The sequence below is a fragment of the Cricetulus griseus genome, chromosome 3 (genome assembly GCF_003668045.3).
Source record: "Cricetulus griseus strain 17A/GY chromosome 3, alternate assembly CriGri-PICRH-1.0, whole genome shotgun sequence".
NCBI lineage: Eukaryota > Metazoa > Chordata > Mammalia > Rodentia > Cricetidae > Cricetulus > Cricetulus griseus.
The window spans coordinates 281,974,459-282,045,676 of NC_048596.1; the positions used below are offsets into that span (position 1 = coordinate 281,974,459).

The following is a 71,218-nucleotide window of genomic DNA, read 5'->3' on the forward strand; positions in this document are numbered from 1 at the left end:
TCTCATCCCTGTTCATTACCCATTTCTGTCACAATAGCTTGTGGCTCTAAGTATTTCACCAGTTTATCACCTGCATTTCCTTATTTGACTGAGGACATACATAAATCTTAATACATTTTATACATGCACACACATTTGGCCCACAGAATGTAGGAATATTTTCACCATCTTTTAAACAATAAAATACTGTTGGGTGTAGTAATTTTGTTTTTTTGAGACAAGGTTTCTCTGCGTAGCTTTGGAGCCTGTCCTGGAACTCATTCTGAAGACCAGGCTGGCCTCAAACTCAGAGATCCGCCTTCCTATGCCTCCTGAGTGCTGGGATTAAGGACGTGCACCACCATGGCCTGGATAGTGGTGTATATCTTAAATCCCAGCAATTGGGAGACAGAAGTAGGTGGATCTCTGAGTTTGTGGCCCACCTGGTTTACAAAGAGCTCCAGGACAGCCAGGGCTATGTAGAGAGACCCTGTCTTAAGAACAAACACAGGGCAGTGGTGTTGTATGCTTTAATCCCAGCACTCAGGAGGCAGAGGCAGGAGGATCTCTGTGAATTCGAGGCTAGCCTGGTCTACAGAGTGAGTTCTAGGACAGTCAGGGCTACACAGAGAAAACAAAACAAAACAAAACAAAACAAAACAAAAAAAACAACAAAAAAAAGCAAACTAAACACCAACCAATCAAAAAAAGAAACAGAACAAATTTCATGTTACCAAATACTTGAGATATGTTAATCGTATGTATTGTTGTAATCATATGTTAATCACAGGTTGCCAATCCTGGATAGCATGAGGTTTCCCAGGAGAGTCAGGTGGAATACCGGCTGAGGTGGCATGACAGAGCTAAGTATCCCAGCAACCCACCTGTGTCTGGTCTGTTCTTGAACTACGAAGCAGTATTATAGTCTTCACCTGCAATGTAGGGAAGTGCTTCTATAACCAGCACCCCAGAGCTTCCTCACAACTAAGCCCCTTCCAGTCAGTAAAGCAATCTAACATATAAAACTCACACATCTGAATCTGCATGTCTGCTCACTCTCTAGAATAGTCTGTGGTTCAAGGCTCCTTTGGCAAATCTCTGCTTCCAAAAATATTTACATTATGATTTATAACAGTAGCAAAAATACTGTTATGAAGTAGTAACAAAAATAATTTTATGGTTGGGGGTCACCACATGAGGGTCACAACATTAGGAAGGTTAAGAACCACTGTGTTAGCTGGGCGTTGGTGGCACACGCCTTTAATCCCAGTACTCGGGAGGCAGAGGCAGGCGGATCTCTGTGAGTTTGAGACCAGCTTGGTCTACAAGAGCTAGTTCCAGGACAGCCTCCAAAGCCACAAAGAAACCCTGTCTCCAAAACAAAACAAAACAAACAAACAAACAAAAAAGAACCACTGTGTAGAACAATTTGCTCTTATATCTGGCAAAACTTGACAAATCCAGAAGAATGAGCCTTGAGATTGGGGAGGTTGGGTATAACAATACATGCTTAATATTTTAGCCCTTGGAAGGCTGAAGCAGGGGAATGTTGGTTTAAGGCCAGCCTAGGCTACACAATAAGACTGCTTCTAACAGTAATATGCTATGTACTTTAAAAACAGCTAAAAAAGTTAAAGTGATAAAATATGAGGTGAGCTTGTTAGCCCTATCTGATTACTTCATATTATGCATGTATCAAAACATTATATTGTATTTCATAAACATATGCAATTATATGCCACTTAAAACCAGTGGGGCTGGCAGGATGGCTCAGTGTTAAAAGGCACTTGTGGCCAGCCTGACAGCCTGATTTTGATCCCTAGGACCAACACTGTACAAGGAAAGAACTCATTCCAAGTTATTCTCTACCTACATACACACACCACACATACACCACACACACCACACATACACACACCACACACACACACCAATCACCCCATGAGCTAGATTCACTAATATATTCCTGATGGGAAGCTGCAGTAAATAAAATCTATGTATCCTTAAAAATCAGAAGCCCCCAGCAGTACCTGTCATCATTTTTCATGATATACCACGACACCCCAAGCCAAGTCTTGTCAACACATTACAAAAGGAAGTCCCGCCTATATACACACTGAACTAAAATTTATTTTTAAAAGCTAAACAAAGCTTTATACATCCTTTACAAAACAAATATTCCAGACTCAGAAGTAGGCAGTGAGTGTTCAATATTATAAAGCTGTGTATAAGAGTAGTTTAACTAGTGGTAACATTTAACCCATGTAAAAAAGTCACAGAGTTCAAATTACGACTTGGATCTTCAATGATTCAAGTACTATGGTCTCAGTAAGGGTTTGGTCAATTTTAAGATAAATTCCTTCAGATGTAGTACCCATAAGTCTTTAATTACCACTTTCCATCAATTCACACAGTAGGATAGCTGGCCGCAGTAGCAACTCCACAGTGGTTGTTCTTGTCTTTGGCTATATGGAAGAAGCCTCCCATACCCCATGAAGAACCCCAGCTGAAAGAGATTCAAGGGAATACAAGAATGATTAACAATTAACACTTGAAAACAAGACTGAACTTAGCTCCCAGTGAGGCACTCATTCCTGTTGGTCTTTAACTGTGTGGAAGTGACAGGTCCATGCTTGGGCCTCCTCTCATTTCTTTCTTTCTTGAGATAGGATCTCTCACTGAGCCTGGAGCTCACAGCACCCCACTGCTCTACACTGGGCATACAGTGTGTGTTGCAGTTACATGGCTTTTATGTGGGTGCTGGGGATCCAAGCATAGGTCCTCATGACTGAGTGGCAAGTACTTTATCCTCAGCCCCATTTTGTAGCCAAGGTTAACCTCACTAATTCTCTAAAAGGGGATGCCCTTGAATTCTTAGACCTTCTACCTCCATCAGTGTTGTGATACAGACATGCACACCATACTAGGTTTTACATGGTGGTGCTGGAGACTGAACCCAGAGTTCTGCATATTCTAGGCAAGCACTTTACCAATGGGGCTACACCCTTAGTACCCTCTTTAACTTTTAAGAGGAAAATGAGGCAAACTAGGATTTTAAAAGAATGCTATGTCTCCACATCTTAGGTTTTGTTATATCTCAGTGGAAGATAATTAGTTGTGAGACTTAATTCTGACAGGATTTAAGGCTGCTGCTGAGAGCTGAGAGCAAAATGCAGATAACACAGGGAGGCACAAGGGCTAAGGTTTCTGCTGGCCATCTCTTGCTGAAAACTCAAGAAAGTAGAGAAGTAGGCTGAAATCACATGGATCTCACAGCCTTAGTGAAATTTTGGGGAATGAATTTGGAAATTCAATGTTATAAATATGTATGAATCTCCCCAACAAGCTTAGTTCAGAATCCTAAACACAAATCCTCTTTATGTGATAAAGACTTCCAAGGGCTTTAAAATTTGAATATCTGTCGACTTGCATCTAAATATTGGTCCCCTCCCAAATAATTTTCTTTTCAATTTAAAATACAACATTTAGAGTCTTACCTGTTCTTGACAATCCAATATTTTTTCTTATTTGAATCTGTTCCTTCAAATCCATAGCCAACCACCAGAACCCCATGGTCAAGTTCTTTGCTGCTACAGTTCGGTTCATAGTAGATGCCTGGCAGAGTTAAATGAACACCGGGTAAGAGGTTCCAGTCACTATAGGACACTGACCCACTCTGTCCCCCACAATATTACACACCCCAAATTCTGTAGAAGATGCTAGTCAAAAAATAGTAGTGGCTATGCTGGGTGAGGTGGTGCATGCCATAATCCCTGCATAGCAGAGACAGGTCTCTAAGGACAGCCTGGTCTACATGGAGAGTTCTAGGCCAGCCAGGGTGACAACAGTGAAATCCCATCTCAGCATTTGAGACAGAGTTTTATGTAGTCCAAGCTGCTCTCCAACTTGCCATGTAGCCAAGGATGGGCTTGACTGCCTGATCCTTCTGCCTCTGCCTCCTGAGTGCTGGGATTGAACCAGGGTTTTGAGAATGCTAGGCAACACTATCAGCTGAGTGACATCCTCACTCCCCTCAATTAAAAAAAAATTCAATTGTTTTAAAGCCTATGGTGATTGTATCCATTTTCTAGCTAACATACCAATAACCAGAACCCCTGCTACTCTTAAATCTAAAGAGAAAGCTGGGGGCTCCTTAAAGTCCTAATTATAGCAGTAAAAAAAAAACTTTTAGAAAAAGATCCAACTATTGAAGAAGAGTTAGATAAATTAGGTTCTCTCTGTAGAAGTAATTCACAATATTTAGAGAAATATTTCAGACGATGAGATGGCTCAGCAAGTGAAGATGCTTGTTAAAAAGGCTCAGAGCCTCAGTTTGATTCTGGGACCATACACAGTGGAAAGGACTGACTCCGGCAAGTTGTCCCATAACCTCCACACGCACAGCACAGATACATTCATCCCCTAAATAAATGCATTGAAAGTTTAAAAAGAGGAGGGTGCTGGAGAGATGGCTCAGCAGTTAATAGGATTCACTGCTCTTGTAGGGAACTTGTGTTTGGTTCCAGCACCCATATTAGGTGGCTTAAAATCGCCTCTTAGTCCAGCGCCAGGGGATCTGATGCTTCAGGACTCTGAGGGCACCTGCACTTACATGCACAGTTCCCCCCAACATAATTAAATAAGATAACCTTGAAAATGCCTAATAGGTCAAATAGGAACGTCTATACATTAAATGCAGACTCAAAATCCTGACAGTCCTGGAAAGCAAAACTCATCACCAAAAAGCAAGGTGGCACTAACTCTAACAGTTACCTGAACTATAGAACTGGAAAGATGGGTGGCTGGCATCTATAGCGATAGCAATAGGGCCCACGGTTGCCACGGCCTTCATAAGGGCCTTCTCTAGCTGAGGGATATCCACGTATCCTGTGTCATTAGCCGCAGCAAACTCAGGTTTGTACTTACAGGTTCCATCCTTTGAAAGGTAAAGGAGAGACTTGATCACAACTGTTTACCTTTTAGAACGGGAGTTCTAGAAACAAAACAGTCAGTGATGTGCAGCTCACAATGTCAGATCAACACTCACAAACCACCCCTCAGAACGAAATGCTGTTTGTTAGTTACCCAAAAGTTTAACTCTGAAAACTGTATCTGATAATGTTATCTTCTGAAAACAGAGATGAAACAAACCAATTACCTTTGCCTCATAGGGATAGGACTCCTCCGAGTCTAGACCTTTGTTGTTCAAAACATACTGGAAGGCAAAATCCATCAGGCCACCATTGCAGCCCTGATTGCCTTCAGCCTGAGAACAGTCCACAAGGTTCTGTTCGCTAAGGGAGACCAGCACACCAGTCTTAAGGCACATCTGTCCTTCTAGGGCCCCACAAGCGCTAAAAGCCCAACAAGAACCACACTGTCCCTGAAAAGAGAAAAAGAGTGGTTTACAAGACAAAGACGGCCAACAGCTTTTTACATACTTTAAGAGATAGTAAACAGGAAGCTGGGTGTGGCAACGTATGCCCGAAATCCACTTGGGAGATTAAAGCAATAGTATTCTCAGTTTGAGGCCAGGCTGGGCTATGTAGTGAGACCCTGTTTCATACTCCAAAGGTGTACTATGCCAAGAGGCAGACAGATCAAAATACTGTGTGGGGTCAAGGGTAATGCACTGAGAGCAGAGGGTCTCATGGGGCCTGGCTCCTCTCAGGAGCCACTGGCAGTTGATGGCTCTGTGGGAAGGGAGTCATTATCTTCAGTGATGTTGTCAATGTTGGGCTGTCCATGCTCTAGTGGGTGGATAGCTATGTCACACCTATGTGCACAGCAGGCTGGGTGACCCTGGTTAAACTCCATGGGCTATAAAACTAAAAAGACATGAGGGTGGGATGGGGACTCACTGGGAGTGACAGGTGGTGTTGGTATGTTTGAGAGGAGGATATCAGGGGCTGAGTGTACAAAACAGCCAAGGAATAATACTAAGAACTTGCATATCACACTACGTTGTAGCAAAGCAAACTCCAGTCCCTTCATGGCCTTTCCGTGGGAGAAGGTATGAACCAGGCATGGTCACACCTGATTCTTTGGGGGGAAGGGTTAGTTAGGTATGTATGTGTGCCAAAGGCCAATACTTGGGTATTGCTCCTCAATTACTGTCTACCTTGTTTTCTGAGACAGGCTGTCTCAGTTTTAGCTGGAACTCATTGATTCATCCAGGCTCGTGGGCCAGTAAGCTGGGGGAGCCTACCCATCTTGCTTCCTATTTACTGGCATTGTAAGCATTACCACATTGACTCTCTCTCTCTTCCACGTTGGACTCTGGGGATTGTTTTTGTACAACTGAGACTTCTCCCGACCCTCATACCTGATTCTTCACGGGAGTCACGCAACCTTTTTCTCTCCAGTCCACAGACTTGGGGAGCTGAAGCATCAGAGGCTCCTGAAACACCTTCCCCTTCCTGTGCTTCTGGTGCTTATAGCCGTTCACTAACTGCCGGAACTCTTCATTGGTCTTCCAGGAAACACAAACACGGAAGTTGAAAAGGTGAGATAATTTCGTAAAAAGAATATGGAGAAGGTACAGAGAGTTTGCATTGCATCACACTCACCATGTCACCAAAGGCGTTCATCTCCATGGTGTAGCCATGCTTCCCCTCGCTGTATTCCCCATTGTGCAGCTCAATCATTTTCATGTTCTTCTCCCACACTGCTCTCCTCCATTCTTCCTCATTCTAGAAGCAAGCACAGAACTGGCAGTTTTTATTTTTGTTAAAAATCCAGGGAATGTTGGCACATATCTTTAATCTCAGCATTGGGGAGGCAGAGGCTGGTGAATCTCAGTGAGCCTGGTCTCCAGTGAGTTTCAGGATAATGAGAATTAATAGCGAGGCCCCATCTCCCGCCTCCCCAAAAGTGGGGGGTGTGCCTGGGGGCTGGAAACATGGCTCAGTGGTTAAGACCACTTGTTCTTGTGGAGGAGCCAGGTTTAATTCTCAGGGCCACATATAGACCTCAGCCATCCATTAACTTTAGTTCCAGGATGCACACAATACAGACATAGGTACAAGCAAAAACATCATATATAAGTCTATAAATAACAGCTACACTACAGAAAGAATTCTTCCACCTGGGGATGTTTGTGCTCTACTCTTCACAATGGGTGTGTGATTGGGCTAAGAGCTGCTTTTTTTTTTGAGACAGGGTTTCTCTGTGGCTTTGGAGGCTGTCTGGGAACTAGCTCTAGTAGATCAGGCTTGCCACGAACTCACAGAGATCTGCCTGCGCCTGCCTCTGCCTCTGCCTCCCGAGTGCTGGGACTAAAGGTATGCGCCACCACCACCTGGCAAGAGCTGGCTTCTAGAGACTATTATAAACTTCCAAGGGCAAGGAGGACCAGTCTCTTAGACACTGTGAGCATTACAAACCGTGCCATACAGCCTTCTGTATGTGGACTTCCACTTGTGCCATTGCGCATTAAACGTTTGATTAAATTTTGGAGTGGCCAAGGCTGTTCCCAAGCACAGGGTGGCCAGGAGGAGTAAAAGATTCATGGTTCAAACACCTAGGGGAAGAAAAGAAGAGGAAATGAAGTTCCGACAAAGCCCTTTTCTTTTATGGACAGGGTCTCATGTAGTTCAGGCTGGCTTTGAACTCTTTTATTTGGCCCCGTCTCTCAAGCGCGGGATTTTGGTCACGAACCACCAGTCCAGCAGCAAGCCAGTTCATTTAAACAGTTAAAACCACCATAACAGGGCAGAAGCGTCTTTACACGTGTTAATAAGTGTGGGTGTGAGTGGAGAAAAACAAGCCAGGAATCAATCTTTGAAAGTTACTGGATTCAGCTACTGAAATGAAGAAGTCTTGCCAAGTAAGTGGCACAAAACTCTTGCATTACAGTGGCATGGTAGTCTCGAGTCTCCCGGTATTGTATGCCTCAGAAACTTCAGGGGGCAACTTGGTCCGGGTCATTTATTGACAGTGCTGGGTTACCCCAAATGGTGGGTGATACAGGATATCTCATTCTTTAAGTAATGCACAGCGGGAGACCGGTCAGAACTGACTTTCTAGAACTGACGCCTCAAGGCGATACCTCCCTGGGTGATTCTGGTTCGGGTCAAGGGCCAGGCCGGGCCGGGCCGGGGGCTTGAAGTCCGCTCCGCCATCGTAGCCACCGCCCACGGGTATTATGGCGGCACAGGGAGCCCTGGGCCCCGTGACCGGCTTAAGGGGGTCCTGCTGCCCCTTCGGGTCCCGTCAGGCCCGAAGTCACGCGGCCTGACGATGACCCCGCTCGGCAACACGGGCCCGTCATTCCCAGGAGGCCGAGGAATCCCCCCATCCCCACCCCGAGGTCCTGGCCCATCCTGGGGTCCCCAGAAGGGGTTGCAGATGCTGTGGTCCCCAGGCTGTCCATTTTTCTCCCTATAACCGTTCGCGCAGAGTTTAGGCCCTCTGAGGTCACTCACCTGAGGCGGCGGCCAGCTACTTACAAGTTCTCTGCAAACTAAGATGCAAGGAGGTCGCCGAGGTCCGAAAATCTGGGTGAGCAGCGCCGGGCTCGGGCTTTAAAGCCTCCCAGGCTGCGGCCCCGGTAGACCCCGCCCCCGCCCCATCATTGGCTGTGCCTGCCTCGGAGGCGGAGCCCCCGGGACTCCAGGCGCGTGACGCCGCCGGGTCCTAACCTGCCCAGCCTTGTGATCGACCGGCCCGAGGGTGAGCTCCTCCCAGGAGGGTCGCTGTCCTTGAGGTGCCTCGGTCTAGTAAGATAGGCTCAGGAACAAAGGTCTGCTGCGGAATATCCAGCCAACCCTTCTTCTTTTTTAGTCTTAAGATTTTGGATTAAAAATCTGCAGGGTGGAGAGCTTGTATAGTCCGAGATTTCTGCTCAGCCCACAGCAAAGCACGGTCTAAGTGGAAGAAGGCAGAGCCGAGGGCAAGAGTCTCTGAGCGGACTTTATACACTTTAGAAACATCTAGAGATGGGGAAAATAAATCCAATAAGATGAAGCCGTGGCCAGCACGTAGCTTCTCCCTACGCCGCCTTTCCTGCCTTACCTATTCAGGGATTGATCCTCAGGAGCCTTTCTCTCAAGCCTGCTAGAAATTACTCACGTGGCGGGCGTCTGTCTCTCTCTCTCTCTCTCTCTCTCTCTCTCTCTCTCTCTCTCTCTCTCTCTCTCTCTCTCTGTGAGTGTGTGGTGTGTATGTGTGTATCTGTGTCTGTGTGTGTGTGGTGTGTGTGTATGTGTGTCTGTGTATGTGTGGTGTGTGTGTCTGTGTCTGTGTGTGTGGTGTGTATGTGTGTGTGGTGTGTATGTGTGTGTGGTGTGTATGTTTGTGTGTGAGTGTCTGTGTGCGTTGGGTGGTGGCTAAAAAAGAAAAGGGGTTGGGAACGACAAAAAGCTGTTTTTCCTTCCTCTGTGTTATGAATTGTTTTCCTCAATCTTAAAATGCTTCTTCTGGAATTCAGTAAATTCCCTGGAAATGCTTGTTTTAGACAGGGTTTCACTATGTAGACTAGGCTGTGCTTGAACTCCGGGATACTCCTGACTCTGCTTCTCAACTGTTGTGATTAAAGGTGTGGAACACTATACCCGCACTAGGTATTTTGATTCTGTCCACCTCAGTTTCCTCCTCCCAGCCGCCCCTCAGTCCGGAGGAGTAATATTTAATATGAAGGCTGCAGTTGTGTAGCTTGAAGAAATTATTTGGATAGAGAGGGGAAACACATATAAAAGAAAGGATTTAATGACAATAATTCAGAAAAGTGTATATATTTTTTTTTTTAGTCACATAAGAATTTTTTCCATTGGCTATTCTGTTTAGAAGTACATTGAGTTGAATAATCTTTAAGTTTGGTTAATTTCAATATGTGATTTTTAAACTTGCAATGTCTTTTATAATGAAGTTTAACATAGTATTTTTATTTTTATTCACTTACTTGGTTTTTGAGACAGGGTTTCTCTGTATAACAGTTCTGGCTATCCTGGAACTTGCTTTGCAGACTAGGCTGGCCTTGAATTCGAAGATACCTGCTTTCTTCTGCCTCCCAAGTGCTGGGATTAAAGTATGTGCACCACCACCTGGCTAAAACAGTATTTTTTTTTAAAGATTTTATTTATTTATTATGTATACAACATTCTGCTTCCATGTACATCTGCACACCAGAAGAGGTCACAAGATCTCATAACAGATGGTTGTGAGCCACCATGTGGTTGCTGGGAATTGAACTCAGGATCTCTGGAAGAGCAGTCAGTGCTCTTAACCTCTGAGCTATCTCTCTAGCCCCTAAAACAGTATTTTTTAAGAAATAATTTTGACAGTCGGTGATGGTGCATACCTTTACTCCCAGCACTTGGGAGACAGAAGCAGGTGGATCTCTGAGTTCAAGGCCAGCCTGGTCTACAGAGTGAGTTCCAGGATAGCCAGGGATACACAGAGAAACTCTGACTTGAAAAAACAACCCCCCCATAATAATTTTAAAAGTCATATTCAGGCCAGGCAGTGGTGGCACACACCTTTAATCCCAGCACTCGGGAGGCAGAGGCAGGTGGATCTCTGTGAGTTCAAGACCAGCCTGGTCTACAAGAGCTAGTTCCAGGACAGCCTCCAAAGCCACAGAGAAACCCTGTCTCGAAAAACAAAACAAACAAACAAACAAACAAAAAGTCATATTCAGGGCGTGGTGAGATTGATCATGTTAGAGTTGCCTGAAGCCAAGCCTAAGGACCAGAATTCAACTTCAAAGGTCTATATGGTGAAAAAGAGATCCAACTCCCCATAGTTGTCCCCTGGCCTCTGTATGGGCTGTTGGCACATGCACACTTATTCAAAAATGAGTTTTTAATAAAAAGTGTCTTTAAAAACTTTTTCAAAAGCATATTCATTCTAGGCCTGGTGGCAGATTCCAGCACTCTAGAGGCAGAACCAGGTGGATCTCTACGATTTTGAGGTCAGCCATAGTGAGGTCCAGCCAAGGCTATATAGTGATACCTTTTCATAAAACAACAACAAAAAGCATATTCATTAAAGAAAAATAGAAAATAAACATTTCTTGTATTCCCCATGTCCTTTTCTAGTTTTGTTTTTTAAATAAGAATGAGGTACTGGCTCAGCTTTTCCAGAGGAAGCTGGATCAGTTCCCAGGACCCAAACTGTAGTTCCTAACTGCCTGTAACTCTAACTCTTAGCGGGATATGATGCCCTCTTCTGGCCTCTACAAGTGACTGCACACTCGTGACATACAAATGGATAGATGTACTGTGCCTATGTGTAAATGCTTAGTGAAAAACTAAACTGAAGGCAATAGATAAAATTCTATGTCTCAATTTAAAAACAAAGAGTAAAGGGCAGGCTTTCTAGAAACACAGGCAATTGTTTGTTGTTTGTTTTAAGACTTACTATAAGTCTTACTATATGTAGTCCAGTTTAGCCTCAGTCTGAAAATCTTCCTGCTTCAACCACTGGATGCTGGAGTTACAAGTATGTTCCACGGAATTAAGCTGAAATAAATTCTCTTGTTGATGGAACATGGTCTTGGGCAAGACTACTGAATTATACTTCATTTTTTTAAGTTTTTCAAGACAGAGTTTCTCTGTATTGCTTTGGAGGTTGTCCCGGAACTCACTCTGTAGACCAGGCTGGCCTCGAACTCACAGAGATCTGCCTGCCTCTGCCTCCAGAGTGCTGGGATTAAAGCCGTGGGCCACCACCACCCAGCTCTGAATTATATCTTCATGCCACCTCTTTTATTTTGAAATGGTCTCTCTGTGTTGCCCAGGCTGGCTTTGAACTTGTAATCCTCCTGCCTTGGTCTCTTGAGTAGCTGGGCTTTCAGGATGGAGCTACCAGACCAGGACAAGTGTTGTTTGGTTGGTTGATTTGGTTTGTTTTTTCAAAACAGTGTTTCTCTATGTAACTAGACCTAGAAGTTTTCAGATGATTAAAAAAAAGTAAGTATCTCCTACCCTCTTTTTTAATTTTTTTTTCAGCTGGGTGTTGATGGCACATACCTCTCATCCCAGCACTTGGAAGGCAGAGGCAGAGAGTTCATGGCCAGGCTGGTCTACAGAGCAAGCTCCAAGATAGCCGAGGCTATAGGGAAACCCTGTTTCTGGGGAATTTTTTTTTTAAAGCTCTTTCAGATGGCAATAATCACAGTTTTCAAAACAGTCATTCATGGATTGGAATAGGTGGGGTGGGGGAGCAGACTTAGAACTTGCTATAACAAGGAGACAATGCAAAGAGAGAAGGTGATGCTCTGGGGGACCAGTTGAGAAGGTTTTGATTGATTGGAGCTGTCACTTGGAAGCTGTGGGAGAAGTGACTAGAAATGGAACATCCTTGTGACTGACTTGGGGACTTGGGTTTGGAGATCATACCTGGTGTTCTCTGGTTCATCAAGATGGGAAGTAGAGGCAAAAAAAAAAAAAAACAAAAAAAAAACAACAAAAAAAACTAAGTCATCACCTATTGAGTAAGTCTGGAGATTCAGGGCTATTCACCTAGATAGTTGTTTCTTTTCTTCTGTGGGTCAGAGTTCTGTGCTGCTTAGTTGTCTCATTGTATGTTTGTTTACTCAATCTATCACAAGTGATCTAAGTTATTTTAACACGTGGGTTTTACAGCTGCCCCTGGGCCATGGCTCCCAAGATTGCACTGGGTGGAAAAACCTGCCCCCGCTTTAAGCTCTACACTTTGAGCAACCATCTGGCAGCAGGCCAAGCAGAAGTGCTCTAGAGAATGACATCCCCTTGCCTTTTGGTGTGTGATATAGTCACCCCAGAGAAAGACTCAGGTCCTTTTATGGCCCCCAAATCTAAACTTAAGCCAAAGAGTAATGAATATGGGAGACATTCGAGACAGCCACTTAGTAGGAGTGGAAGCTGGTATTCCAAACCAGAGTGTCTATGTATACCTACCCATAGCCTGTTGATGTATTGAGAATTAACACACACACCAATAATTAAAAAAAGGTTTTAAACAGGAAAAGGAGCCCAATAATAGCACATTTCTAAGAGCATTAACAGGATAGTGCTTTCACCAGCTAACCACTTTTTTTTTTTTTTTTGGCTCTTTCCTATTTCATTTCTATTTCTTTGCAAAATAATATTTTTTTTTGCAAAATAATCTTGATAAATGCTAATTGTTAAAACAGTCATGTTTTAGTCATGTGGCTGAACTGTTTTTTGATAAAATACAGTTGGACGAATTTCCCAACTCCTTTTTTCCATATATATACATGTATATATAGACACGTTTAATGCAGTGGTATTCAAGACAGTGATGACTCTTTATATAGCTCTCCAATGTAACCACCCCTCTGAAGTTTTAAAATTCACAAAGCCTCGAATTATTCTTTAAAAACACTATCCAGACTGGAGATGTAGCTCAGTTGGTAGAGTCCTTGCCTAGCAAGCATGCTGGGAGTGCTGGGTTGATAAACTGTCACCATAGTGGTTGGTACATGCCTGGAATCTCAGTTCTCAGGAACTGGAAGATGAGGCCTTCAGTATCGTCGTCTGTTCACATTAAGCTCAAGGTCAGCCTGGGATACAAGAGAAAAAGAATGAAAGAAACATTTTGTAGTTGTTTCTCCCCACACACTGTGCCGACCAGAACTGGATCCATTATCTCACAGAACTGGAGGTCAGGAGTCTGAAATTGCCCTTACTGGGCTGAAAACAAGGTGTCAGCAGCCCCTGCTGCTCCTTTGGCTGACTGAGCACCACTCTAATCTCTGTGACAACAATGCTGTCTTCTGTATGTGTCCTATCTTTCTCTGCCTTTGTCCTCTACAGACACAGTGACTGCATTTGGGACTTACATAGGTAATCATTCAGGGACAATATCTCCTCCCCAAGATCCTTAACCATATTTGCAAAGACTTTGCTGTAGAAGATAAGTTTCTGGCTCTAGGAGTTAACATTTCATTATCTTTGGCAATTATGTTCATTCTGTCACATGTGGCCTAAAAGTCCCTTCCCTCCTCTTTCCCTCTCTCCCTTCATTGATGGGGCCTCTTGTAGCCCAAGCTGGCCTCTAACTCCCTATGTAGCAGAGAATGACCTGAACTGATCTTCCTGCCTCTACCACCAAATGTTGGGATGAAGGTGTGCGCCATCATATCTGGTTTATGTGGTTTAGGCATTCAGCCCTAGGCTTCACTCTAACAAACTATAATCCCAGCCCCAGGGTCAGTTTCTCCACAAGCCTGAAGAACACTCTGAACTCACTATTAGTTGAAGCTGTCCATGCCAGGTGGTGGTTGCACACACCTTTAACCCCAGCACTTGGAAGGCAGAGACAGGCAGATTGAACTCGAGGTCAGCTTGGTCTACAGAGATTCTTCTAGGACAGCCAGGGATACACCTGTCATGGAAAACCAAAACCAACAACCAAAATACAACAAAAAGTAAAGAGTTAAGGCTGTTCTAAGTGGGACAGTTAGGTCCCAGGCTCTGTGGGGACCTCCCATTCTGTCACTTCTTTGCAATCTGTGCCTTGTGTGCCTTCCTTCAGACATTTTCTGCCTCAATTTTCCCTTGCAATGTTTGTCTCACTGTTTTAAAGAAACTTAAAAAAAAAACCAAAACATTTTAAGTCAGGCGTTGGTGGCGCACACCTTTAATCCCAGCACTCGGGAGGCAGAGGCAGGTGGATCTGTGTGAGTTCAAGACCAGCCTGGTTTACAAGAGCTAGTTCCAGGACAGCCTCCAAAGCCACAGAGAAGCTCTGTCTCGATAAACAAAACAAAACAAAACAAAAAAGCAAAAAAACCATTTTAAGTGTGTATGTGCATGGACACACGTGTGTGTGCCTATATGCACACAGGATACGGAGTGCATGTGGAAGTCAGATGACAAGTGTGGAGTTTGGGTCTCTTGTTTCACTATGTGGGTTCTGCAGTTCACTGGGCTTGGAAATAAGTATTGATGCCCAGTGATCCATCTCACATCCAGCCATTGGCCCAGGGTTTTAAGTAAGTTTCAAGACCCCTTACACAAGAGTTTTTACTATGACCTTTACTTTGTCCACAGTCATCCATCTCATGAACTCTACCTTTGAAAACACTGCTCACCCGGCCTTTTTCTGTAATGTTTCTGGTTCTGGCTAAGGAAATCTCTCTATTACAGTAGATCCAATTAATAAATAATTCCCTTACTCATGCAAGGACTTGCACCCCACCCCAGCCCCGGATTCCATGTGTCTCATTACAGCTCATGGTAAAGACAGTGAAGACCTTTGTACTGTGCCAGTCAGGTGCACACACACCTGACCTGGGTTGTTTCAGGGAAAGAACGTCACCATTTGTGTGAACCCAGCACTAGGGCAATGAAAGCTTTGCTAGAGTAAGCTGTGGTAGTGCTGATTCAGGTGGTGTCATAGCTGAGCAACACCAAAGCTGCAGGCACAAATTCTGAGCACTTCACACATGCTCCTGCTGTCACTCTGTAACAACTATGAGACAGTTCTCAAACTTCTTGTAGGGCTTGGGAAAGCAGGTAGTTGAAACCCACCCCTGGATCTTCTTGTAGGTTTGGGCCAGAGCTCTCGAAATTGCTTTTGTGTGTGTAGATGCATGTGTGTATATGTGTACCCACAGATGCCTGTGCATGGAGGTGTGTGCACAAATGTATGCACATGGAATCCAGAGGTCTTAAGTCACTCTCCCCATTGTTGTTATCATTATTACTGTTATTATTATTATTATTATTATTATTTTGAGATGGTCTCTTACTATGCTGGGAGATCACCAACTTGGCTAGACTTGTTTGTCATCCAGCTCCAGGGATCTGCCTGCCTCAGCTTCTTTTCCTAATCCAGCTCTGGCTTTATAGCCTCATAATCTGGTGTCTGGCTTTTACGAGGATGCTGGGGATCTGAAAACTCAGCTCCCTATGCTTGAACAGCAAACGCTTTACACATTGAATTATCTCCCTAGCCTCTAGAATTTACTTTTTAAAAAGTTCCTAAGAGATGCAGGTACTATGCTTAAGTGCAACACAGGCCAGCATGGTTTAAAAAAGGGAGCTGAGCTTTTGCTGTCTACCCTTCTGCCAGTCCCCATCACTCAGTTAGCAAACTCAACTCTGGGAGTCCCAGAGCACCTGGAGAAGTAGAATGTGATTACTGGGGCCTTAGGAAGTAAAGCTTCAAGACTCCTCTAGGCCAGTCTCTTGACTTTGATGCAGATGCCAGCTCATCTGATGTCACCCTGGAAGGAGGAAAAGACAGATGAGCCATGCAGAAGGTATGCTGCCCAGTCTGGGCTGATATCTGAACTTTCCTGTCCCACCAGACTTCAGTAGGTCATTTTGCCTTGTGCCTCCTGGGTGTGGCTAGGAGACAAAAGCCCTGCACCTTTCCTAGGATGGATTCAAGGTCAGGCTCAGAAGCTTAATTAGGTACCATGCTTAAATGACAATCTCAGGTACTAAAAAAGTGGGGTCCATTTATTCATCAAATTCAAAACCTAATAATATATACATAATTTTTTGGAGATCACAAAAAAGAACTAGAGCCATATAGTCAAGAGCATCTTAAATTCTCTACAGGATTCCCTCAAAAAAAAAAAAAAAAAAAAAACCCAAACCAGGAAACTCTCCCCACAATACATTTGGAAATTTTGCTAAGTTACTGACTCCATAGTCTCCTGTTCCCTCCCCCAGTTTCCCCACAGCAACAGCTGTTGCCTCCCTAAATAGGTTTCGGACCCGTGACTGTGGTTTAAGTAAGTACATCTGGACTTCATCGTGAAGTCTACATGCTCTCACAAAGAAGCCATGTCTTTGAAGAATCGATCTATTTCTGAATAAGGAAGCTATTGTTTCCTGGGGTTCACTGCTAAGATGCCAGCTGAAACGCAAAGGAAGAGCTCAGTATAAAATATAGTCTGACCCAAGCAAGCATCATGAGTGGCCAGGGTCTGGGCTGGGTGTTTCCAGGTTCTTGTGCTATTTATTTATTTATAAATAATTTCATTTATTTATTCTGTGTTTCTATGTGTGTGCACAAGCATGTGCCACAACATGCGTGTAGAAGTCAGAAGGTAACTTGTGGGGATTGGTTCTGTCCTTCTGCTATGTAGGTCCCAGGGATCAAACTCAGGTTGTCAGGCTTTGTTTTTTTATTTTATTTTTTATGGGATCTCAAGGAATGAGGGATGGATACTAAGTTGTGTAATTTGGGTAGTTCTCTCTACTTTTTAGAGTTCTTTTTCTTTCTGTTTTTTTGAGACATGGTTTCTTTGTATAGCACTGGTTATCCTTGCACTTTCTCAGTAGACCAAGCTGGCCTCAAACTCAGAGTTTCCTGCCTCTGCCAATACCACAGAGCTCTTCCTTCCTTCCTACCTTTTTTCCTACCTTTTTTCCTTCCTTCCTTCCTTTCTTCCTTCCTTCCTCCCCCCTTTTTTTGACAGGGTCTTTCTGTCACAGCCTTGGCTGGTCTGGGACTTACTATGTAGAGCAAGCTGGCCTCGAATTTTCAGGACTCTACCTGCCTCTGCTTTTCAAGTACTGAGATTAAGGGGATGCAGCACTGGTTTTGCTAGACTCTTTGGTTAGCCTAGAACTCAGTTTGTCTGCTTTTGCCTCCCTAGAGATGGGACTAAAGGCAGGTGTAGTAAGCTTTTCATTGGGCTTTCTTTGGACTTTCAGCCACAAATAATGACACAGAGATTTATTACTTTTGAATATGAGCCTTTAGCTTAGGCTTGTTTCAAACTAGCTCATTACTTAAATTAACCTTCTATTAATCTACATCTGACATGTGGCTTTTTACTTCCCTTCCATTCTGAATGTCCGACTCCCTCCATGTCTCGCTGGTGTCTCTCTCCAAGCCTAGATTCATCCCCAGTTCCTCTCTCTGCCCAGAAGTCCTGCCTAATCTCTCCTGCTTAGCGATCGGCCATTCAGCTCTTTATTAAACCAATTAGAAGTTGCCTTAGGCAGAGACACATATTTACAGTGTACAAAAAGATTATCCCACAACAGGCATGTGCCACAATGTCCAGGGGGTAGTTTTCTATTGTGATTGACAGATTTGAGTCATATAATCTTGACTGTGAATGTTCCTTCCCACAATGCATCTGACTTTAATTGTATGCATGTCTAATTATGCATAGGCATAAGAGAGTAAATAGGAGATTCTCTCTCAAAGTTCACTGAAGGACACAGTTTGTCTTACTGCAGACCCACCCAAAGCCAGTTCAGGCTGGATTGGTGGCCCCTTTACTATCTAGCTTCAGCTATAGGTTTGGGTAGAGATTGTTCACACTTGATGGTTGTCAAAGGGAAGAGAAACTTGATCTATTGTTTGGAGCAGGGAGTACATGCTCCAAGGTGGGGTGCTTGGTTACTAGGTGCCTTATTAGGAAAGAGGTGTCTGCATAGCATGCACAGGTTGGGGTCCTAGATTGCCAAGTGTGTAGACAGAAGAGGGGTGTATGTGTGTAGCCCAAGCCAAGTGGGATCTCAGGTTGCTAAGCTGCATTTGTCTACCTTAGAAGTAACAATTGCTTCTTTTAAATGCATGCTGTTCATAAGATACTCTGTCCAGATGTTGTCCTTCCTCTCCAATAAGCAGATTCAGATGTCAACAGAAGGTTTTGTCACCCAGTCACATGGCGATGTGGTGAGTCTTGGAGACAGGCTGTTCTGCCTCAGTGTCTCCTTGGCAGGCATCCTAGGTTTTCTGTCTAGAGTGCAAGGATCACTCAAGTGGGTATTCTCAGTCTAATTAGCATGTACACTGGGAGAAGGCCTCTGTTTTCCACGCCTCTACACAGCCCTCTATCCCCCATACACTTTCCTAGCTTCTAAAGGAGCACCAAGTGGAATGTTGCTGCTGTGTGATAATTAGTGCCTTCACTCAAGGAGGGTCACATCCAGGGAGCAAAAACAAAGTCAGCAAGATGGCTCAGCAGGTTAAGGTGCCAGTTGTGGTGGCATGTGCCTGTAATCCCAGTACTGTAGATTCAGACAGGATTCAGACAGGAGTTTGCTGGCCATCTGTCTAGCCTAATCATTGAGCTCTAGGTTCAGAAAGAGACTGTCTCAAAAAAATAAGGTGAATGGGCGGTGGTGGCGCACACCTTTAATCCCAGCACTTGGGAGGCAGAGGCAGGTGGATCTCTGTGAGTTCGTGGCCAGCCTGTTCACAGGAAGAAGAACACACACAAACATATATACACATTCTGCAGACACACAGGAAGAAGCAACAAGGGAGTTCCAAGCTCCCTGGGAACATTTCAAAGCTTACAAAGGACATGAGAAAGGCACAGGATTTATATGTCCTGAGTCCACTTGAGACCTATTGAGTTCTGGGATCACATCCCAGGATCTCCAGAAAATTAGCCACATTGGCCTAAGAGATGCCACTATCACAGATGAGTCACCAGAGTATGAAACAAAATTTCTGGCCTTGAGAGCTTCTGCGGCGAAATGGATATGTAACTAGTTCTGCTTCTCCTCCAAGAGGAGATGTTGATAATAATAATAATAATAACTACTACTATTATTATTACAGTGTATGCGTGTGTGTGCACACTCAATCTAGTGCTATAGCACACATGTAGAGATCAGATAGAAGTCAGATCTCTCCTTCCATCTGCAGAGCCATCTCATCCACACTCATTGGAAAAATAATGAACCAATCAATACAAGGAACAACTTCCATTATCCTTTGACCCAATTTACCATTCGACTCATGAGGAAGAGAACTTCAGTCTAACTCTTGCAAGCAGAAACTTGAGACCAGTGATATGCTCTTTAAAAGCCTTGGCTTCATTTGCTATAAGATGATGACCTCATAAGACTGTGGGAAATGAGATGGAATAGCAGTGGCAATATAAACCAGCCACTTCCAGAGTTTCTCTCTTTAAGATGCATATATCCTTGAAAAATGAGCCACCAGTCAACGAAAAGCCACACAAATACTGCAGTTAAATGTAGCAAATTTTCCTCATTCCTCTTCCTCCCTTCCTCATTCTTTCCTTCTCCCTCTTCCCCCATTTCCCCTCTCTTTCCTCCTCTATCGCAGTTTACTCTTCCCCTCCCCTCCCCCTCCTCTTCCCTTCTTATAAAATATTCCAATCCACTGGAGAAAAGGTATTTTTTTGAGGCAGAGGGTCTTGAGTAGTTCAGATGTAATTTGCTTGGTGCTCCCTTGGAAAAGGAGGCCAGAATAACACAGGCTTGGTTCTGACATCTAGTGCTTTGGTCAGATCTGTGGGACTGGACTCTTCCTTTTCTTTTCTTTTCTTTTTTTTTAAGATTTATTTATTTATATTTATGTGCGTTGGTGTTTTGCCTGCATGTATGTCTGTACGAGGGTATCAGATTCCCCTGGAACTGGAGTTACAGTTTGTGAGCTGCCATATAGGTCCTGGGTATTGAACCCGGGTCTTCTGGAAGAGCAGCTGGTGTTCCCAACCTCTGAGCCATCTCTCCAGCCTGGACTCTTCCTTTTCAAGTAGCCTCCACATGTTCTTGGTAGGGTGAAAGTGTAAAGTGTTGAGATGGGAAGGGCAGGGAGCTTTGGATGACAGAGGCTCACTGCCTGGATGCAGTAAGTGGTGGTTTCCAGTTCTTTCATTTTGAAAGTGCTTATTGAGTCTCTCTATGACCCACACTGCTATACTCCTGTGCTGGGTGGCTTACAGTTCAATGAAGCAGTAGACAGTGATCAGTATTTCCTCTGAATCATTTTTTACTATTGGCCTAATATCTCAGGTAATTTTCTTGTTTTGGGGGTCCCTAAGTAGTGAGATGTCCTAGTCTATTATTTTTTGTTACTGTAATAAAATACCCAAGGCTGGATAATGTATATCGAGAAGAGATTGACTGGGGCTCACAGTTGGAGGATAAAGGTCTGGGAGTCATAGGAAGGGTTTCCTGACTGTGTCATAATATGTTAGAGAGAGGGAAAGGACAATGTGTGTTTTCTGAAGGGACACATGCAGGGGAGAATGAAAGAACTAAGGAGTGGGTCAAACTCTTGCTTTCATATCAGTCTGCTTCTGCAGAACTAACCCAGTCTTGTGAGAACAGCATTCCTTCTACGAGTGGTGGCCCTGTTATCTAAACACCATCCACTAGGCCCTGCCTCTCTCAAAAGTCTAACACAGGAAGCTTTCAGAGAACAAATTATATCCTCACATAACATGAGGTTCATATAGATACTGAGTCTCTCTGATTGAGGGGTCTCTGCTCATTGAGATTTCATCTTGGAAAAGTCCAATGAGCTGTCTGTTACTCACTGTTTTTAAAGGCACCCTGACAAAGCTGGCTGATGTCCTTCATCATGGAGAATGTGACTCTATGACTCAGGTATTTCTGTCCAAACTGTAAGGGCTCACAGTCTGTTACTGACTCTGCCTCAGCTCATTTAATAGTGACCTGGCACCTGGTCCTAGTTTTCAGGGAGTCTATAACTGCCATTGATCCTGCCCAGCTGTAGTGGTGACCTGGAGAACAAAGATGGGTATTTCCATCAGAGAGAACAGGTGATGGTGGGGATAGTGTAGCTGTCAGGCTTGCAGAGTATAAACCAGATGCTGTCAGACCTTTCTCAGAGGCCAAGAATCATGCTAGTAAAATAGGTCCAGAAGCCTAAAATGTCTACCACTTAAGGTCTTAGCAAATGTCTAAGGTCTTACATGACATCAAAACTGCAGCTTTTTACAATCAGTGTCATACTATAACTGTCTTCCTCTGTTTTATATCTGGTGTCACACCATAGCTGTCTTTGTCTATTTCATTTATTTATTTACTTATGATTTTTTGAGACAGGGTTTCTCTGTGTAGCCTTGGCTGTCCTGGAACTTACTCTGTAGACTAGGCTGGCCTCACACTCAGAGACTGGACTACCTCTGCCTCTCAACTGCTGTGGCTACAGGTGTGTACCACCACTATGTGGTTGTTTATTTTTATTTTTAAAATTATTTTTCCTTGCTGGGTGGTGATGGTGCATGGCTTTAATCCCAGCACTCAGTGGGCAGAATCAGGCAAATCTCTGTGAGTTTGAGATCAGCCTGTTCTACAAAGAGAGTTCCAAGACAGGTTCCAAAGCTACACAGAGAAACCATGTTTCAAAAAAATAAAAAAATTTAGTTTTCCTTTATGTGTTTTGTCTACATGTATGTCTGTGTACCACATAGCTGGTGTCAGAAGAGGGCATCATAACTGCTACAACTGGAGTCACAGAGAGTTATGAGCCACTGTGTGGGTGCTGGGAATCCCCTGGAAGAGCAACCAGTGCTCTTAATTGCTGAGCCATCTCTCCAACTGTTCTGTTTTACATCTGGTATCACCATGGGTTTCTTCCTCTGTGTCTTTTATGTCCAGAATCACCATGGATGTCTTCCTCTGTCCTTTTTGTCTGCTGTCATACCATGGATGTCTTCCTTTGCCAATATTCACAGAGCATTAATTATTAGACAAGGACTTCCCTGGGGAGGAAAGGAATCCACCCATGGTCTTGACTTTCCCAAAGAGTTCTGCCATGCTTTTTCTGATGTCCTGCTCTGCCTAGTCAGCCCACACAATTGTACCAACCATTTCTTTGCAACAAGTCTGTTAATAGTTCCTACTGTTTCTGCCTCCTGAATACAAGGAGGATGTGCTCAAATGAAACTACCGACTATCTGCAAATTGGGTTAGGATGATTGTGAATTGTATGTATGACAACAAAATTTAAGTGTGCTGGCCAGGAAGCAGAACAGGAAGAATGAAAGGGTGTCTTGTCTGCTAGGTGGCACTCACCTTTAATCCCAGGATTTGGGAGGCAGAGGCAGGAGGATCTTTGTGAGTTCAAGGCCAGCCTGGTCTACAGAGCAAGTTCCAGGATAGCCAGGACTGTTACACAGAGAAACCTTGTCTCACAAGAAAAAAAAAAATCTCTTGTCACCTGCTATACTTGATGTGGTCTCATCCAAGGAAGAAGTTAATGAGGTAGTGTAGAAAATGACTGCAGACATGAACTGTGAGACTCTGTGTGATGGTTTAGGTCTAGCTTCTCTGGAAGGGAAGAAAAAAAGAGGGACGGGGAGGAGAAAGGGAGGCAAGGAGGGGAAAAAGGAAGGAAAGGGGAAAGGAGGGAATCAGGAAGGGAGAGAAGGAAGAAGGAGGGGAGGGAATGGCAGGGGAAGAAGAAAAGGAAAGAAGGCAGACAGGAAGGAAGGAAGGAAGGAAGGAAGGAAGGAAGGAAGGAAGAAAGGAAAGACGAACCTCGTAGGAACCATGTGTAGTTTGTATCCTTTGTTACATCTTCATTTAGCATGATGCTTCTGAGATTCATGTGGTATTTTTGCTTTTGTTTTTTTTATTGTTTTTTTCAAGACAGGGTTTCTCTGTGTACCTTTGGAGCCTATCCTGGAACTTGCTCTGTAGACCAGGCTGGCCTCGAACTCACAGAGATCCACCCGCCTCTGCCTCCCGAGTGCTGGGATTAAGGGTGAGCACCACCACCGCCCATTGATCACGTGGTATTATTTCATAGTCTGTTTGATCTCTCTATTAAAAAAAAAACTGTTCATGTTCTTTGTACATTTTCTATTGGGTCACTGGTCTCATTATAAATTCACTTTTAAAGTAAGTTCATTTTTAAAATGTCAATGAGTAATATGAAGGTTACTTCTAGTTTTCTCTAAAGTTTCTTGGTTATGTTTTCCCACCCAGTAGCTGTTGAAAGCGCTTGGTTCCTTCTATTTTGCAGTTGCTTGGGGTGCACACTCTGTTTTGCTTCCCTGTTCTGAATCTCACCAGTGTCCAGGGAGGTGGGTTCCTCAGAGCAGGCAGGGTCATAGAGGACAGAGCTGTGGTGACATTTTGTTTATGAATAATAAAGCTTACCTGAAAATCAGAGTGCCGAGCTAAGCCACTAGTTAGCCACACACCTAAACCACTAATTAGCCATAGTGGAACAGCAGTGATGGCCACACCTTTAATCCCAGCACTCAGGAGACAGAGGCAGATGAATCTTTGTGAGTTCAAGGCCATCCTGGGCTACATGAGAGTGATTCAGTCTAAGAGAGAAACAGAGCTCACACCTTTGATCCCAGCACTAGAGAGAATATAAGGCAGGAGCTCAGTGCAGTCTGAGGTTTTTGGTGGAGAGCATTGCAGTCTGCAGTCACGCTGAGGACAAGATTGCCCCTTTGTGGGCTTAGCCTTTGTAAAGGTATGAACTCTCTAGTGGCTTGGCTGTTTTGCTTTTCTGATCTTCAGCCTGGACCCCAATATATGTCTTGCGGTTTTTATTATTCGTGCTACACAGAGCAACTGCTTCAACCTCTGCTCCTTGTCTCTCATTCATGTGTGACTTACTCCATCGAGGTTACAGCTCCAGTCCTTGCTGCTTGTTATCTCTGTTCACAAGAGCCTGGGACCAGACACCTCACATGGTCAATAGACAGAAGAACTCTGACCTCATCATGAACACATGGAGGGCAGGGCATCTCCACAGAGGCCGCTTTCCAATTCTTAGTGAGAATAGCACACTGGGCAGATCCATGGAACAGAGCCCTACTGTGACAGGCAAGGAGGTCTCTCCATCCTCGCTCAGCAGCTAGGGCTGGCTGGCCCCTGGCTCCAATTTCTCTTCTTTCTCAGGCTGCAATATCAGGAGGAATTAGGGAGACCTCCTTGTCACTGAGAGCCTTGCACTGGAGAGTGGGAGGGAAGTGAAGGCCCTGATTCTATAGGTGAGTACTGGGCTTCCTGGGAAAACTTTCAACTTACAGGGTTAGGCTGTAATTGTGTAATTGGTGTGGCATTCTCTTCTGGTATATTCCCAAGCAAGAAGCAGCTATGTACCAGCCAGCCTCAGTGTACAGATTCCAAGCACAGGGTGTCAGCAGACATCCATCCTGTTTTCAGGACCAGCAACTGGCCCCACACTGAGGACACAGGACCTGCTTAGAAACTGCTGTGTTCCTATTTAAGTTCAATAGGAAGCTTGAATGTGCTCCTCACATGGAACAAATTGATGTCTGTTGGTCTGCCTGGCTGCTTGTCTGTCTGTCTTTGAGACAGGGCTCATGGAGCCTAGAGTGGTCTTGAAATTGTTATATGGCCTGAGAACAATCTCATACTCCTGGTCCTTCTGCTTCCACCTCCCAAGTGCTGAGTTGATGGGCACAAGCCACCACCCCCACTCTAGGCAGTGCAGAGAATGGAACTCAGGGTTCTGTGCATGCTAGGCAAAAACTACTGAATGAACTGTATCTCCAGCCCTAAGAATCAAGTTAGTGTTGTTATCTTGTTTTTCTTTCTATTCTTCCTCAATCTAGCACAAGATGGAAATAAAGAGGGTGTAAAACATCGAGGAGGAATTTGGAATTAGTGATAATGGTAAATGATCTTGTTGCAACTCCAATGCCCACCTGAAATGCTTTAAATCAGGAGCTACTGAATGGAGACAACTGGGGTTACAGATGAACCTTAAAGTGTCCCGATTTTATGTAGATTCTGGGGATTCTAACTCATACTTGTTCAGCAATTGCCTTACCTATGGAGCCAACTCTCTAGTCCTAGAATTTCCTAATGGAATTTTCTAAGATTTCAATTTCTTTGTTTTTTCTCCTTTCTTTCTTTTCTTTTTAAGATTTATTTTATAACATTGGTGTTTTGCCTGCATGTATGTCTGTGTGAGAGTGCTAGATCCCCTGGAACTGGAGTTACAGACAGTTGTGAACTGCCATGTGGATGCTGGGAATTGAACTCAGGTCCTTTGGAAGCGTTATCAGTGTTCCTAACCCAGTCCAGTCCCAGATTTCAATTTCTTAACACAAGAAATCTCCCCTGGAATCTGAACACTCTCAAAATCTTTAGAGTTGGTGATCACTAAATTTGTATTATCCTCAGTCAGAAACATAATAAAAAGATTTTTGGAGAGTTTGGCACAGTGGTTAACAAGGGCCTTTCCAAATTCTTTTGTTGTTGTTTTTGTTTTGAGACAAGGTCTCATGTAGCCCAGGCTACTCTTAAATTCATTATATAAGGGGCTAGTGAGATAGCTTAGCAGCTAAAGACTCTGGTGAGTTCAATCCCCAGAATCTAAATAGTGGAAGGAGAGAACTTGTTCCTGAAAGTTGCCCTTGGACTTCCACATGCGTACTATAGCATGTGTGTACCCACACTAAATAAACAAAATGTAAGAAATAATTAAAAAATCCACATGAATAAAATGGCTTTAATACTTGGAAATTTAAAAATGAGACACAATGTAGCCATGATGACCTCGAACTCCTGGTCTTCCTGCCTCTTCCTCCCAAGTGCTAGTAATAGGGTTATAGGCACAAGTCAGCATACCCAATTGCCTTTCTAAACCCTTGGAGCCTGATTCTGGGATCCTCGAAGAGTATGGGAGCCTTTCTCAACATCTCTCGTGTGGGAAGACCATCTGCCCCTGCTGTTTGCGACACAAATCACCATTGTGCAGCCCCACGGTGAGTTTCAGTGAGTTGGTTCTAGCACATGTGACACAGGTAGGCTTGGACTCACAGGTATGTTTGTTCTGTGGTTCATATTCAGATCTGTGTCCCAAGTAGTTTACTTTAGCAACTATATTCTTTGTCTTCCTTGTGCTCTCCCAGGCATTGAGCATACTGTCATCTCCGTGTGGGTTCTCTGCAAACAGTAATTGATGGTGACCAGGATAATGATGTTGATGAATGACTCTATGAAACTGATGAGTCACTGGACTGGAAAGGCTCAGGCATAGCAGTTATGTAATGTTGCTTCACCAAACAGGTAATGTTTCATACCTTAGTGCACACAGGGCATTCTGCCTGACAGTGCTTAGTCACTGTTTCTAGACCAAGCCCCAAAGGCATTTCTGGTTAGAGACTTTCTGAAAGCCAGTGGCTATGTAGGGTGACTATTTATTCCAGGGACACAGCTGCTTCTCTTTGGCTCAAGATCTACCAAAACTTACCAAAACTCCCACAGAAGTTAGCCATTAAATAAATGAGAAGATGAAGGAAGAAGCCCAAGTCAGACAATAAAAATCAATATGACAGGAGACACACATATACACTTCATCAAAAATTCAAAAATTGAACCTAGGATTCCCCTACTTGAAAACCCAGTAGTTAAATCAACATTTCCTTAGATAATAAGATCCTTCATTGTTTTACATGAGGACTATATTGGAACCCAGACGTGACTCACAGACTCATGGCAATCTGCACATGATGAGTACTCCACAAAAGACAGGTCCTCTAGAGAAGGTGGACTCCTTATAGAGAATGCCTATCTGCACCTTTGGAAGGACCCTGCAAAGCACATCATTCCAAGCCTTCTTCTTAGGGGACCAGGATGCCTCGAAATTCCTCCTCCTCTCACATGAGGAGATCCTTTTGGTTCAAGCAGTCAGAGAAGACTCCCCAACCCCAAAGCCATGTCATATTGTCAGTGTGAGCAGAAGGGCACACATTTCTAGGAGATGATAAGTAGCCCCTTCAAACACCAAAATTTGTACGTCAAAATATCTTTCAAGCTTTCAAACTCTAAGTTTTAAAAAATTAAACTATATGTTGCATGTAAGAAACTCATTTTGAGCTGGGTGGTGGTGGCAGTGGCACACGACTTTAATCCCAGCACCTGGGAGGCAGAGGCAGGTGGATCTTCTCTGAGTTCCAGGCCAGCCTGGTTTACAAAGTGAGTTCCAGGCCAGGCAGACTGTCACACAGAGAAACCCTGTATCGAAAAACAAACAAAACAAAAAAGAGACTCATTTTCGGTGTTAGCAAGATGGCTCAGCAGGTGAAGGTACTTACTTCCTGGCTTGTTAGATCCCCGGCCCCACTTGTAGGGGCACACACGTACACACACTAAGTATACAAAAAGGATGAACTTGAGGCTCAATTTGCCTTTGGATATATATAAACTGAAGTGGTGGGATGGACACATTTCAGTGAGAGGAGGGCAGTAAAGAGCAGGGGTAGTTGTGGATACATCACAGAACAAAAGGCTTTAACTTACATGCAACATACTGTTTATGTGGAGGTCAGAGACTTCAGATTTTCCTGGACCTGAAGTTATAGCTAGCAGTGAGCCACCAACATGGGTGACAGAACAAACTACATACAGGTCCTCTGAAAGAGCAGTGCATGCGCTTAACTCCAGCCCTTTATCCTATTCTTTTAAACTGTCATATGTAGCTATAATTACATATTTCTCTATTGGTGGGCATTTAGGTAATTTTCAGGCTTTTTTTCCCTTTCAATTACAATCTATACTATGAGAAAAATCATGATATGAAGCACATGATCTCTCACTTCGGTGATTGCTTTAGTAAGATATAAGTTGAGACAACCAGTATATACTGTTTTGCTTTATTATTTGAGATGGGGTTTTACTATGCATCTTGAGATGACTTGGAACTTGCTGGAGAGATGGCTCAGTGGTTAAGAGTATTGGCTGCTCTTCCAGAGAACCCAGATATGTACACACACACACACACACACACACACACACACACACACACACACTATTCAATAAAAAGAAAGCTGGGCAGTGGGCAGTGGTGACGCTTGCCTTTAATCCCAGAACTCAGGAGGCAGAGGCAAGGGGATCTCTGTGAGTTCGAAGCCAGCCTGGTCTTAAGCGTGAGTTCCAGGACAGGCTCCAAAGCTACACAGAGAAATCCTGTTTCAAAAAACCAAAAAGAGAAAAGAAAAAGAAAAAGTCAAGATCTAATGGCTTCACTAGGAAACACTCACTAAACATTTAAATAATTAACATCAGTTGATGAACTGCATATATGACTCAGCTGCAGACTGCTTGCATTGCATGTGTGAGAGACACTGTGTTTGATCTCTACCACTGTAAGGGTAAAAATTAGTTTAAGGCATGAGGAGATGGCTCAGTGGGTTAAGGCACTTGTGTACAAGCTTTCTGATGTGAGTTTGATCCCTGGGGCCTATATAGTAGAAGGAGAGAACCAATTCCCACAAGTTATCTTCTGATAAAAAAGAAAAAAAAAGTGAGGGCTGGAGAGATGGTTTAGCGGGTAAGAGTATTTGCTGTGAAAGTAAGAGGCCTTACTCCAGCACCCATGTAAAGCCAGGGTATGGTAACCTGTGGGGCAGAGACTGGTGGTTTCCAGGAGATCACTGGCCAGCCAGTCTACCCAAACCAGTGAGCTTCAGGGTTAGTGAGAAATCCTGTCTCAAAAAATAAGGTGAAGGTTGGGTGTCGTGGCATATGCCTTGAATTCCAGCACTGCACTTGGGAAGCAGAGGCAGGAGGATCTCTGAGAGTTTGAGGTCAGCCTGGTTTACATAGTGAGTTTCACCTGGGGCCCAGCCAATGGTGTGTTCACCTGTCCTGCACAAAGCCTTGTGCTCAACCCTGAGCACCATGTAAGACCTGGCATGATGGCCTGAAGTATTTATCTGATTATTCTATAGCAATAAAAACTTGGGAGTCAGATATTGGGGTAAGAACCTGACTGATCAGAGAAGTGTCAGAGAAACGACCAATGGCTTTCCCTCTCTCTCCTTTCTCATCCCAAAAGGCTGAGAATCTTTCTAATCTCCTTCCTATTACTTTCTGTGCCTTTTTATATGTTCTGGATACTCCAAACCTCTATGGCTAGCTTTGGTCTGCTAGTAGCTAGTTCTGCCCTCTGGTTCAAGGCAAACTTTATTGGCAGTCTTGGAAGTGTCAGAGCTGGATCAAAATATCCCACAACAGTGGCCCATTATTGGGAAATTTGATCACACTGTGAAGATGTGTCTCTGTTTAACCTCATCTCCCTAAGGCATATTCTGATTGGTTAAATAGAGATCTGAACGACCAATAGCTATGCAGGAGAGGACAGGTGGGACTTCTGTGCAGAGATAGGAACTCTGGGAGATTTGCCAGCCAGACATGGAGGAAGTTGAACATTCGATACTGAGGAGACGTAATGAGCCATGTGGCAGGATGGAGATTAATATAAACAGGTTAATTTAAGTTTTAAGAGCTAGTTGTGAACAAGCCTAAGCTAAGGCCAAGCATTCATACTTAATATGAAGTCTCTGGGTCATTGTTCAGGAGCTGGGGTCCAAAGAAAGACCCATTATAGGCCCCTGCCTCTCATCCCCCTATTCAGGAGGTGGAGGCAGGAGGCTATGCAGTTAGTTTAATTTGAGATCAGCCTAGGATACCCCCCTCTCAAAACAAAAACAAAAATAAATAAAACAAGAAGCTGAATGTCACTAATTATTACAGAAATGCCGATAACATTTCATACCTGTCAGAATAGCTTTTGTCAAAAGATGAAAGAGGAACTGGAGAGATAGCACTGGCTGCTCTTCCAGAGGATCAAGTTCAATTCTCAGCACACACACAGACACACTGACACACAGACACACACACACACACACACACACACACACACACACACACACGTAAGCAAAACACCCACACTCATAAAAATCAAGCAATAAATACATTTTTTTAAAAGATGAAAAAAGCCAGCCAGGCTTGGTGTCCAATATTTGTAATCCCAGCACCCAAGCACTTGGACAGCAGAGATAGGCAGATCTCTGTGACTTCAAGGCCAAGCTGTTCTACCTAGCAAGTTCCAGAACAGATCAAGATGAAGCTTATCCATGTGGGTAAAAATGTGAGTGTAATTTTACTCAAGGTATTCATCTATAGAAACATAAATCAATAAAAAGGATAGCCACATTCCCATGTTGACTTTTGTGTAACACAAGGTTGTCAAGATCAAACCATGTGCCTGTTAGTGGGTGAGTGGATAAAGAAAATGCTTACACATGCAACAGGACTTCCTTTAGCCCTTTGAAAAGGAGGGAGATCAGCTGTGTGTGGTGGTGCACGATTTTACTTCCAGCCCTTGGAAGGCAGAGGTAGGTGGATCTTTTGAGTTCAAGGCCAGCCTGGTCTATAGAGTGAGTTCCCAGGACAACCAAAGATACACAGATAAATGTGGAGGACACCCTGCTAAGTGGAGCAAAGCCAGCCACAGAAAGACAGGCTACATGATTTTGTTTACTTGTGGAATATGGCTGCATGGAGGGTGGTACCTATTCAGGTGGTACTTACTCAGCTCTGTGTGTGTGTGTGTGTGTGTGTGTGTGTGTGTGTGTGTGTGTGTGTGTAGGGTGGTGTTTATTCAGCTGTTTGTGTGTGGGTGGTATTTATTCAGCTGTATGTGTGTGGGTGGTATTTATTCAGGTGTGTGTGCAGGATGGTACTCATTTAAGTGTGTGTGTGTGCGTGCACACACATGCATGCACTTATCCAGCTGTATGTCTTTAAGGTACTCATTCAGCTGCATGTGCGTGTGTGATACTTAATTCAGCTGTATGTCAGGAGGTCATAGTTATTTCCTAGCATTTGTAAAGCTAAAGAATGATTAAAAAGTTTTTTTAAAGTTTTATTAAAGCAGTGGTGTCCACCTTCTGGGCTAAGAACTTCCAGTTCTCAGAGGCTGGAAGTGGGCAGGAGGAAGGTATGGGGACTGTTGGTCAAAACTCATAATTTCAGAGAGGAAGGAGGATATCTATGACCATAGCACCCAAAACTCTCTGAGTCTCCTCAGATAGGCAGGATGAATAGTTTTTTGTTTGTTTGTTTGTTTGTTTGTTTTTAAATGTGTAGCTCAGGCTGGCCTCGAACTCATGATCCTCCTGCCTCTGCCTCCTTCAGCAAAAGGTTTTGAGATCTATATATAGCACAAAAGGGTGACAGTCAGTAACGTTGTATTACATTTTTCAGAAAAACTATTTACATTTCAAATGTCTCACTGAAAAAAATGTGAGTGAGGATATGATAATTAGAGTCAGTGTTGCCACATTGTGCATATACATAGAAATATTACATGTACTCATGTATCATCTGTCTATCTGTCATCTATCTGTCATCTATCTATCTATCTATCTATCTATCTATCTATCTAGTGTATACAACTATGTATACAACTATGATTTGTCAACCAAGAACAGTATACATTTAAAAAGTAAATGTATTGAGTGAACACTGGAGGGAAATGAGGTTTCCAATTTTTTTTTTTTTTTTGAGCTTTAGAGGTCTATTTTAGTTTGTTACAAAACAAAACAAGATCTTTCCATTTTAAATTAAAGGTGGTGTTTAATAAGAATAAGATAGAAGAAACCATCCTGAGTGAGGTAACCCAATCACAAAAAGATAAACATGGTATGTACTCACTCATTTTTGATTTTTAGACATAGAGCAAAGGATTACCAGTCTACAATCCACATTGCCAGAGGAGCTAGGAAACAAGGGGGATCCCAAGAGAAGATTGCATAGTCCCTCGAAGAAGGGGAGGGGGACCAGAACCCCTGAACAAAGTGGGGGGAGGGGGAGGAAGGAGGTGGGAAGGGAAGAAGGGGAGGGGGTGGAGAACAAGAGGACTGAGACAGGGTAGGAATAGATGAGGGCAAGAAAGGAGATGCCTTGATAGAGGGAGACAGTACAGGTTTGGAGAGAGGTCTGGCACAGGGGAAATGTTAGGGGATTCACAGAGATGACCCCAACTAAGAAGCTAGGCAGTGGTGGACAGGATGTCATTGATACCCTTCCCCTATAATGAGACTGATGCCTACCTTGGTTACCATTTCTAGAGCCTTCATCCAGTAGCTGTTCGAAGCAGAAACAGGCACCCACAGCTAACCACTGAACCATACTACTGGAATCCAGTTGTGGAGAGGGAGGGGGGATGAGCAAAGGAGCCAAGACGGGGCTGGAGAAACCCGAAGAAACAGTGGACCTGACCTACTGATAGCATGGAGACCCTAGTCATAAAACTGGGGAAACAGCATTGGACCAAACCAAGCCCTCTGAATGTGGGTGCCAGCTAGGAGGCCAAGACAGTCTATGGGACCTCTAACAGTGGAGCCAGTCTTTATCCCTAGAGCACAAATGGACTTTGGGAGCCCATTCCCTATGGAGGGATACTATTGCAGCCCAGATATAGCAAGGAGGGCCTAGGCCCTCCCCAAAATGATATGATAGACTTTGAAGGTCCCCCATGGAGGGCCTCACTATCCCTGGGGAGGAGTTGGGGGGGTGGGTTGCTGGGGAACATGGGGGGATGGGAAGGCAAGGGAATGGGGGGTGGATATGTAAATATGAGTAGTAATTAAAGAATAAAAAAATTAAAAAAAAGATTTTAGGGCCTGGAAATGTGTATCGTTGCTTGAGTGCTTGCCAAGCATGCTAGAAGCCTTGGGTTCCACTCCCAGTATTAAATAAAGTAGGTATGGTGAGCATGCTTGTAATTGCAGCCCTTAGGAGTGGAGACAGAGGACCAGGAGTTCAAGGTCATCCTCAGCTATGGTAGTGAATTTGATGTGAGGCTAGAATACAGGAGACCCAGTCTCTCTCTGTTCTTCTGTTTGGTTTTTAAAGACAGGGTTTCTGTGTAGCTCTGGCTGTCCTGAAACTTGCTCTGTAGACCAGGCTGGACTTGAACTCACAGAAATCCACCCACCTCAGCTTCCTGAGTGCTGGGATTAAATATGTGTGCCACCACCAACCAGCTAGACCCAGTCTCAAAAAAAATTAAAACAATTATTTTCCTTCCTTCCTTCCTTCCTTCCTTCCTTCCTTCTTTCCTTTGCTCCGTCCCGCCCCCTCCTTCAATTCTCTTTTCCCCCAGTCTTTCAAGACAGTGTTTCTCTGAGTAACAGCTCTAGCTGACCTTGAACTCACAGACATACACCTGCTTCTGCCTCTCAAGTGTTGGGATTAAAGGGATGCACCACCATACCCAGCTCTCAATTAAAGCAATTCTTAATTTAAAAGTCATATTTATTTATTTATTGTGTGTATGGTGATATGGATTGTGTGTGGTGTGTTTGTGTGTGTGTGTGTGTGTGTGTGTGTGTGTGTGTGAGAGAGAGAGAGAGAGAGAGAGAGAGAGAGAGAGTGTACTTTTTCAGTTGTATGTGTGCAATACTTACATAGCTTTGTGTGTGTGTGTGTGTGTGTGTGTGTGTGTGTGTGTGTGTGTGTAGGGTGGTACTTACTCAGCTGTTTCTGTTTCTGGGGTGGTACTTATTCAGCTGTGTGTGTGTGTGTGTGTGTGTGTGTGTGTGTGTGTGTGTGTGTGTGATACTTATTTGGCTGCATGGAGGGTGGTACCTATTCAGGTGGTACTTACTCAGCTCTGTGTGTGTGTGTGTGTGTGTGTGTGTGTGTGTGTGTGTGTGTGTGTAGGGTGGTGTTTATTCAGCTGTTTGTGTGTGGGTGGTATTTATTCAGCTGTATGTGTGTGGGTGGTATTTATTCAGGTGTGTGTGCAGGATGGTACTCATTTAAGTGTGTGTGTGTGCGTGCACACACATGCATGCACTTATCCAGCTGTATGTCTTTAAGGTACTCATTCAGCTGCATGTGCGTGTGTGATACTTAATTCAGCTGTATGTCAGGAGGTCATAGTTATTTCCTAGCATTTGTAAAGCTAAAGAATGATTAAAAAGTTTTTTTTTCAAGACAGAGTTTCTTTGTGTAGCATAGGCTGTGCTGGAACTTGCTCTGTAGACCAGCCTGGCCTCTAACTCAGAGATCCACCTGCCTCTGTCTCTCAAATGCTGGGATTAAAGGCATTTGCCACTACTGCCCAGCTTTAAATTATTTTTAAACTGGGCAGTGATGGTACACACCTTTTATCTCTCAGGATTCAGAGGCAGTTGTATCTCTGTGAGTTCAAGGCCAGCCTGGTCTACACTCAAGTTCCAGGACAGCCAGGACTGTTGTTACACAGAGAAACCTTGTCTTGGAAAAAAAATTAAAAATTGATACAAAAGTAGCTATTGTAAGCAAGAAATCGTATTAGCAGATATGGAGCTTGTCCTCTCAGTACTGATTTTGCTGTATTTAAAAAGAAACAAGAAACACCTCTATCTTTAGCTATCCATGCTTCCTTTCCAGGAAGACTGACATAAGGCTTGTCAGTGTTATCTGCTCACATGCAGGTTCAGGCCATGCCTGAACTCTTGACTTATAAGAACTGTGAGATAGAAAGTGTGTGTTGTGAGCAACTAATCTTGAATTCATTTATGCAGCAGCAATTACTAACAGTTGAAATATCTCACAGCAGCTGTGGACTGCTGGATTTTCCTTGTTTTGAAGGGTGGTACAATGTCATTTCACTAACCAAGAGCACTTGGAACACAATTCCTAGGTTAAAAGAAAGAGAGGTCTGGGGATGTGGCTTATTTGGTAATGGTCTTGCCTTTCTTGCATGGTCCCTGGGTTCAATCCTCAGCACCACAACTATGATGGTAGTGGAGCAACTCTGGAATTATAGCACTGGGTGATCAGGAGTTCACAGTCATTCTTGGTGGAGTTTGAGACCAGCCTGAAGTACATGAGTGAATAAATGAACAAAATAAAGAGAAACAAAATAGAATAAGCCAGGCTTGATATTGCCAGCCTACTATCCCAGCTACTTGGGAGACTGAGGCAGGTGAATCCCAATTTCAAGGCCAGCCCAGACAACTTTGTGAGTCTCTGTCCAAATGCAAATATAGCTTAATGATAAACCAGTAAACCAGCTCCGCTTACACTGGGGCCTCACAGTGTGTGAGACTCAAGCTGTGTCTTGAAGTATGTTTTCACCTTTATGCATTTAAGGTCTGGGTGTAGCACATCTGAGATCCCAGGGATAGTTGCCCATTAGGAGACTTTTGCTTTTAAAAGGCTTCCAGGGAGGGATGCTCTATGGTGCGGAACTTCCATCATTGACTTGTCAGAAAAAGTCAGTGTCCTAGAATGTGGACACTTGGACAGTAATCTGAGGTAAGTCACGTGACCAGTTGACAGGCGCACACAAGGCTTGGGTGTCACAATCTCAGGAATGGTGTCATCAAATAAGAGTGGGTGAAGATATCCCACATGTTGCCACAGGGAAGGCAAGTATCCTTTGGCTCTGATTTGTTCCTGGCTAGAATCCTGCTTCTATTTCCTTCAAGGAATACAAAGCATTATTCAATATTTAACATTCTGAACAAAGTAGAAAATGGTGATCATGATTACTTTCTGATCACTTACTCAGTTGAGACATTTCACTAGTGTGACTGACAACAGAGTGTCAAAAAGCACCCTTCCAAAGGTGGGCAGGCCTGGTTTCAGAAGCCTGTTATCCAGGGACATGAGAGGTCGAGGCAGGAGGATCAGGAGTTCAAAATCATCCTTAACTACACTGAGGCTGGCAGACTGCACGAGACCACCTCTCTCAAAAAAGAAAAACAGGCAAGCAAACATCCTTTCAAAACACCATGGCCAGTAATAACAGTTCCCATTTCATAGAGAAGACCCAAAACTAGGACCCAAAATTATATAGTTGTTCAGTGTCACCTAGCCATACAGAAGAAGGACATAGAATAAACGGTCAAGTGAAGGCAACCCGAAGTTTGGACCAGGTGTAGAGATGCACACCTGTAATCCCACTGCTTTCAGGGAGAGATGAATGAAGGTAGATCAGGAGTTCAAGGTCATCCTTGGCTTCAAAGTGAGTCTGAGGCTAGCTTCAGCTAAAAGAGATTTGTCTTAAAACAGAGTTGGGTATGATGGCATGGGCCTTTAATCCCAGTACCCAGGAGACAGAGGCAGAGGCAGGCAGAACTCAGTTGAGACCAGCCTGGTCTAAATAGGGATTTCCAAGTCATCTAGGCCTATATATCAATACCTTGTTTTAAAAATGGAACCCAAACAAAAATAGTTACAACAGCCAAGTACGTGCCTACGATAACAGCACTTGATTGACCAAGGCAGGGGGATCAGAAAGTCAAGGACAACTTGAATCATACTGAAAGAATTTGTCTCAAAGATAAAACAAAATGAAAACTGACAATAGCAAATTTTATGTTCTATATATCTATAACAGGGCCATATATATGTGGTTAAAACATACAAGGGGCTGGCATGTAGCTATATGGTAGAGTACTTGAGCATTTGCAAGGCCTGGGTCCTACCCCTAGTACCAGGTTGAAATCGGTAAATGAGTGAACATCTTCATTCTCCCTGTGAACTGCACATTCTCCATATTTTTGAGGAAACTTGCCCACCAAGGTTGTACTTTTAGACAGAATGTGGTGGTGTGCACCATTAATTCCGGCACCCAGGAGGCAGAGGCAGTAGATTTCTGTGAGTTTCGGTTCTGCATAGTGAGTTCAGGCCAGGAAGATCAGGAGTTCAAGGTTCTTTTCTGTTATACAGGATCAGCCTGTAACCATACTCCCATCAAGAGAGGATATTTTAAAGAAAGACACTTGCAGTACCAGGCTACTGAAACAATGACCTTCAAAGAATTAAAGAATGGCTAAAGTCCTGGTGTCAGAGTAGCTTGTCTTACAGGAAGGAAGTTCACACACTTATCAGACCACCTTGTAAGAGGGACTGGAGCTGAGATAATGATGAGTCAATGATGGACAAATCTGCTAGACCAGGACTGCTGAGTCATGTATCCTCTTGGTCTGTTTAAACCTAATCATCACGTTGGTGCCAGAAGTGAACATTTTTGTTTATTTGCAGTGTGACCAGGTTGAATACATCTTTCCTTGCTTTTTACTATAATTTACCTCTTTAATAGTGTGTTGGAGATGAGTGACCACACCTGCCTAGCTTGTTAGGGCCATCTTGGGCTTTGACTTAAAAGTCAAGTAACTTAAGCTACACAAGACCACAAACAACAACAAAGTAAATACTTTGAGTATTGAAAAGAAAATTGGGCTGGGGAGATGGCTCAGCAGGTGAAAAGTTTCTTCACAAGCATAAGGACCAGAGTAATTCCCAGCACCCAAGTGAAAAGCCACGAATGCCTAGATCATGATCCTTGGGGTGCTTGGGGAAGCAGAGACAGGAGTACTTCCACAGGCTTGATGTCTAGCTTAATACAGGAGCCTCGCGATCAGTGAGAAAAACAGTGTTATGATAAAGCGTGAGGAACCTTTCACGGGGGACCATGGCAGATTCCATAGCGGTTGAGGGTGACCAAGGCAGAGAGACAAACATGCCCGGCAGATAGAGTTTAGTGAGAAGTTTTTTAGAAAGGGAAAGTTGGGGAGGAGAGAAAAGAGGTAAAGACACAGAGAGAGGGAGGACTGAAGAGAGGGAAAGAGAGCTGGAAAAGAGAGTGTAAGTGGGCGTGGGTCTTTCTTTTAAAGGATCCTTTGGACCTGTGTGCAGACTATGTAGACATTGAACCCTGGGCTGACCAGAGCACTGCCTGAGTGCATTCAGGCAAGTGACAAGGCAGGCCAGCATAATGCCTGAGTCCTTACACAGTCTCAGAAAATAAGATGGATAGTGGTAGAGGAGGACACACACACATACAAAAAGAAAAGAAATTCCCTAAAGGGTGCTCTTTTTTTTTTTTTTTTTTCTCTGTATTGCTTTGGAGGTTGTCCTGGAACTCGCTCTGTAGACCAGGCTGGCCTCAAACTTACAGAGATCCGCCTGCCTCTGCCTCCGGAGTGCTGGGATTATTTTTATGACTTTTGCTTTTTGGAAACTCTGAAAACTCTGAAAAAGGCAGAGAATTTCTAGAATTTTGCCGTTTCTTCCTACTGAGTGTGTGACTCTCAGAGAGTAGTAAGTTTAAGGGTGGTGGTTGTTGCTCAACAGTCTAGCAGTTGCCTGGCAGACAGAAGACTCTGGTTTTGACCCCTCTCACCTCATCATTGGGGAAGAAAAGAAAAGGTGGATAATTTTGTGGCCTAGGGGCATACTTTTCCGTGGGGTCATCTGGACTCCAGAAATAGCGAGGTCATTGGGCTTAGGCAAGTCTCGCTTGTCGCCTGGGCTTGTAATACGGCTGTGTGGTTCTGCTTGACTACAGCTTGGCTATAGCAAAGGGTGTTGTCTATGAGGGGAACTCCTCCTGATTCTGGCATTCTGATTGCCTGGATGTGCCCCTCCCCTGGAACCGGATACTGCTTGCTGCTGGCTATTTCAGCTCCAGCACAAACTGTACTCAAAGCAGTCAGAGTCTTGATAAACAAAATTCAGACTTTGATCTTGAAGACTGTGAAGAAGCCCGGTGGAGCCTCAGACAGCATTGATGCTGGAGGGCCAGTGTGGGCCATACACAGACGCCCACAAGAGAGGGCTTGTTCTCTAGTGGAGCCTTCCGTTTCAGGCGTTTCATTGCACTATTACAAAAACTAATTGCATTCCTTCCTTGTGATGTCTGCCAAAGCTCACAAGTTCAGGCTGGTGCATCACGGGACCATGAACACACCGCTCATTCCTGGCAGACCAGACTCCTGACCTCATTTTGGGGATGGTTCAGTGAAATCTGTTGGCTGTTACTGCCAGCTTTCCAGACTGTCCCCAGTTTGCAACAACAGACTTAGATGGACTGTACTTTTCTTCTGGTACTCTGCACACTTTGGTAAAAAGCAAGTTGTTCTTCACAGTGCAGCAACCCCTGAAAAGGAATCTTTTCTAGGCTGCTCTCTGCATGAGCCATTAAGAAAAAAGACTGGGAAGCTGTACAAGCACATTTGGAAACTCTCCCTAAGTAGGATTATTCATCTTGTCTGTTCTGGAACATGATGTGTCTTAGTGAAGTTGTGTAAAATATTTTCTGGTGATGATGCTTTTACAAAATCTCTTCCAGATATAATGTCTGAACGGGAACTGGGGATGATTTTAAAATGTAGGATTATGATTGGTGAAAAGCATCCAGTGATTTTGCAATCGCAGAAGGAAGCAAAATACCCCACTCCGAGAAGATACAGAGGGAAGCAATTACCAAAGTCTGGTTTTAAAAGCTGTTCCTGAAGGTGTGTCCCTTCCCTTGAAGGAAGGGCTACTCTGTATTCCTTTTCAGCTGGGAGGCTGTTTTGAATTCCAACTGACCCCTGACTGGATCACGCCCCACAGTGCTGACTCTAGTCAGAGACAACTGAGAAGAACAGAAGTTAAAAAGCCAGAAGGCAATTTCTGTTCAGGAACTGTTGCAATAAGGGAAGAGGGAACTCTGTGTAAAAAGAGCTGATCTTCAGATACAGACACCATCATTGCAAATTAGGATTTGTGGTCAGGACTGGGAGGGGTTAGTGGATGGGAAATTACTAAATAGAAACATTAGAAATGACGGGATTTTAAGTAAATTGACTTTCAGTATTCTTGAATTGGGAGGCCAGATTCAAAGGACAGAGCCCAGTGTAGGGACTGTAAATCTTAGTGAAGTTTCAGTATAGTCTGAGCAAGACCAGTGTGTCTCCTGGAGGAACAGCTTCAGAGCTTGATTTTTCTTTCCTTTCCTCCTCCTCTCCTCTCCTCTCTAGTGTTTCTCTAATCTCTCTTCTTCTTCTTCTTCTTCTTCTTCTTCTTCTTCTTCTTCTTCTTCTTCTTCTTCTTCTTCTTCTTCTTCTTCTTCTTCTTCTTCTTCTTCTTCTCCTTCTCCTTCTCCTCCTCCTCCTCCTCCTCCTGCTCCTCCTCCTCCTGTTCCTCCTCCTCCTCCTCCTCCTAAGTGTACTATGTAGCCCTGGATGGTCTTGGACTCACTGTAACCCTAACCCTCCAGCTCATTCACACTCATAGTCCTGAAACTGGAGAATTGCCCCAGATAAATGAATTGACTGTTTGCAGTTCCTCTAAGACCAATTAAGAATTTCAGACGGCAGATCCTGGGGCAGGAGACGCCTCCTCTGTGGAGAAGCTACAATGTGGCTTTTCTTCGACCTGCTCTGTTACATGAAGTGCAGGTGGGGAAGGCTTCCAGTGGTTCTCAGCTAACTTTTTTCATTCATGTGTTGATCTTTCTAAAATAAGTTTTTATTGTAACATTTGTTCTTTATTTGTTATGTCTATGTGAGGGTGGGGGTGTGCATGCATTCCATGGAGTATGTGTGGAAGCTAGAGGAAACTTGCAGTCAGATTTCTTACCTTCCACTACATGGAACCTGGTCATATAAACTACTTCATCATGCTTGGCCCCAAGTACCTTTACCTGCGGAGCTAGCTATCTTCCCAGCCCTCATATGTTAACCTTGATACAGTTTTTCTTTTTAAGTCTCTACTCTCTAGCCACAGCCAGTATTATTATGTGCCTGGATCAAGGCCTCAGATGAGTTAAAAAGATGTTTTTATTTTTTATTTTTTATTCTCGAGACAGGGTTTCTCTGTGGCTTTGGAGGCTGCTGTCCTGGAACTAGCTCTTGTAGACCAGGCTGTTCTCAAACTCACAGAGATCCTCTGCCTCTGCCTCCCCAGTGCTGGGATTAAAGGCGTGTGCCACCAATGCTTGTTGATGTTTTTGTTTTCTTGAGACAGGATCTTGCTATGTAGCACAGGCTAGCTTCAAACTCACAGCGCTCTTCTGCCCCAGCCTCCCAAATGCTGGAATTACAGGCATGTGACATCATGCCCGCAGCCACACATTTCCTTGGAGCAGAGATGGCCTCCTGGGCTGGAGAGGGAGGCTCCTAAGTCTCAGGAAACTAACGAAACTCACAGAGTTGAGACAGCTCAGGAAGTTATAGATTAACAAAAAGAAAAGAGAAAGAAAGGGAACCTCCAAAGATGCTTCTGAGTTTCATTTTGTGTTGGCCATTTACTGATGGGCATGCAGCCTACCCTTAAGAGTAAGTTTGTTTCCCGAGTGAGACTTCCTTGGAGAGAACTAAATTTTCATTTGCAAGTGGTTATCGATGGGAGATAACTTCTGGATTAGGCATGAGGGCATGTGTCCACTTCTCCTTTCAGCTCTAGGACCCCATGGAGTGCAGATCTCTACTGGCAGCCCACCAGAGATGACCACTCAGACACAGTTTATAGCCAATTGAAAGTATTTATTCCAGTCATCTGGGACCACACCCAGGTATTTGGGGACATAGGTGTGGTCCCTAGTGTCCAGAGCACTAGGTGTTTGAAGGCAGAAAGCATGTCCTGGCATCTTGCTTGACAGCTTTGGTGGTGGTGGTGGGTGACTTTGCAGAAGCAAGCCCTTTAACAGAAGCTAAGATAAGCAGTTAGCTCTAGGGGGTTCCACACAAACAGGCTAAGATAAGGTAGCTAAGACATCCTGACCTTAGATTCCTGGAGTAGAGTTGGGTAATTTTCCATGGGAGTCTCCCATCAAGGAGATCAAAATACAGTGAACCTGAAATGGTCTCAGCAAGAATACAAGATGGAGGAACTTTTGTACTGTGTTGCCCTGTCAGACATAGTTTATAGCCAACTGCAAGTCTTTATTCCACATGTGCTTGCTGCTTCAGTCTCTGTGAGCTAGCTCCTATGTGGGGCGATCCTGTTAAAATGGAGAACCTTATTTCCTTGGGTTCTCTTTCCATCTCTTCTGGCTCTTAGACTCTCTCTGCCTCACCTTCCACAGGGTTCCCTGAGGGGAGGGATTTGATGGCCACATCCTATTTAGTACTCAGTGTTACAAGGTCTCTCACTTTCTACATATTGGTGGTGGGTCTTTGTATTTGTTCCTATCTGCTCCTAGAGGAAACTTCTCTGATGATGGCTGAGTAAGGGACTTATTTATATAAGTACAGCAGAATGTCATTAGGGGTCATTTTATTGCTATGTTTTTTTTTTAATTCCCACTGGATTTATTCTTTCCTTGAATGTGTTTTTCATGTTTATACCTAACTGATCTAAAGGAATCTCTACCCCACAACCAAAAACCACAAAAAGCCACTACAGGAAGTGTCACTTGAGCTATATCTGGGACAAAACTCTGTTCTCCATATGCTCGTTGAGCTGTTGTGGTACCCTAGAACCTCTGCTCAGATGAAGGGCCATCTCCTTGTCTTCATTGGCTGGTTCTTTGCGGGGCACCCATGCTGCTTCCATGAATTGCTCTTGCGGTTCAACAGCCCCAGTTTACAGGTGTCTCTATAGGAAGCTAACCCATCACTGATTCCAAACATGTTAGCTTGTCAGGCATGAAGGCAAATATCTGTTGACAGAAGTTTCTGTCCTGCCGGGTCCCACAGCCCTTCAGTCCCAAATAAACACACAGGGGCTAATATTAATTATAAACTGTTTGGCCGATGGCTCAGGCTTCTTATTGGCTCTCTCTCTCTCTCTCTTAATTATTAACCCATTTCTATTAATCCATTTATCTCCATGTGATCTTGGCTTACCAGTTATACCTGGGTCTCTTGCTTCCTTGGCAGCTTGGTATGTTCTTTTAGTAGAACAGTAGTAATTAATTTTACTCTGGGTACCTGGGCTATGTAGTTTCAATTTCTTGGTCATCCAAGCAGCACTGGGTATTGGTTCCATTTCATGGAGTGGGCCTTAAGTCAAATCAAGTGTTGGCTGGTTACAGTCAGGACATCATTATAGATCAAAGGGTTTATCACTGGGTTGATGTTACATTCTTTCCTTGGTAGCATCCAGAGTACCTCCCTGAACCAAAGATGCTAGCATGTAGAGGTGAAGGCTCTATGTAGGCACCAGCTTGACTTGTCCATGTTCAATGAGTTGCATTGGTGTTGTTCAACAATAGGGCCTTGCTTCAGTTTGTGGAGAGCAACCTATAGTCTTGGCAACAGCATAGGTTGTTTGGGGGTTTCTATGAGACTCCTTTGGCTAACAACTCAATTAGATGTAATCTAATCCTTGTACTAGAAGCTTCTTTGTGCCAACGAGTGATCTCTGAGTCTATATTGGTTTCTCGTGCCTTTTCTTGGATTCTTTTCCTTGTTTGTTTTGTCCTATTATGATGTGTTAGCTTTTGTTTTATCTCATATTTTATTGTATTATCCCTTTGAAGCCTGTTTGTTTTCTAATAAGAGACAGAAATAGAATGGAACCAGATGGGAGGCGCTGGGAGAAGTAGAGGGAGGGGAAACCACAATCAGGATATAGTATCTGAGGGGGGTTGAATCTATGTTCAGTAAAAAGAAAGAAAGAAAGTTACAAAATTTACAAAACCCTTCCTCAAGGTTGTAACTGCTCTACAGAGGAAACTCTCCTGCTGGCTGACCTGTCTGCAAGTTGGGGGAGACAGCTGCAGGGATGCAATGTTCATGAGTTGTCACCAATGTTGAGGTTGGGTATTTGATGATGCAGTTGCCTTTGAGTCACCCATGCTTTTGTGAGTAACCCACTAGGCTCACTAAACTAGACCTGAGTGTAATCTTTTCTTTGGTCTCTTGTCTGTGCCTGATCTGGGGTAAAGAGGTTTTCATGTCTTCCCAGGAAAAGCCTCATATCATATTTCCAATACAAAGTTATGTCAATGAGGTTTGTTTTAATTCCCAAGCTCGGTTGTGAAGGTTGGTTTCACCGGGCTGCAAGGGACTTAATCATGTATGGCTTAGCCAAAGGCCTGTCAATAAATGGTTCTGAAGAGGCTGATGCAGCAGCTCCAAGATGCCTTCTCAATTATTCCTGCTTGCAGGGATAACCCTTGGTTGGAAACTGATAGATTTTGCAGCCGCTCTTATCAACCTGATAGGAATAGTTTATTGCAATTAAGCTGTTTGCATAAACAGTGTGCTTCAAGCTGAAAACCTAGCTTCCTCTGAGAGCCTGAAAGTTTTGTAGCTGCCAGGCATTGTGTGCTGCTGGGAGCACCCTGAACTTGGCTGCTGAGTCTGAGAAGCGGCTGTGGTTGATGATGCTTAAACACATCCTGTGTGACTGCACTGTGGAGAGCTGCCAGAGGCTTCATTTCCCTGGACTTCCCTCAACTAGCCTTTCCCCTTTGTTGACTTTCTTTTGCATTCTTTCCCAGTAGCAACAATCGACTGTGAGAATAACAGTGCCTGTGAGTCATTCCCATGAAATCACTAAATTTGATGGTGGTCCTGGGGATGTGGGCACAGTCTTTTCTCTAAAATCTGTTCTGTTCTTTCTTTTTAAAAATAATATTTATTTATTTTTACTTACTTATTCATTCTTGCATGTGTGTCACACTTGTATGGTTGCCCATGGAGGCCAGAAGAGAGCATTGGATGCCCTAGGAGTTGTTAGATGTAACTGTAGGTTCTTAGATCCAAGCTCAGTTCTTCTGGAAGAGAATCACTGAGTTGTCCTTTTGGAAAAGTGTATAGAATTTAAGGAAAATATAAAACAAAACAAATACACATAGGGTTTTTTTGTTTGTTTTCTTTTGTCTATTTTTTTGGGGGGGTGTTTGAGACACTTTTACTATACGTAGCCCAGGCAAGCCTCAAATCCCAGCAATCCTCCAGGGCTGGAGTGAAAAATATTTTTCATGCTCAGTGAAAAATACTTTTATATTGCTGGGCCTGGTGGTGCATGCCTTTAATCCCAGCACTTTGGAATCTGAGGCAGTGAACTCTGAGTTCGAGGCCAGTCTTGTTAACATAAGTTTCAGGCCAGCCAAAGCTACAAATTTCTATAACATTTCTGTGTAAATCATAGCCTTTCCTGATAACTGAAAGTTAAGGTACTTGAAAACAGCAGATAAAACTATAATTGCCTACAAAGGTAATTCATTTTTCTTAAAGTCGTTTTTAACAAGGATGTTAAGAAGAACAAATGTGCATCCTGTATGGCATCTTACTGGGTAAAGGCAAGCCTGACTGGCTGAGCTCCCAACCCAGAACCCACAGGGTGGAAGGAGAAACTGACTCCTACATGTTGTTCTCAGACCTGCTGTCACTAAAAATAAATAATAAAGATGTAAATAACATTACCAACAACAAAGGACAGCTGGGTGTGGGGGCTGGGTCTGCTATCTCAGCACTCAAGAGGTTCACACAGAAAGATCACTACAAGTTTTGAGGCCAATTTGGGCTCTAGAATGAGTTTAAGGCCAGTCTAAGTTATATATAAAGGAAAATTGAAACAATAGCAAATGAGCCTTGCTTACTTAAGAGTCAGAATGTTTGTGATTTTGAGTTTCGCTGTATCGGCACTCTAAATCTAAATCTCTCACCTCTAAATCTAAATAATGTGCCTCATAAAACCACCTTAGAGTGTCATTTACAAAAGGAAATTCTTGCCAGGTGCTGGTGGCACATGCCTTTGATGCCAGCCCTCGGGAGGCAGAGGCAGGCAGATGTCTGTGATTTCGAAGCCAGCTTGGTCTACAGAGTGAGTTCCAGGACAGCCAAGGCTGTACAGAAAATAACAAAAACCCCAACCAAACAACAACAAAAAGAATCCCCCAAACAAAATGAAACTCTTTTTAAAAATTTGAAAACAATATTTATTTATTCTATACACACATGTATCTGGATATACAAGGGTAACTTCTGGGAGTCAGTTCATTTCTTCCACACTGTGGATTCTGGGGATTGAACTTAGGTGGTCAGGCTTTGTGGTAGTTCCTTTACCTACTGAGCCATCTTTTCTTTTTTTTTCTTCCTTTTTTTTTTTTTTTCTCTTTTGAGACAGAGTTTCTCTGTGTAGCTCTGACTGTCCTGGAACTTGCTCTGTAGATCAGACTGGCCTTGAACTCACAAAGATCCACCTGCCTCTGACTTCTGAATGCTGGGATTAAAGATGTGCAACACCACTGTCCAACACAAAAGGAAATTCTTTAAGATGGGAGAAATAAGTAAAACCGGCTCATTTGTTTTACTTAATTGTTAAACTTCACATTTAAGCTTTGCTTAATCTTTTTTTTTTTTTTTTTGTTTTGTTTTGTTTTGTTTTTCAAGGCAGGGTTTCTCTGTGTAGCTTTGGAGGCTATCCTGGCACTGGCTCTGTAGACTGCCTCTGCCTCCCGAGTACCACCATTGCCTGGCTGTTTTGCACAATCTTTAAACCATGCTGAAAATTACATCTTTTAAAGAATGTAACTTAGAATGCCACAGGTTCATATAGCCATTGTAGACACCTAGGGTCCTGTTTCTCAAGAAGCCTTCACCCATGTCTCAGGAACTTGTCCTGCCCTTTATCTATACAGATCTATCATAATAACCTCGATTCTTGATCCTGCAGAAATGCTTTTCTGTGATGTGGTCAAGGATTTGACTTTATCTGATGTGGTAGTTCTAACGAGAATGACCCACATAGACTCATGTATTTGAATGCTTGGTCCTCAGTTGGTGGAACTGTTTGGGAAGGATTAGGAGGTGTGTCCTTGTTAGAGGAGGCATGCCACTGGGAGTGAGTTTTGAGGTTTCATAAACCCACACTAGTCTCAGTCCCTCTCTCTGCCTACTGCCTGAGGATCAGGATGTAAAGCTTTCAGTTGCTGCTCCAATACCATGTTTGTTTGCTTCCCGCTATGATGATCATGGACTAACCCTCTAAAACTACAAGCAAGCCCACAATTAAATGCTTTTTTAAAATAGCAGTTGCCTTGGTCACAGTGTATCTTCACAGCAGTAGAATACTAAGATGTCTAAGTAGAGGTAGTAGCTATGTCTCCCTGCCATCCCTGCCACCTCTACCTCTTAAGTGGTGGGATTACAGGTGTGTACCACTATACCTGCTGTTTTACATCCTGATGGACATTCTGATATTCTAATATGGTTTAGATTGTAATACTGACCACTTGTATTTTTTCACTTGATTAATTTTTGATTGGATTGTTTTCTCTTTTGTTGTATAATGTTTTGGGTTCCTCAGGGTATTCTATCACAGCAACAGGAAAGTAACTAATACAATCATGATCTACTTCCTGTTAATTTATTACTCATACACACTTGCTTGTGTCACAGTTAATTTCCCAATAAAGTGACACGTTCATGCTTCTGCCTCACATGCCACAGCCATCCTGCATACAACTGAAACCTCTTCCCAGAAGAGAATGCAGACACCTCGGTTTTTGTCTTAGTCAAAGTTCTGTTGCTGTGAAGAGATGTCATGACCATGGCAACGCTTATAAAAGGAAGAATTTAATAGAGGCTTACATACATTTGGAGGGCTAGTCAATTCCTCACAGCAGGAAGTGTGGTGGCAGGCAGGCAGACACGGTGCTGGAGAGATAGCTGAGAGTTCTGCATCTTGGAGAGAGTGAAACACAGGGCTTGGCTTGACCATTTGAGACCCCAAAGCTCACTTCCTCTAACAAGGCCATATCTCCTAATCTCTGTCAAGTAGCACTACTCCCTATGAACCCATGAGGGGGTCACTCTTATTCAAACTACCACAGTATTCATTTATCTCCTTGGTGTCTCAAAATATGAATGCCTTAAGTAGGATATGGCTACTTACTTGGATACATGAGACAGGGTCTCATGTAACCAAGGCTGGTCTTGAACTCTTGATCCTCCTACCTCCTTCTCAAAGATGTTGGGATTATAGGTGTGCACTGCCACAGCTAGCTCCATTATGTAAATTGAACCCATCGTACGTTATATGAAAAGGATGAGAGGACAAATCAAGGTAAACACACACAGGCATATACATATACACAAACATTCATAACAAAATAATGAAAACTATTCTTAAGAGTTGTAGTCTTTGTTTCCATGTCTGCCCAGGTTCTCTTACTTACTGGTAACTATTGTCTTCCTCTACACATTCTACATTTCCTCGGCCTGCAGCTTGACCCTCTGCCAATTATGGTTCTTTACAAGATAAGATGACTCCTGATAGCTCCAAGCTGTGATTAATTAAACTACCTAAATAGAGTTGCTGTGGTTTTCCAATGACTTTAATATGCTGTTGCAGCTGTGCAACACCCTAAGGGATCCACTTTGATCCAGATGCACACTCCTTTAGCAGGGTGAGGACAGCAGTTCCTTGGAAATCCGTTGCTCCAACCAACAATTCTGGCTTTGTTTGTTGATATAGAGGCACAAGAAAGTCAGAAGACCAGGGAGCAGTCTTTTATTTAATTTTTTTAAAAATTATGGTACTGGGGTGTCTTAGTTAGGGTTTCTATTGCTTCGATGAAACACCATGACTGAAAAACAAGTTGGGCAGGAAAGGGTTTATTTGGCTTACGCACCTGCATTGTAGTCCATCATAGAAGGAAGTCAGGACAGGAACTCAATCAGAGCAGGAGCAGCTGGAGGCAGCAGCTGATGCAGAGACCCTGGAGGGGTGCTGCTTACTGACTTGTTCCTCATGGCTTGCTCAGCTGGCTTTCTTATAGAACCCAGGGCCACCTGCCCAGGGATGACACCAGCCACCATAAGCTCCCACATCAATCACTAATTAAGAAAATGCCCTACAGGCCTGCCTACAGCTTGGGTCTTGTGGAGGAAGACTTTAACTTGTGTCAAGTTGACATAAGACTAGCCAACACACAGGGATTGAACCCAGGGTCTTTTTGAATGAAAAAAAAAATAAAAGGGAAAAGAAACATGACTGCTCCTAGGTATGGTGGAAGAGAAAGTTTATTATAGATATGTGGGAGGGCAGGGACAGAGACATCTGGGAAACTCCAGAGTGGACATGACCAGACTGAGCTGTGCATGTCTGGAGAGGGGGAGAGGAAGGGAGAGAGGAGGGGAAGGGAACCAGGTATAGCAGCCAGGAGGCACAAAGTTACAAAGAGAGTGGATAACCAAAATGGTTGGATTATATAGTGAAGAGAGGTCCCTGGGCTGGAGACTTTGGGGTAGGGTGTAGGGTATGCAAGCCAGGAAGGCCCTATAATAGGTAAGGGATACAGGGAAAATTTGGTGGTCCGATCTGGTCTGATATGTTAAATAGGCACCTCAGCCATTTGTCCCAGGTTTGAAACCTAATACTTTTGTGTGTTAGGCAAGCACTCTCACTGAATTATGTACCTAGCATTCCTATTTTGAGACAAGGACTCATGGAGTTGCTCAGGCTGGCCTTGAACTTGCAATCCTCCTGCATCAGACTTACAAATAGCTGGGGTTAAAGGACAGGCACTCAGGAACAGTTTTAACTTCCAGTTCAGTGTATTGATTTTGTGACCTGTAGGGTAGCAGAATATAAGGTTGCAGGGACAAAAGCAACAATTTTGCCAAAAGGTTTCTGGGGGAATGGTGCTACCTTTGTTTCCATTCCCTTCCTGGACCTGTGTTCCTGGCTCTGAGAGAAGCAGCAATCCTATCCTGAGTGTTGATTAAAAGCATACACAGCCTTTACTCTGTCTTTTGGATCTTAGGGATGGGGATGAGAGGTGGTGGGTGGTTTGAGAGAGGAGGGCTAAGGCCAATTGTCCCTGAAGGGAGAGCTTTATAAAGAATTATTAATGCAACAGAAAGCATGGTTCTGAAGACACAGAAATCTTTCAATCTCACCACACAAAGTGGGGTTCCCCCTCTTAAAGATTTCTGAGCAAAAAGGAGGTCTATATCATGTAGTTAGTAAGTAGCTCATACTTACTACATGCTTGCAGGCAGGTTGACTCCAATTCCTGGAAGGCAAGCAGGATAGGGTAAGGTAGGGTGACTACAGGGTCACAGCTGGTGTTGCCTGCTAGCCCCTTGCAGTAGGGTAAGGGTAATGCAGCTGCAAAGGATGTGGCCTGATCTGTGAGGTGGCAGTACCTGCTTTCACACGGCCCTCCCTGTTGCTGGTGTCATAACAGACTCTGCAAAACCCATCACACTGTTTTATCAAGATGCTTCAGGATGGCCATGGCAAGAACAGCGCATTTCAAGAGCATGGGCCCATGTTACCTTCACCTGATGTTACATGATCAGAAATCTGAATAGAGTGCTATGATAGTGTGTAATGTTGGTGCTGGTAAGAACAGAGGCACAGCTCCATCCCTTACATCATCAAGAAGGGCTCCCTTTTCCTTGGGACCTGTATTCAGGTAAAGTCAGGATTCATGGCTATAAGGAAGAAAGGGATTTCAGAGTGAGCCAATGTGAAGAGTTTGAGATCTACTAAAAGTCATCGTGTGTGTGTGTGTGTGTGTGTGTGTGTGTGTGTGTGTGTGTGTGTGTGTGTACACATGAGTATGCATGCATAAGCTTTATGAGGAGTATGTAGAGGTCAGAGGACAACTTCCAGGAATTGATCCTCTCCTCCCATCATGTGGGTTCCAGGGTTCAAGCCCAGGAACTTTAGTGGCAAGTGCCTTTGCCCATCAAGCTATCTTTCAGGCTCTAAAAGACATTCTTTTATATCAGTGGTTATCAACCTTTCTAATGCTACAGCCCTTTAATACAGTTCCTCATGTTGTGGTGACCCCCAACCATAAAATTATTTTCATTGCTACTTCATAACTGTAATTTTGCTACTGTTATGAGTCGTAATGTAAATATCTGTGTTTTCTGGTGGTCTTAGGTGACCCCTATGAAAGGTTGGTTTGACTCCCAGAGGAGGCCCGACTGACAGGTTGAGAATCACTGCTTTATCTAGATCTTCAACATAGCGTTATTAGAAGGAGAGAGACTCAGAGAAAGAACAAGACACACCCATGCTTGGGTCTAGATTACTGAAGGGAGAGTCACACTTAGGCTTCTTTAATAGATGTATGTAGGATGTGACCTTGGTGGCTCTCAAGTTATGCCACTAAAAGTTAAAAAGTTGCTCTCCCTTTTGAAATATTGTTCAGAGGTGCAATTTACAGCAAGGTTGAAGTTAAAAAAAGTTTCTTTTGTAAACAAAACCAGAAGCTCAGAAGTAGAAGTTCACACTTGTTGAGGTTCTGTATAACCAAGCCCTTCCTTTCCACTGTGGCCGGACAAGGTCAGAAATGGCTGGGCAAGGTTAGGTGATTTGAGGCAGGGGCGTTGAGAATCCACAGAGTAGACTATCCAGTCCTCCTGATTGCTAAAATCCTTTCATGGGACAGTGAGCTTTGTGGGGGTGTTATTTAGATTTAGAAATTGGAGGGGAATGCTACAAACTCAAGATTGTACACTATTTTGGCTAAAGTAAGCACAATTTATTTATTGTCTTTGACAAAATGTCTTTAGGAAAGCATTATGTTGTCTTTGTAAGCAATTTTGTCTTTATCAGTCGGGTCTGAAGTTTCCTGATTCTGTCAGCAGGACAAAGACCAGAGATGAGGGGATTTTTTTTTTTTTTGCCACATTTCCCTTCTGTATCCATAATTTTTTCTGTCTTTCTGTCCTGCCTCATATAAGGCATTCTGTAAGAAGCTCCGAATGCAATGAAGACACATCTGTGTCCAGGCACAGTATTTATTTCAGATTATTTACTCCATGATAGGAGGGCCCAGTGTGATCAGCCTGCCACCAGGTTGGTAACAGATATTGGAGGCTCAGTTTTACTCAGTTTTACTCTCAGCTGCTGGCAGGCTCTCAGTGTGACAATGGGAGGAAGAAGGTCTGAGGCAGTGAACAGAAGCTCATGTTGCGGAGGCCTTGTTAACCGACCTCTTCCATCATGGCTGGGCAAAAAGGTGGACCAGACAGAATCCACAGATTGGACTATCCAATCCTCTTGGTTGTTAAATATTGCTATGGACTGGTGAGATGGCTCAGTCGGAAAGGTGTTTGTCACCAGGCCTGACCACCTGGGTTTAATCCCTAGGACCCAGTAGTGCAAGAAGAAAACTGACTCCTGAAAGTTGTCCTTTGACCTTTACACCTGTATGGAGGGACATGCATGTGTGCATGCACACATATGCTAATGCACACACATAAATATAAATAAATAAATGTAATAAATAAATGTAATAAAAAGTCCTTCCATTCTGAAAACACAAACATCTTCTTACTTTTTTTCTTCCTACTTGGAGGTCTGTCCATAAACCTTGCCTTTCTCTTTGTCATCAGTTTTGCTGTCATGGTGTTTCTAAGTCCCTCATCAGCCACAGCCCATGAGTCTCTGCACAGTCATATGTCTGCCCATTTCTCCACATAAGCAGAATGACTTTACGGTCACACTGCTCCAAGTCCTGCTTACTGGGGGCAATTTTCCTTCAATACTGCATTTCAGGGGTGTCAGCATTGCTTGTGAACTTGACACAGCCTGGAATCATCTGAGAAGTGAGCCTCACTGAAGAATTCCCTTGGTCAGATTGCCCTTTGAGGATGCTGTGGGGATCGTCTTGATTATTAATTGATGCAGAGGGTCTAGCCTACTGTGGGTGGCACCATTCCCTGGGCAAGTAGTCCCAGGCTGAATAAAAAAGCTGGCTAAGCATAACCCTGTAAGTGAGGCAGCACAAGTGGTGTTCCTCCATGGTTTCTGCTTCAAGTTCCTGCCCTGACTTTTTTTTTTTTTTTCAGTGATGGACTACCTGGTAATGCAAGCTGAAACAAACTCTTTCCTCCCTAAGTTGCTTTCGGTCAGTGTTTTATCACAGCAAGAGAAATAAGGAGAATCCCAAAAAGAGACTATGATGTTGTAGTTGCTCAGTTTCAGAGTCTTTTGTAAACCAACCCCCAATTTTCTCTTCCTTTTTTTTTTCTTTTTTTTTTTTTTTGTTGAGACAGGGTTTCTCTGTATAACAGCCCTTGCTGTCCTGAAACTGTAGTCCTGGCTGGCCTTGAACTCAGAGAGATCTGCCTGCCTCAGCCTCCAGAGTGCTGGGAGTACCGCCAGCTTCAGTTTTCTCTTTCTTATTCATTTCACTTTGGGAAACCTCTGACTTCAGTGGTCTGTAGTTGTGGGTGGATGAAAGTTGTACAGCAGGGATAGAAGCCTTAGGCCTTTGGTACACTTCCTTCTGTCACGTACTTGTGCCTTCAGGGCCCAAGCAAGACTGAGAATGGAGTGTTGCATACTAGCCAAATTTTATGGGATGAGTCAAACAACATCTGGTTCATGCTGGGAAACCCTAGCTGCAAGGTAACTAAGTGGCTTATTGTATTAGTTGGTTTGCTAGTGAACAGAACCAATGGAGTGACAATATGTTACAGTAGGGGATTCATTATCCTGGATGGGTAGTTCAAAATTGTCTGTCTGAATTTCCAGAGAGGCGGAGAACCCCATGGCTGCTCAGTTCACAAGCCTGGATGTTTCAGCAGTCCCAATCTGGCCTTTCCCCTTCAGTTCTTCCTTCCTGGAAATGAATGACCTTTCAGACCTGCCCAAACACAAGTATCTTAATTGATGCCAGATCTAATCACATTGATTAACCACTATATGTATGATTAAGCATTCAGTGTCTATAAGGCGCAACCAAGAGCTTTATCTCTCTGAAGCAGTGAACTGCAGACGGTTTACTCATAATTCCTAAGGATTCCTTTGCAGGTCACTCGTAGAGCTGCCGAGAGCTCCAAACAGTATCCCTCTCTGCCACTGACACTTCACACACATCCATGTTCACTGACTGCTCTATTCACAATAGCCAGGAAGGAGGAACCAGCCCAGAGTCATCAAATGTCCATCATATTATGAATGGATAATGAAATTGTGGTGCATTTACAAAATAAGATGTTTTTCATCTGCAAAAAATGAAATAATTCAGGAAAACATACTGAATGAGGTAGGGCCACATAGACAAATGCTGCATGTTCTTCCTCCTATATAGAACCTAGCCTCAAGGTTTTAGACTAGCATTGTGGTGGTTTGAATGAGAATGACACTCATAGGCTCATATATTTGAGTACTTGGTCCACAGTTGGTGGAACTGTTTGGGAAGGACTGGGAGGTGTGGCCTTGTTGGAGGTGGTTGGAGGTTGCTGGAGGGTGTGGGCTTGGAGATTTCAAAAGACCATGCCGTTCCCAGTTGTCTCTCTCTGTCTCATGCTTGTAAGCTCTCAGCTACAATTCCAGCACCATGCCTGCCACCTGCTGCCATGCTCCCCACCATGATGATCATAGACTCTAATTCTCTGGAACTGTGAGCCCCAATTAATTCTTCCTTTTGTAAGTTGCCTTATTAGAAAAGTAACTAAGATAAATGTGTTTAACTTGGACAGCTTCCTCTTCCCCACCTCCTGCTCCTCTCTCCACTTAAACCTTTCACCTCCATTATACCCCAACTCTAGTTTCATATCATGTGCATTCTCTCCTCCTCTAAGGCCTCTTCCCTCTCTCCCTCTAATGGCCTCTTTCTTGTTTTCTGGCCACTACTGGCAGTCCAAGTATGTATGTGCACACATACACACAGTGGGAGAAAATGGGGCATGAGAGAAGTTAATGGGGGCATGAAAATGGTTAAAATTTATTGTATACATATATGAAGTTGTCACAGAGTGAAAAATCAACTTAAAAAAAGGAGTGTAGTTGAGCATTGGTGGCGCATGCCTTTAATCCCAGCACTCGGGAGTCAGAGGCAGGCTGATCTCTGAGTTGGAGGCTAGCCTGGTCTGCAAGAGCTAGTTCCAGGATAGGTTCCAAAGCAATGCAGAGAAACCCTGTCTCAAAAAAAAAGAAGGAAAAAAGAGGAGTGTAAAGTTACTGGGGATAGAACTTAGCAGCAGAGCTCTTGTTCGGTACCAGTGAGACCCTAGGTTCAATTCACAGCACCCCTAAAGTTCAGAATAACCCTTGACTACACAGTGGGTTGGAGGCTAGTCTGGGATACATGAAACTCTGTCTCAACAAACAAAGAAACAAACAGACAGACAGACAAACACACATTCAAGCAACAACAAAATAATTTAAAATTTCCATAACAGGGCAGGATCCTTCTACCAGGAGGCTTATACTCCTCTTTTTTTCCTGAGATTACTAGTTTGGAAGTTGCCTCAGGTTTAGGATTCATGTTGGCCTCAATTATTATTATTTTTTTCTATTTAAGCTAACCCTTAGACCATTTGGTACAGACATTTCACTCATAGAAAGATAAACACATTTTCATTTGTAGATTGCTTATCTGTTTTACTCTGAAGGACCCTGTCAGTCACACTTTGGATGGGTGCTTGGACTCAACTGTCTCCAATGGTGGCCATGCACACCTTGCCTTTGGTGATTACATGCTTTATTTTTGGTTCTTTAGTGAACATTTCATTCCATAAAACAGAGTGCACAGTGAGTTCGTAGCTAGCCTGGGATACATGAAATTCTGTCTCAACAAACAACAAACAAACAAACATGAGAAAACTTTACTTTTGAAGTTAAGTTGGTGCAAACTCATTTTGTTTATCAGTTTTCCAAAGATTTGAAATTAATCCTTTTCAGATAAAAGATTCAGCAACCTGGTAAACTTCTATACAAAACTGATGAGGACCACCACTTTTCACAGAAGTAATTTAAAATGTGTATTAGAAATACTGATTACAAGCCCGGCTGTTCACTCCTTTAATTCCATCACCTGGGAGGCAGATGCAGGTGGATTTCTGTGAATTTGAGGCTAGCCTGGTCTATATACTGAATTGTAGACCAGCTGGGGTTGCATAGTGAGACCCAGAGCAAAGCATCATCTTGCCCTGAGTTTGATTCCTCAGAACAGCAAAAAATGATACTGATGACAACTATCATTTTAGATAAGTATTCAGACACCCTACAACCCCAGCACTTGGGAAGTGGAGGCAAGAAGATCTAGAGTTCAAGGCTAGTTCCAGCTACATAAGGGGTTTGAGACTAGCCTGAGCCAAGTAAGAACGCTTTCTCAAAAACAAACCAAACAAAAATCTATACACACATATATTACAATCAGAAGCTATGAGGCCAGGAACATACATCAGAATAAACTTTGTAAGGGAATATGTAAAGTCTATTTAAAGTAAACCTGAAAAATTTAACAATAGTCTAAATCAAACAGAAAACCATCCGGATAGGCCACTTCAACACTGTAGGCCCCTATCTGAAGGACACCTCAACGGAACAACTCTTCTGCTCAGTTAATGTTCGTTCTCTCAAGGCAAGAAGAGTGTTCTTTTAGTTGTTTTTCTGCTTGTAGACAAGTTGGCACTAAAGATTATTGGAAAATAAACCCAAGGCTAGTAAATACTGAAGAGGAATTTGGGAGGGGGTTAAACTTTAACACACATTAGACTATACTTTTTAGTTTGTACAATTAAAACAGAAAATAGGGCCAGTGACACAGCACAGCAGGAAGGGTGCTTGGCGCCATGGCGGGGGAAACAGAAAAGAGGATGGGGAATAGAGTGGAAATTTCCCTTTGTTTGCCTACAGTTAGTTATCTCTAGGTGTAACCAGGGAGTAGTAAGTTAATTAATGCTGGGTGATGGATAAGCGTCTTTCCTGGCCAGTGATTAAAGGGGGTCCATAGGGCAGGAAGGATAAGAATCTGAGACACAAATCGCTCAGTTCTAGAAACCAAATGACTTTAGTTCTAGGAACGGTTGCAGTTTAACCAAAGAGGAGTTGCTGTGGAAATGGCCAGGCCCTGCCTAACACAGGGCAGACACAGCTTTGCATTCCACCAAGCCGTGACCAGCACACAACCTACTGTGTCTGCCATGTTTCTTTCTCTCTGGTTTATTGTCTCACTAAGTCCACACACTGTGAAAAGACATATCTGCTGTGCTTACTTCACGTGGCAAAACCTCTGCTCTGAAACTGGGCTCCATTTTCTAGTATTGCAGTTTGAAAAGTGTCCCCAGGACTGCATTCTCTCCCTCCCTCCCCCCTTCCTCCCTCCCCCTCCTCCTTCCCTCCCTTCCTCCCTCCTTTTATTTGAAGATCTCATGTAACCCAGGCTAACCTTGAATTTGCTAAGAAGCTGAGAATGACCTTGGAGTTGTGATCCTCTTGCTTCTATCTTCTGAGTCCTAGAATTACAGGAATGAGCCACCATCACTGGTTTATGAGGTGAAGAAGATAAAATCTAGGACTTTATACTTGTTAGGCAAGAACAATACCAACTGAACTATATCCCCAGCTCTCCTGGGTACCACTCAAGACTGAATAATGGAACTCACAACTGATACTCATTCTCTTTTAAAAACACTTTTATTATTGTTGTGTGGGGTATGCACCAGTGAAGATCGCTCAGACATGGATTTAAGCCAGTAAAAAGTATTTACTAGCTGGCCGGCAGGTACATTAGATGTTTGGGATCCCAGTGTGTGAGGAGTCTGAGGAAACGGTGGAGGAAGACCCCAGACTCAAATAGTATGCAATAGAAAAGAGAGTTTATTTACCAGCATATGTGGGGTCATTCACCTGTACAAAATGTTGACAATCCTGAGAGGAGTGTGCAGTCTCTTTTAAGCACACAGCTAGGGGAATTTCAGGGATGGTTAGGTCATCTCAAAGATAATTGGTTAAGCAAGCAGTAGTTATATTAGTATACTTTTGATTGGCTAAGGTTTTATCTTTGGACATACTTGGGTAAGTTTCAAGGGGGTTGCAGGAACTATCCTTGAGACACTTTGGGGCTGACTCGGGCCTTGTTTCTGCTCTCTCTCTTGTCCCTGAATGTAATTCATTGATACATGGCCCTTTGTAGGGAGAGACACCTGTTTGCCCCTCTCAGAGAACTGAAACCTAAATTCAGTTGTAAAAGTGGGAAAGTTTAAACCCTTCAAGTATAGCACTGAGCCTTTCTCAGGGTGAGTTTTTGAGCACAAAAACCACATTCTTGGTTGACGTACTTTGGCTAACATGAACAATTAATCAGAAGGATAACTGCAGAAGCCCAAAAGCAAGGTTAGTACATTTAATGACTTTCCCAGAACTATGGAATGAATTAGGTCTTTGTTTTCATTTGGTAGGTGGTGCTATCTATGTGTTGAGATCTATGTACTGACGGTACTTCCACCATGGAATCAGTTGTGCTAAGGTCTGGAGATCTGTTACAATTTTTATTTTGTGTGTGTATGATGCAATACCCATGCATGTGAGTGTGTGAGTGAGTGTGTGTGTGTGTGTGTGTGTGTGAGTGTGTGTGTGAGTGTGTGTGTGAGTGTGTGTGTGAGCGAGTGTGTGTGTGTGTGTGTGTGTGAGTGTGTGTGTGTGAGTGAGTGTGTGTGTGTGTGTGAGTGTGTGTGTGTGAGTGTGTGTGATGTGTGTGTGTGTGAGTGTGTGTGTGAGTGTGTGTGTGAGTGTGTGAGTGTGTGTGTGTGTGTGTGTGAGTGTGTGTGTGTGAGTGTGTGTGTGAGTGTGTGTGTGTGAGTGTGTGTGAGTGTGTGTGAGTGTGTGTGTGTGTGTGTGTGTGTGTGTGTGTGTGTGTGAGTGTGTGTGTGTGTGTGGCCACAAGCAGGTATGGAGGTCTGAGGACGATTTAGTGGAACATTACCAGGCTTCCCTCCTTCCCTCCCTCCCTCCCCCTTCTGTCCTTCCCCCTTCTCCCCTCCCAGCCTCCCTCCCCTCCATCTCTTCCTCCCTCTTACTTTCTCTTCTCCCTACATTTAAATTATACATTGGAATTACAAATTGAACTTTTCCATGATTCCAAGTATAAAATGCAACAATTAAAGGCCTTCAGACATACATCACAGTGTTAGTAGCACAAAATGTACTGATGTTTCAAAAATATAAACCCAATTTTTATTGTTTTGATTTACCTCTACTGGTATACAACTCATTAATTCATATTTTTTTCAAGATTAAAATATACCCATGGCAAATTGAGTACAGGATGAAAGGAAAGTTGGCATGTGGCACACAGTAGACCTGACTGAAGGATGCTGGCACTGTGGAAGACAAGATTTACAAGCCAAGAGAGCTGGAAACCATAGGGTTTAAATGCCCCAATGGCAGGCTCTCCTTGTCACTGAGTATTAGCAATTATATTTATTTATTTATTTAGTTATTTATTTTTCTGAGACAGCATTTCTCTGTGTGGCCCTAGCTGCCCTGTAATTCTCTCTGTAGATCAGGCTGGCCTCAAACTCATAGAGATCCACCTGCCTCTGCCTCCTGAGTGCTGGGATTAAAGGCATGAGTCTCCACCACCACTGCCCGGCTGAGTATGCACTCTTAATTAGGACTGAATTTCCCCTCTTTGCAAAAACAGACCCTACTTAGTATCTCAAGGACTTACTTCCTTTGGGAAAGATAAGAAACAATCAAATATGCAAAACCAAATAAGATACAACAGGGCCATAAATTTACAATACTTCTTTTTGTTAAATGCAAATTTTGTGTAAAAATCACTAAGTATTTAATGAAAAAGCTAAATGGGAATGCAGTGACCATAAGGTAAACTGTGGACCAAGCCATATATGAATTTGTTCAACACAAACAGGATATGCTTCATGCATGTGTAGTCATGGATGATCATGAGTCATCTCTCTATTAAGCAAGGCTGCTACATAAACCTCATTATTCCTTTAACACTTGCATTGCTTACTTTTCTCCTCGTTGTAACTAAATACCCAACAAAAAGCAACTTTAAGGGTGTGGGTTTGTTCTGGCTCACAGTTTGAGGGGATAAGGTCCGTTATAGTGGGGAAGGCATGGTGGAGGACCGTGAGACTGCTGGTTCCATACTTCCACAGTTAGGAGTAGAGCATAAACAGGAAGTAGGGGCTGAACTATCAAGCCTCTAGGCCCACTCCCAATTACCCACTTTCTTCAGTAAGGCTCCACTTCCTAAAGGTTCCACAACCTTTCAAAACAGTGTCACTTTCTGGGGACCAAGTGTCCAAACATGTGTCTTTGGAGGAAAATTCGTATTCAAACCACAGCAATAGGTGACAGATTTTTTTATGGTGAATTTATTCATATCTGTCCTCCCCACCCTCCCCTTTGGAGACAAGGCTTTATTATGTAGCAGAGGGTGGAAGCCTTGGATTTAACCCTTTTCCAGATCACCGGCCAACCACAAAGTTAGAAAGTCACCTTTGAAGAAGGCATGCTAACAATTGAAAAAAAAAAAAAAAAGATGGGTGTGAGTGTGGTGGTGCATGCCTTTTGGAGGTAGAGGCAGGTAGATCTTCGATTTTGGCACCAGCCTGGTTGATAGATGGAATTCCAGGACAGCTAGGGCTACACAGAAAATCCCTGTCTTGAAACATAGAGGAAGAGGAGGAGGAGAAGGAGGAGAAGGAGGAGGAGGAGGAGGAGGAGGAGGAGGAGGAGGAGGAGAGGAGAAGCAGCAGCATTTGGGGCTGGTAAGATGGCCTATCAAGTACTGGCCCAGAGGTGACATGAGTTCAATCTCCAGAATTCATAAAAAGGTGGAAAGAGAGAGTTGTTCTTTGACCTTTACATGTACACCATGGCACACATGACCCCCACACCTATTACATACATACATATATACATACATTCATACACACACACTAAAATAAATAAAACATTGAGAGTTTGAGGTTAGCCTGAAGTACATGTGAGTTCAGGGTTACAGAATGAAATTCCCCACTTCAATACAAAAAAATTAAAATTAGGGGCTGGAGAGATGGCTCAGAGGTTTGGAGCACTGGCTGCTCTTCCAGAAGTCCTGAGTTCAATTCCCAGCAACCACATGGTGGCTCACAACCATCTATAATGAGATCTGGTACCCTCTTCTGGCATGCAGGGATACATGCAGACAGAACACTTTACACACAATAAATAAATAAACCTTTAAAAAATTAAAATTAAAAACAAATAAGTGAATAAAACTAGTGCTGGAAATTGCACATTTCCTGCAGCAACAGATTATGCAGTTTGGTTCTGAGCAATAACTAAAGAGAAATAAGAACACGGGAGCACTACAATGTATTTCCTAAAATGTACAGTTTTCAGGAACAACAAAAATGATAAGACATGCAAAACGAAGTGAGCTCCAAACTCAGCACAAACATGTACAACCTCCCCAAACAAATAAACAAAAGTCTGAACCAAATCCCCACTCACTTGACCAAGCAAATAATGATGCCAAGTAGATGTAGATACTCAACTTAGGAAACAAACCCTTCAAAATAGCTGTTATCATTTATCTGAAAGATTAAAAAGACACTGTCTTAGTTAGGGTTTCTATTGTGACAAACACCATGACCAAAAAGCAAGTTGGTGAGGAAAGTGTTTATTTGGTTTATACTTCCAGATTACAGTCCATCATCGGAAGAAGTCAGAATAGGAACTCAAGCAGGGCTGGAATCTGGAGTCAGGAGATGGTTCAGAGACCTTGGAGGGCAGATGTTTACTGGCTTGCATTCCTTGGATTGCTCAGCCTGCTTTTTTATAGAACCCAAGACCACCAGCCCAGGGACGGTACTATGGGCTGGGCCCTCCCTCATTGATCACTAGATGAGAAACTGCCTTACAGCTGGATCTCACGGAGGCATTTCCTCAACTGAGGCTCCTTCCTCTCTGATGACTCTAGCTGTGTCAAGTTGACACAGAAAACCAGCCGGTTCAGACATTAATGAAACTGACAGTTATGTTGAAGGTTTGTGCCTACACAAACCAAGGGAAAATATTTCAGAATCAACTTTATGAGCTTTGAAAAAATGGATTTTCAGGAAGAAAATAGGTGCTAAACCAAGGAAAAGGCAACTTTAAAACAGTCACGGCTGGGAAGCATGAGAGCTGAGTTTAATTCTTAAAATTGGTGTAAAAAGCCAGGTGTGGTAGCGCCGAGCTTGTATACCCAGTGTTGGGGAGATAGAAATAGGAAGATCCTTGGGGATTGCTAACTAGCCAGCCTAAACTAATCAGTGAACCCCAGTCCTACTGTAGATGGGGGGTGGGGGGTGGGAGAGATGGCTCAGAGGTTAAGAGCACCGAGTTCAATCCCCAGGAACCATATGATGGCTCACAACCATCTGCAATGAGATCTGGTGCCCTCTTCTGGCCTGCAGACATACACACAGACTTAACTCTGTATACATAATAAATAAATCTTAAAAAACAAAACCAAACCAAACAATCAAGAAAAAAAAAAAAAACCAAAACCAAAAAACACCCAAAGTAGATGAATCCCAAGGAATAACACTTGATATTACCCTCTGACCTCCATATCCATGCTCCCCCTTACACACACACACCAATCACACACCACACCTCCACATACCACACACATAGACACACCACACACACGCACATCGATGCATACACATGCACTCCATACACATGCATGCATACACACACACAGATGCATACACATATACCATAGACTGAGGGCATGGTCAGGAACACACACACACACACACACATACACACACACACACACACACACACACACAAGACACATACTCAATATATACATCATACATACACCACACCACACACAGACACACAAAGCTCTGTGATGTTTCTTGCTTGCCCTTTGCTCTACCCTCTTCTCTGGCTTGGTGGCCAGTCCTGTTGTAGCTTTCATGCTTCTAATAAACCATAGTCTAAACAGAGATATTACTTCTTTAAAAATTATATTTACATAGCTGGGCAGTGGTGGTGTATTCCTTTAATCCCAGGACTCGGGAGGCAGAGGAGGTGGATATCTGAGTGTGAGGTTAGCCTGGTCTACAGAGTGAGTTTCAGGTCAGCGAGAGCTACACAGAGAAACCCTGTTTTGAAAACAACAACACATTATGATTACATAAGCATATTTGAATTGAAATATTTATTTTATTTTATGTGTATAATTGCTTTACCTGGACATATGTACACACAACTGTGTGCATACCTGTTGTCCACAGGGGTCTGAAGAGGCATCAGATCCCCTGGAACTGGAATTACTACATGAGCCACAATGTGGGTGTTGGGAACTGAACTTGGGTCTTCTTAATCAAGGAGCCACCCCTCCAGCCCCCTATTTAAAAATTTCAAGTTAATTTACAATTAATATACTCAGTAGGCACTGATATTTTGTGGGTTGGGCAGAGCTACATCCAGCATGGCTGAGATGACTTGGAGTGGCAAGGGAATGAAGAAAGGATAGACTCACAGACACACATTGAAAAGCTGGGGTTGGGTGGGATATGCTACTTTGATGGAGTGCAGGTTCTTCAAGACAACCCAGGGTCTCAAGGGGTTTATTATGTACAGCCTTTATTAGCTGCTTTGGTAGGCCATCTCTGTAGGCCAGCAGTCTCAGGCTGTGAACATTTTTCCACATACTGCCAACGTTTGAACTCAGACTAGAGGAAGGCTTTGTATCTATCTGAGACTCACCCAGATTGCTGGGAAAGGATGTAGTTTAAAACCTGGTGATCTTCTGCTATTTGTAGGCGCAGGCTTTACCAGAAGTCCCCAGGATATTATGTTTGTTTACCCCTCCCAAATCTTGGGCATTGCTTCTCAGTCCATGAAACCCATTGTTATGAGAGATGTCACTTGTACTTTACAACAGCCTAAGTTAAGTAACTTACTTATGTTATCTTAGGGCCAGGTCAATCCTGACTCCCACAGTCCTTCAGTTTACCTCATTCTCCCGAGACCCTTATCTTGAACATTGTTTCTGAGTCAACAGCACTCATCTTTATGGAAGAAACTATATGCATTTGTAAAGAGTTTTAATGTAAACCTGTCTTAAGCTTTGTTGTGCTGAGTTAATTGTCAGACTCTGGAAGTTTGTCACAGCACTGGTTAACTAAGTTGTGCTGGACCAAGTTTCATTCTTTTCTCACCCTGTTTCCCTGCCAGCCATGATGCTTGCAGGGACCTCCACATTATTTATGTGTGTGAGTGCTTTGCTCAAACGTGTATCTGTGCACCATGTGTATTCCAGGTGAAGCCAGAGGAGGTGTAGAATCCTGGAATTGGAGTTATGGACAGTTATGAGCTGACATGTGGGTGCTAGGAGTTGAACGTGACTTCCCTAGCCCTGTAAATTAGTGAGGATTCTCTAGGGGAGCTGAATTTACAGAATGAATGAAATCATGCATGCATGCATGCATCTATCCACTCTTTTCCTTCCTTCCTTTCTTTCTAATGATTCCATCCATTCATCCATCCAATGGGGATTAATTAGAATGGCTTATAGGCTCTTTAACAAAGGAAGTTCCAAAAACCCAGTCATTGTTCAGCCCATGGGGCTGTATATCCCAGCGGGTCTTCAGTATATGACAGGATCCTGAAGAAGAAGGCTCTAAGGCCAGGGAAAGAAATGGACTTGCTATTGAAAGCAAGCAGGCAAAGAGAGCAAGCTTCCTTCTTCCATGTTCTTTATGAAGTCTAGACTTCAAAGGATTTAATGAAGAAAAAAAATCCCTCACAGGTGTATCCAGTTGCTTTCATTTTAGTTAATTCTAGATGTAGTCAACTTGACATCCAAGAACAGCCATCATACACTGAGTACTTAGGTGGATTTCTAGTAAAGCATGGTTTCCCTCTTGTGAATGGTTCTTAAGTCTAATCAGAGAACTGTGGGTTACCACCAAGGTATGCGTGTCACTATAGCAACCTTAGAACTGTCAAGCCATACTCCAACTCTTTAGTTTGACATGTATATACTCAAACTGGAGAGTACTTCACATAAGAGTAGCCATCAACCAATATGATTGATTTACAGGTTTTGATAGTTGTCAGCTGTGCCATTTTCCTGGTGGGGTGGGTCATAGCAACAAGGTAAAGTACTGGAGCATATAAAGAAACAAAGCACAATGACTAAGGACCAGGCAGGTAATACTTTTTTTTTTTTTTTTTTTTTTTTTTTTTATCTGCTCAGCCTGCCATGCTTCAGACACTAGGTGTCAGTAGAACACCTTGCCTTTCTCTGTTTGCTAATGTCAATCAGAGACAGTTTTTCCTCTCTCTTCAAAATTAAATGCATTTTTTTTTTGAGAATTTCATAGAATGAGTACTGGGAGTCAGAGGCAGGTGGATCTCTGTGAGCTCCAGGCCAGCCTGGTTTACACAGGGGAGTTTTAAGCCAGCCGCCAGAGCTACACAATGTGACCCTGTCTCAAAAAACAAACAAACAAACAAACAAACAAACAAAACCAAAAACCAAAACAAACAACAACAAAAACAAACCAAACAAAAAAGATGTTCTAATCTTATGATATTATGTGTAAAAAGAGAGGCATGGTAGTTGATACATTGATTTTCCTTTATTTCTTTGTGTGTGTCCTCATATATAAAGTTATAATAAAATGTAGTGTATCAGTTTGGATGTCAATGCTGCATTCTCCTTAATTCTGAGCCTATGAAATCTAAGCTCAGCATGAAGTCAAGGATGATCTTGAATTCCTGGGCTTCCTGCCTCTACCACCTAACACTGGAAGAACAAGGAGACACCACCGCATCTGCTTTTTTCCTTTTAATTTGAGGCTCCTCCTCACACTGAGGTCCAAACTTGAATTTTCTGTTTTCCTGATTTAGCTCTGTGAGTAGTAAGCCACAGGGCTGGCAAACTTTTACTTATTTCATGCCCAGAAGAGGGTCCCACAGCCATCCCACAGGGCTCAGCCTCACACTGTTAAAGGTTGTGTTTGCTTTGTGTTTGAGACAGTCTTACACTGTGGCTCATTATGGCCTTGAACCTGAGACAATCCTCCTGCCTTAGTCTCCTCAGTGCTGGGATTGGAGGGATTAGCCACCATGCCTGGCACACTTACATTTCAACAAATGCACACAAGGGTTGTTCTTTCTCTGCATCCTTGCCTTCCCAACATTTGTGCATGTTCCCCTCCCTCTCCTCTTCTTCTGCCTTTCTTGATTTCTCCCCGGTTTTACTATGTTAGCATTTAACCACGTCCCAACTGGTTTCATACTTGAGATCTTTTAGCCTTGTTCTGCTTTCTGGGTACTGGAATTATAGGCAGGGCGACCACAGCCAGTTTATCATTTACTTTTCTGACAGTAGTCATCCTAAAGGGTGTGAGATATCTTTTTGTGGTTTGATTTCCTTTTTCCTAATTAGTAGGGATGTTGGTCATCATCTCACGAGCTTGTTGGGGATTTCGCTGTATTCTGAGACAAGGTCTCCTAGTGCAGGCTGACTTGAACTGACTATGTAGATGAGCGATCGTGATCTTGCCAAGAACTGGGACTGCAGAACTGCTTTAGTGAGACCAGTTTATGTGGTACTCGGTATCCAACCGAAGGCTTTGTGCACAATAGGCAAGCACTTCACCAACGGAGCTTCATCCCCAGGCTTAGTAAGCTCTTTTAAAAGGTACCTGGATTCTTGATGCCCGGTGGAGAGACCTGAGGCCTAAGTGATTCTCCACGACGCAGCTCTGGGCTTGTCTCCAACACTAGCTTGAGTAAGTTACAAAGAGGCTCATCTGCAGCGAATGGTAGACTAGAATCTTGTCTTTGGGTACTCCTGCCTGCATCAGGAGTACCCGGGCCATCCCCACCCGGGCCACCTCTCCAGCAGAGGCCCCGCCCTTGAGCGTGTGAACGCTCCCTTTACTTGCGTGGCCCTGCCCCTCCCGGGCGCACGCAGCAGCGTTTCTTGTCACGTGGCGCCGGGGCCGGATTTGAAGAGTGCGGTCATCCACGGATGACTGCCCAAGGCTGCTGAAAGGTGTTGCAAGGCGGGGGAAGCTGATTCTTGACTCAGCTCCGCGTGGGTCTTTCCGGTCACGTGCTGTACGGAGCAGCGGCTAGACACGTTATTGCTAGGCAACGCTTGCACGCTCTGACCTGCGCTGGATCCCTGCAGTGGAGGATCTGGGTGCCGCGTGTCGACATGGACCAGTACTGCATCCTCGGTCGCATCGGGGAGGGTGCCCACGGCATCGTCTTTAAAGCCAAGCACGTAGAGGTGAGGTCACGCCGCACGCGCTGTCCGAGGGGTACCCGCTGCCTCCTCTCTGCTTCAGGTCGCGAGCTGCGGCCTTTCGGTGCTGAGACCTGCCAGCGCGCGGGCCTCCGGGGTCTCTGGAGGCTTGTCCCGGTCCCTTCTGGGGCGATCCCGCTTCCAGCAGCGGGACTGCGGGATCGCGTCCCCTAGCGGACGGTTTACATATTCCCGACCTGGGGGCGGGTGTCTTGGGTATCTTGTTCCTGGTTCCTTGTTCTCTCCCTGCCCTTCCCTGCCTTCCGAAGGTCTTTGGCACTCTTTCTTGCACAGACTGGAGAGATCGTTGCCCTCAAGAAGGTGGCCCTGCGACGGCTGGAGGATGGCATTCCTAACCAGGCTCTAAGGGAAATCAAGGCTCTGCAGGAGATCGAGGACAGTCAGTATGTGAGTGGGGCTGGGTTTGGAGTGGACAAGACAGTGGGCGGCAGGTTCCAACACCGGAGCTTCTCGCCCGCGTTTGCTCATTTCCATCCCCACCTACCCACCCACATACACTTTAAAGGATTCCTTCTAATCCCCACTCTGCTCCTGCCTGATTACCCCGTATTTATGCTCCCAGGTCCAATCCCCGAATCCCCCCCTCTCATTTACTCAATCATCGCTCATACTCTCAGTCATTTTTCCCTCCAGATATTTTATGGTTTTTCTCCCTCCTTCTCTCCTTTTCTTCTTGTCTCCTCCCCCCCCCCACCTTCCTCCTTCCCTTCCTTCCCTGTGCTAGGCTGGTGCTGTGCCACTAAATTATGTCCCCAGCCATACTGATTTCTCAGTAACTTGTACCGGTTGAGCTCTACTTTGTTCTACAGATGTGCAAAGGTTTTATGTGTGGTCACCCTGAGTTCTCCCTGCTTTTCAAAGCAGGTTTCAGGAATTTGCTAAGCAAGGGCAATGTTGCATTTTCATTATTAGTAGATGGGTCTTTAGCTATCCAGTGAAAACTTTGGGTTGAGTGTCACTGGCAGCCTTCCTCTGGGGCCTCCTAAAAGTCCTGGCCTGTGCACAGCACCAAGGATACTGAGGAGGTCCAAGTCTGTTTCCTGAGAACATGTGTGTAATGGAATCAGTAGGAGATGACAAGACGACATACCTGGGGTGTATGTCTGTGTGCTAGTGAAGTGTGAAGTCTGGTGGTGTATGTTTCAGGTCTGACTGTGGATAAGTTTTTATTTCTTATTCCTTTATAATTTGTGTACTATCTGAATGTAGGTGTATGTTTTAATTTGTTCAATGATTATTTACTACCAAAAATCCCAATAAGGTGTTTCTTTTTTGTTGAAAATAGAAGGGCTTTCCAGATAGCCTGTGTGTGGGACAGGGGTGCAAGATCCATAAAGATGCTGGTGATTGCCAGCCACCTAAAGTTGCCATTTTAATTAACCAATTAATTAATATGTAATTTTATGTGTACGAACATTTTGCCTGCATCTATATGTGTGTACAGTGTGTGTGCCTGGTGCCCATGGAAGCCAGAAGAGGACATTAGAATCCCTGGAACTGGAGTTATGGACAGTTATAGCACCACTATGTGGGTGCTGGGAACCAAACCTGGGTCTTCTACTTCTAATTCTACAAGTACAGTTAACCACTGAACTTTCTGTCCAGCTCAGAGTTTTCATCTTAAAAAATACACCCAGGGGAATGGGGAAATGGCTCAGTGGGTGGTGTTAAGCAGGTGAATGTCAGGTGGGTGTGGTACCCCACCTGTGAGTCCATGTTTATAAGGTACTAGACAGGGAATCCCTGGAACAAGCTGGTCAGTAAAGCCATCATATTGGTGAAGCTCTGAATTCAGTAGAAGACATTGCTTCAACAGATAATGTGGAGAGCAATTAAAGAAGACGCCTGACTTCAGCCATGGTTCTCCACATGCTCATACACACACATACGTACATCCAAGCACAAAGACATAAATAAAGAGATTTTTCCCCAGCTGTTTTCATCTTCTTCACTAACTACTATTTCTTAGGTGTCCCTGCAGGGACTACCATCCATATAGTTTCCAGGAGCCTGTCAGGACAGGACAGAAATGTTCATCAGCTGGATGTTGGTTACACCTGTAATCCCAACATTTAGGAAGTAGAGGCAGGAGGATCCTAGTCATCCTATGCTCCATAGTGAGTTCAAGTCCTTTCCTCCCCACTGTTCCAAAAAGACACATATTTTCTTGTCCCTCCAGCCACCTCTGTTAGCTTTAGTGCCTTGTTCTTTCTGCTCTCCCTGCTCAGACCTGATTCCTTGACATCTGCATAACTGGCTTCTCCTCTGGCTAACTCCTGACCAACCCCCTTCTGAATAAAGTATACGTACTTCCTTTGCTCTCTCACAATCACATTGCCCACTGTTCCTGTACCTTCCAGAACCCAAACATAGATTCCCATCATTATTTGTTGGTCATTTATTCTCTGTTCTGTAAGCCCCTCAGAACCCTTGCATCCTAGCTCAGTGCTCTGTGCAGCCTGGGCCTTAAGACTTCGGCAGCTACTGTGTGTGATGTGCCTTCATTGTCCCAGTAACGGGGAAGAGGTGATTCCTGGGTCTGTCCCCAGGGTGCTGGGATTTAGCATTCCTAGAGGAAATGGGTGAGTGGGCTGCGTTGAACAGTGGGTTGCTGCTGCCCACTAAGTGACCCTCTGACCTTTTTCTCGATTATTAGTGGACAGTTAGAGTGGGGACCACCCTGTCTCTGGACAGCAGAGCACCATGAGGTCTGACCTGGCCATCTTTGCTTGCCTGGCCCTCTGTCAGGGCCTGGGCTAATGGTGCTGCTGGTGGTGAGGCAGGAGCAGAGCAGGTTGGAGGTGAGTGTAGAATGGTGGTCCTCAAGCTTCCTTGCACTGTGACCCTTTCATACAGTTCCTCATGCTGTCATGACCCCCATCCACAAAATTACTTTCATTGCCTCTTCATAACTGTAATTTTGCTACCGTTACGAATCGTAATGTCATTATTTTTGGAGGTAGATGTTTGCCAAACTGCTGGTCTAGAGGCTGATAGGATTTCTTCCCTCAGGTGGTACAGCTGAAGGCCGTGTTCCCACATGGAGCAGGATTTGTGCTGGCCTTCGAGTTCATGCTGTCAGACCTGGCAGAGGTGGTGCGCCACACCCAGCGGCCACTGGCACCGGCACAGGTCAAGAGCTATCTGCAGATGCTGCTCAAAGGTGTTGCGTTTTGCCACGCCAACAACATTGTGCATCGGGTCAGTATCAATATGAGCTGTGGTGGTCTGGGGTGAGCTAGTCCCTGAAGAGGGTGCAGTCAGAGGGTCTTAAGGTAAGCAGCCAGGACTGTGGCTCTAAGGCAGACAGCGCCCCAGCTGCCTATCTCCCTGTCCTGAAGCCCTATCTAGGTTCAGGGAGACTGATGCCTCCTTTTGTATGCGCAGGACCTGAAGCCTGCCAACCTGCTCATCAGTGCCTCAGGCCAGCTCAAGATAGCTGACTTTGGCCTGGCCCGGGTCTTCTCTCCAGATGGTGGTCGCCTCTACACACATCAGGTGGCTACCAGGTATTCCTGCCAGTCCTCTCACTGGGAGAGAGACACCTCTGCACTTTTTGTCCAGGCCTGTGAGGCTGTGAGGCTGGAATGAACTCAGTAGTTTCTCATCACACCAGCAATCCAGCTGTGATCTTAAACCCTTCTCTCCCAGGTGGTACCGAGCCCCTGAGCTCCTGTATGGTGCTCGGCAGTATGACCAGGGCGTCGACCTATGGTGAGACACTTGGGGTAGATGAGGTAACGTGTGCCTGCTGTGGGGATGTTCCCTCTGATTAGAATAGTCTGAGCAGCTTGGGATCTGTGTTCTTCACCCTGATGTTTTTGAGTTTGTTAGGAGTGGTAGTCTCAGGAAGCTTCTGGGAATGGGGGTGGGAAGGTGGTCTGAGGTGCAAGGCATGTAGTATGTTCAGGTGTCTGACTTGAGGAAGAGACAACAGTGAGCTAGAGTGAGGCTTGTGTCCCTAGGTATGAAGGCTCAGCATTTGGGGGGGGGGGGACTAGGAAGATAG

General features: G+C 43.9%; 2 protein-coding genes and 1 long non-coding RNA gene across 4 annotated transcripts in view; 1 reads left to right on the forward strand and 2 right to left on the reverse strand.

Moving 5' to 3' along the window:
* LOC113835042 overlaps window positions 1-1,207 on the reverse strand; it is a 6,191-nt gene extending 4,984 nt beyond the window's left edge. Inside the window, exon 1 of the long non-coding RNA XR_003484155.2 lies at window positions 864-1,207. This is a non-coding gene — a long non-coding RNA (uncharacterized LOC113835042). The remainder of the gene's footprint in view (window positions 1-863) is intronic.
* An 881-nt stretch (window positions 1,208-2,088) lies between these two features.
* Window positions 2,089-8,554, reverse strand: LOC100768693 (cathepsin L1). Its single transcript, XM_027409619.2, has 8 exons — window positions 8,406-8,554; window positions 7,365-7,501; window positions 6,549-6,671; window positions 6,305-6,451; window positions 5,138-5,362; window positions 4,753-4,915; window positions 3,477-3,594; window positions 2,089-2,485 (listed from the first exon to the last, which is right to left on the reverse strand). Exons 2-8 carry the CDS (start codon window positions 7,488-7,490, stop codon window positions 2,386-2,388), a joined length of 1,002 nt encoding a protein of 333 aa, XP_027265420.1. The 5' UTR covers window positions 7,491-7,501; window positions 8,406-8,554; the 3' UTR covers window positions 2,089-2,385.
* Window positions 8,555-66,863: 58,309 nt separating this feature from the next.
* The window catches only part of Cdk20 (cyclin dependent kinase 20), a 6,939-nt gene continuing 2,584 nt past the window's right edge, over window positions 66,864-71,218 (forward strand). The window contains exons 1-5 of one of the 2 annotated variants that reach the window (XM_027409616.2): window positions 66,866-67,173; window positions 67,483-67,596; window positions 70,222-70,410; window positions 70,597-70,718; window positions 70,861-70,923. In XM_027409616.2, coding sequence (XP_027265417.1) covers window positions 67,099-67,173; window positions 67,483-67,596; window positions 70,222-70,410; window positions 70,597-70,718; window positions 70,861-70,923 — 563 coding nt within the window. In that variant the 5' untranslated portion in view covers window positions 66,866-67,098. Of the gene's footprint in view, window positions 67,174-67,482; window positions 67,597-70,221; window positions 70,411-70,596; window positions 70,719-70,860; window positions 70,924-71,218 lie in introns of both variants that reach the window. The other variant, XM_027409617.2, reaches the window with a different exon arrangement.

Bases quoted from the DNA above. Each gene is read 5' to 3' on its own strand.
- LOC100768693 (XM_027409619.2), bottom strand. From the start codon at position 7,490: ATGAATCTTTTACTCCTCCTGGCCACCCTGTGCTTGGGAACAGCCTTG. The intron at 4,916-5,137 runs GTAATTGGTTTG...TACCTTTCAAAG, and splicing joins CCTATCCCTATGAGGCAAAG to GATGGAACCTGTAAGTACAA. The intron at 2,486-3,476 runs GTAAGACTCTAA...AATCTCTTTCAG, and splicing joins TATTGGATTGTCAAGAACAG to CTGGGGTTCTTCATGGGGTA.